General features: G+C 37.5%; 2 long non-coding RNA genes across 2 annotated transcripts; both read right to left on the bottom strand.

Moving 5' to 3' along the window:
• Nucleotides 1–44,483: 44,483 nt before the first annotated feature.
• On the bottom strand, nt 44,484–45,526 carry LOC140035942 (uncharacterized). Its single transcript, XR_011839836.1, has 2 exons — nt 44,894–45,526; nt 44,484–44,741 (listed from the first exon to the last, which is right to left on the bottom strand). It is a non-coding gene; the product is annotated as an uncharacterized lncRNA (long non-coding RNA).
• A 10,756-nt stretch (nt 45,527–56,282) lies between these two features.
• LOC140035337 (uncharacterized) lies at nt 56,283–57,424 on the bottom strand. The gene is made up of 2 exons (XR_011839464.1): nt 56,693–57,424; nt 56,283–56,540 (listed from the first exon to the last, which is right to left on the bottom strand). It is a non-coding gene; the product is annotated as an uncharacterized lncRNA (long non-coding RNA).
• Between the last annotated feature and the right edge of the window lie 14,665 nt (nt 57,425–72,089).

Genomic DNA, 72,089 nt, shown 5'->3' with positions numbered 1-72,089 from the left:
AAGGCTTGGAGAATGAAGATTCAACAATATATACCTTGCTCCAAGTTGAAGAGTCAAGTGAAGATTAGTCTTGCTTGTTGCCTTAGTCAAAGCCGAGGGCTTATTTGTCATTTTAGTTGCTGTTTAGTTATTTATTTTGGTTAATAAATTCGGCCAAAACAACCCTTCAATTTGGCTAAACATTAGATAGCAAATTTAGTCATAAATTTGGCTCAAAAGAATCCTAGTCTAACTGAGTTTTACTTAAGTATTTTTAGTTTAAGTGAATCCAATTCACTTTAGGTCTAGTTTAAGTGAATCCAATTCACTTTAGGTTGTCAAGTGTATGGATCAATAAAATTTGTGAGTTATTCACTTTTCTCTTTCCAAGAGAGCTCCTTTGAATATTTGAGAATCTTTCTCAAGTTATTCATACCAAACTTATCAATCAAGTATCTCCTTGGTTGTGGCGTTCTACTACCTACAATTTGGTTCGCTAATTCATTAAGTCGCGGGTTGAGATAGTATCAATATTGTTCACCACTTAGAGGGTTTGATTGGATCAAATTCTCCGCTGTCAAACCATTGGTGTCGTTGTCTAGATCGTGTCGAAGTGCGTTTCACATCAGTTGAGAATGTGCTTGAGGTAAAATCCAAGGAAATTATCAAAGGAAGAGTGAGTGAGCATTCAAAAGATTTGTGTGAGGAATATTCCATGAGTGGTTTAGCCATAGTGGAAAAACAAGAGAGAAAGCAAACATCTATAGCAAAATCCAAGGATGTGAAGAGAACTTCTTATTGTACCAACTATTTTAACTTTGCATTGTCTAGTGTTTCTTGTTTTGTGCAGGTTAAGCAAAGTGCAATCGCCTTGATTTTAAAATGTTCCATTCCTACATCCTTTAGAGAATTGAAGAGCTTCCATGGAGTTTGTCTTCTAGGAGTTCGATCAATTTGGTGCCCATTCATGGAATCGAATGATTTCAAAGCTGTTCACGTCTTTGGAGGATCAAACTATGTGTACCTTCAAGACGTTAGAACTGACCATGTGCCACGAGTTTACATAAGGAGCAAGGTCTTCAATGGTTACTACAATGCCTATGCTCATCTTGCACCTAGTCTACTTGAAGCTCCAACTTCACCAACTTGGTTTCTTCGTCTAGATTCGGGAGCTACATGGGATACGAGTTCATACCTCTGGGCGATAAAGTACACACTCGCCTCGAAAACTCGTTTTGGCAATCATTGAAAGCAGTTAACATGTTATCAATCATTCATACAAGCCATATAATCATGAAACATAACAAACAAGGAACACTCACCTATTTATATGCAAAACAACGTCCAAAATTCTACCGGATATTACCCCCGGTCACCGTGAAAACCTGAGATGCGACAAGAAAGCATATTACAATTCACCTAACAAAACAAGTAAGTGGAAATAAGGAACTCGACTAGTTACGAGTAAGACATATAAAGGTGTGGTATGAAGTAGTAAATAAACATTTGAAGGTTCAAATGGAAAAGGTAGCATGTTCTAAGATGGAAAACGGTCATAGTATTTGCCAAACGAAAAATATACAAGTTCAAATAGAAACTTAGTCATTGAGCGAAAATTTGGGCAGCACGCCCTTTTGTATTTACCTATTTTCCAGCCATTAATGGCTTTATTATTTTCCTCAAATCAGTCCCAACATCTCATATAGAATAATCTCATGTCCAAAACCCGTTCACTAGGCTTAAAGTCATATAAATACAAAAATAAATACAAAAATCAAGCTAGAAACATTTCCGGATAAAAACAGTTTTTGACATCATTTTGCGGTTTTGGCACCATTGGCATTATGATTATCAGATGAAGGTGAAAGACACACCGTTTTGAAGCTAACAGATAGGGCTACCATGTTTCAGAAGGTCACTCAGTCCAGTTTCGAGTGTAACCAGGTCAAATATGCAATGTACTACACCAGAACCGCAAAAACAGGTTCACAAACCGCATTCTGGTTCAAACATCATAAGTCAGGCTACCTAAGTCCAAATCGGGTGATTCCAAATCCATCTGAAAACTAAGATACAAGGCTACAATTCATCAGAAGACATCAACAACCAAATCAGAAGTATTCCCCAGCCAAAATAACCAATTACAGAAGCAATTCTCAAGTTCGAGTAAAACCAGGGTAACAAGGGTATTTTGGTCCTTTCACAAGCTACGATGCTCCGATTGATCTGAAATTTTGCAGGCATCTCTAAAATATCATTCCCTACAACTTTCATGTTTTAACCCAAGGCCAATTCTGTGACGACCCCACCTCCCCCTAAGGCATACCAAAGGGTTCGGCGGAGCGCCTGCCCAGCTCTCGCCAGGACTCACTCACTATCTCAATCGAGTCATGTACACACATCCATGAACCATAAATAATATCCGCAATTCAAGCTTATAATTTACATTGATAGAAATCGAGGTACAAAGCCTCAATACACCAAACTAGTTCAAAACCTATACAATCCAAGTACAACATGTTCCATTCGAGGAATAGCGCGAGTACAAGACCAAAAGTCAAAAGTCAAAACAAAAGGCTACGCTAGTCTTTTACAAGTCTCACGCGTCACTCGTACCCCCTGTAAGGAAAACAAATAGCGTGGTATGAGCTAAAAGCCCAGTGAGGTTCCAAATAGCAAATTGACCATTATTTATAAGTACAAGTTTTCGATATAGCAAAGTAACGAGCACGAAGAGTTCATAAATGTGAGCAATAACACGTCAAGTAGCAATCTTAAAATGAGCGAGTGTAGAAGTTTTTCAAAAGAAATAATAATCCAATAAACAATAATCACTCCAAAGTATAAGGATACGGATGGCTCTCAGGAGCCAAATTCCCATTGCATTACCAGAAGCTTGATCACGTAGTAGTTGACACTCCGTCAACTTTCAAGTAAGTAACCAATCCAGTAGAACACCACTTACACGACTCTCCGTCCACCGTTCAAACCCCCAGCTGGGCCCAAAATCCTCAAGAAAGATGGGTGGTAATACTCGAGTATACCGATTAGTCGAGGAGATATCACTCCACTCGACAATACAAGAGACCCAGGGTTCGTTACCCAATCGACCAAGCCCTTGCCGGCTCGACTAGAGTAACTCGCCACAGGGTTTCTGGAATTCCAGGGAGTGCGCGCATCATAACAAGTATGTCAAGTCAATTGCAACCATAAACAAGTGTATATCATGTAAGGGCAAGTGCGATAAAGTACACTCTTGCCCTAACAATTCACGTATATAACAGGTAATCATATTGGTCACATATCAAGTTCAAGTATCAAGTTCAATTCGATATTTGAAAGCACTCACCAAAAGATATAGTGCCTTCACTGGTCACTTTCAGGTTATACTCCGGGTTCGGAGTTCAAAATCTGCGATAAAACTTAGTTTGAGAACGTTGAAACATGACTAGAATTCGAAACTTATACGTTTCGTTCAATAAGAATCAAGAAATGGAAATTCACTTGGAGAATACTCGTGAAATACTCGCTCACTTTTTAAATGATAAAACTTTTTAACATTTATACTTGAAATGGTCATGCGAGTCGAAAGTACAAGGAAAACGTACTTTGAGCAATCATTATTTCATTTCTCAAGGGTACAAGTTCGGCCAAGTCCTTATTTATATATCTTGGGACAAGAAGACTTAAGTACCCTAGACGGTTCAAGCAATAATCACTCTTAACCCTTACTCAAGTTGCAAGTAGTTCTCTAGTCTTCGAGCGTAAATTTGGGCAGCATGCCCTTTGTGTTTACCTAATTTTCCAGCCTTTTAGGCTTCATTGTTTTCTCAACAACAACCCAACATCACACATAAAACAATTCAAGCCAAGAGCCGTTCCCTAGGCTCACAATATCATAACAACAAGAATTGCATCAAGTACAAGTGCAGAAATTCAATGTGGCACAAGACAGATTTGACGTATAAAAGCGGAAATAACTTGTCCGAGGCTACGCTTATCGGATTAAGGCGAAACCTATGCCGTTTAGAAGCTAAGACACAAAGCTACAACATTCATGAAGGTCACTTAGTCCATTTCCTAATGTAACTTAGTCAAAATCTCAGATTACTAAACCAGAAACCAATTCACCGGCTGTTTAAACGCAGAACACTGTAATGGACATAACTCAGTGCACACAAGTCCGAATCAGGTTTTCTTTGGGGCATTTTAAAGCTACTTCAGAACACTACAACTTTTATGTTTTGGCCCAGAGCTAAATCAGAATGGATCTTGGTCAAAAATCGTGATAAACTGGACTGAACTGAAGAAACGGACTGCTGGGAAATTCTTAAAACAGTAAGGGTATTTTGGACTTTTCACATCCTACGTTGCTCCGATTGAGCTGAAATTTTGTAGTCACCTATAAAATGTCATTATCTACAACTTTTCTTCTTTGACCTAAGGCCAATTCGGCCTCTAACACACAGATAAAAACTCAGACAGAATGTAAGCAAGAATTTCCAGAAATCTGAAATCTTTAGTTTTTAGTGGAACTTTCCTTAATTTCTTGGTCTAATCACTCCCACAACACCTTATGACACCTCAATTGCAACATATAAGCATCTTACAACAATTTGGGCAGAATTTCCATAAGCCCTAGTTCATCAAATAAATTGGGGAAAAACCTCTAAAACATGCTAATCATCCATGATTCCACCACTATAATCAAACTACTAAACTTAATTTAACAAAATTGAAAGCAAAACTTAGAGAGATAAGCTCTCTTACCTTGAATAGAGGTTACAAAGAGCAGCCCAAGCCTTCCCTTTCCAAACTTTCACCACCAAACACTAACTAACCACCAAGGACAAGATTAATCGGTTTAGTTCTTTGGATTTCTCACTTTGTAGCTTGAATCAAGAAGAAATGAAGAAGTTTTTCTCTTGGTCTTTCCCTCTCTCTCTTATTTCGGTTATGGAGCAAAAAAAATGAAGGAAATGGAGCTTAACTTGTCTTATAAGGAAGTAAGAAGATTAAGGCTAATTGTGTCCACAATTTTTGGCCAACACTTGGACTAATCTTGTCCACAAATTTTTCTCTTTCTTCCCTTACATTTCTAGCCTTATAATTTTGGTCAAACCAGCTGCAAATTAGGAAGATATTTTGTGCAAAAGTCAATAAGCTTGTTTGGTAAGAAAAATGGTGGTCAAGCGGTGCGTTCAAACGGTAGTGCGCGGGACCCGCCGGTTCGCGCCGTTTTTCTTAAAACTTACGTACTAGGGTTTTTACTTCCCATTCACTAACCTTATATCATTGCTACTACTCACATATTATTTCTCACTTAAAAGTCACTTTTAATCACCCAATTTGGTCCTTGCTCCGTACCGAAAATTCATCCGGCGGAAAATCGCGAAAACCCTAATTTTGCTCAAATCTTGAAACCGAAGTGTAAAACCCTATTTTCCAGGTTCATCTGCACTTATTGTCGAACAATTGGGTAGTAGGGCTTTAATAAATAATAATTTTCAAATAAAAGGAAATTTTTAAGAAAACGTGAGGAATTTTCCAATTCCAATGATTAAATTTAGGGTTTCATTCAAAATGTGAGAGATTTAAGAGAACCGGTTAGTCACAAGTAAACTAGGGTTTTTGACTAAAATATTAGGGTTTCTAGTCTTTTAAAACAAAATAAGGTTTTAAATCAAACCCGAAGAAATATACTTTAATATTTTCTTCACAAACAACCTCCTAATATTCGGGATGTTACAAATTCGGCCTATAACTATGAGGTACAGTGCCAGGCAGAATTGGGGAAAATGAAACCCTAACTTTTAAATTTTCTTTCCAAAACAGAAATTTTCTGCAATTAACCACCATTCACACTCTAAAGCTTCATTTTAGGTCATTTCCAATCATCATACATGGCCACAATATATGAATCATATGAAAACAGAAAAATTCCAAATAAATATAAAACTTCACCAATTTCAACCAAAATCACAAAATAACACCAAAAATTATCTCCTTAACTCACATAGGTCACTAATTAAGCATTATTGGAAAGACAAGAGTAGTCCCTTAGTCACTCACCTTATAAGACAAGAAAGGAAGCAATTCAACACCTTAGCCTTCCAAACAACTTCACCAATCACCTTACAAGCACTAAACTAAGAGGTTTTATGGAAGGAATTCAAGATTAAACGGTTAGTTTGTGAAATTGGGCAAGATTGGAGCAAGAAACTTGGAAGCTTTTCTTTCTTTTCTTGGAGGAAGAGGTTCGGGCAAGAAGCTTTGAAATTTGGAGAGTTTTTGGTCAATTTTTGGGTTTATTTAGTAAAATGGTAAAAAAATGAATAGTAAGTCAAATGTAGGAATAAATCTCCAAGTGACACATGTCACTTTCATTAATTGCTTGCCTAACTTTTTGTCTCTCTCACACCCATCCACTTGGCAACCTCTAGATATCTCATAAAACCCGGTAAATTAAACCCAGTATCCAAAACTTAACCTAACTAGCCGAATTTTTCCGAACTTTTCGCACTAGAGGGTCCCACGTCCGATATACGCTCTTATTTTCTCGAAAACTAACCGATACTAGAAAATCATCTAAAAAAGAATATTTACTCATAAAACTTATCTAGAAATTTTCCTAATAAAGAAATGCAGAAAAATATGCCATTAAATAGAATAAAACCCAGAAAATGAGAAAATTACGGGGTCTCACACCCTCTCCCCCTTAAAAAAAATTTCGCCCTCGAAATTTTACCTTCATTTGCCTCAAACGAGTCCGAAACTGTTTGGGTGCCTAACGCATAAGCTTTTGCTGGCCCACTAGTTCGGTTCCCTCTTTCATTTGCTTGTTTTGTTTTAGCTCCCTCCAGTTGCGGAATACTACCTCCGCGTGACTGTCTCCTCGAACAGTTGCTAACTTGGTGCTCACCACTCCCATAAATCAAGCACTTCCGCCCTTTCCGCCAACAATCGTTCTCGGTATGATTGGCCTTTCCGCAATAGCCACAAGTCAAGTAGGAAACCATCTTTTGGCTTTCTGGACAAGTCTCCCCATATCCGGTTTGGCTTCTTTTGGTAGACCTTTCATCTCTCGCCCCTACTGTCCATGGTGGGTAGGACAAAAAGTTCACTTTCTGCATTTTAGAAGGTGCTATTGATTCACTAGGAGGTTCTTCAATCACACTACCAACTGCACCTCTTTTCCGAGTTTGGGAGGCTTTTACTTGTGCCTTTGCATTCTCGATTCGTTGAGTCTTCTCAAGGGCCTCCGTAAAAGTATTCACTTGCACCGCGGCTAACGCCTCTTGGATGTCCAAATTCAATCCCTGTATAAACCGTCTTACTCTTCGCCGTTCAGTGGCTACCAGTTCAGAAGCAAACTTGGATAATCTTGTAAATTTTGTTTCATATTCGGCCACACTTAACGTTCCCTGGCGTAACCCAATAAACTCCTCCTCCCTCCTTTCTTGGACTAAAGGTGGGAGGTACTTCTCGTTAAATTCTCTTATGAAGTTCGCCCATGTCCAGATAGTCTGTTCTCTTTCCCACTTTGCTCTAATTACGTTCCACCATGATCGGGCCGGTCCCTCAAATTGAAATACTACAAAGTTACTTGCCTTTACTCAGTGTAGTTTAGGGCTGTGAAAATATTAACCATGGTTTCTATCCATTGTTCAGCCACGTCCGGATCGGGCCCTCCAAGGAATTTTGGCGGAGCAAACTTCTGGAACCTTTCAAGAGCCTTATCCTCGCCCATCTCAGGGTTCCGATTTTGGTTTACAGGTATTTGGCCTTGTTGATCCACTAATCTTGCCAAGATATCCGTCATTTGTTGCATTGCCGTCGCCATTTGGTCTCTGGTTGCAACTCTCGGTCCTTGTTCTTGCTCGGCTGACGTTTCCCTTTCCGCTCTTGGTTCTGGGGTCCGTTTAGTTCTACGACCTCGACCACGTCCTTGACTACGTCTTCCGTCCATATATATTGTTTTCTCTTCTCTCTTTTTTTTTCCCAAAAATAACTTCATGAATAAATGCAATAAGGTGACGCAAAAGTAACCAAAATTGAGGGCACCAAATACACAAGTAAACATATATACACATAACGCTCCACGTAGCAAGGAAATAGCTGATCAATTATGCAAGTACGGATCAAGTCAGGCACAAATGCATATACACACATATACAAATTGACGTCATATAGTAAGAGTGTACGAGCGAATCGAAACAAAAGGTTATGTGTCGGTCCAGTCTTAGCTAAGGTAACCCTGTCCGGTCCCTTGCATCACTTACTATTTAAACCAGATATCCATTAACCTCTTGTACTCATTCCAGTCGAACAAAGCCTGTCTCACATGCTTAACACCACTTCAACTCTGGAGTACTCGGGCACGTGAATCCGAAATAAGATAATTCACCTCTCGAGCTGGCCAGTCCCAAGAGTAAACCATCTATAAGCGAAATTCCTACCCGACGTACCTATCTATAATCCTCAGATACCTCAAGGAAGTTTTAAGGCCTATAACATTTCCAATTCAGAGCTTATGCTCGAACGAGCACTTATTCCTTCATATCTATTCACCACTCAGTCCAGGCTCAATCCGCGCAGATACCACGCGAAGCAGGCTCTGATACCACCTGTGACAGCCCCACCTCCCCCTAAGGCGAACCAAAGGGTTCGGCGGACCGCCTGCCCCGTTCTCATCGGGACTCAGTCGTTCACCCACACAAATCAGAAATAGAACCACAAGAAAAACAAAACGAGGATCCAAAACTTAAAACAAAACTTATATACATAGATATCTCAGAAGGAAGTACAACCGTCAAATATATAGAGGTTCTCAATTCACCATACAACCAGCCCGTGCCAAGCACTAGAGCGAGAACCATTACAAAAGAAAACCAAGAGCTAGACCTAGCTAGTCTATACAGGCTCTCATCCTTGCTCGCATTCCCCTGTTAAGGAAAACACAACTAAAGGAATGAGCTAAAAGCTCAGTGAGGTTCCGAACACGTAGGCAAACAAGAAGTGCATTGCATTCATTACATGTAGCCAATAATTCAAGATACAAATATAAGATAAAGCGATAAACACCTTCATTAAAAGGATACGGGCTCATAAGGAGCCATTCGTTCATTCGTTCGTTCATTCATTCTCCTTTCGTGCCCTTATACCTTCGATCATTTGAAAATGCATTTTGTATAAGTAAAACCCCTAGTTCATTCATGCGTTCATTCATTCATTCACCCCATCCCGGACATTGTCCAGGCTCCACCAACCTCCACCAACCTACAAGGTAATACTCGAGTATACCAAAACGTTCACCCAGGTCCCTAATCGCCCGACCGAGTCCGCTTCTGGTTCGAGACGACCGGTAACAAGGGGCAGTGGCCAGTTCAATCAAAAAGGCTTACATTCATGCACAACTAACATTTCAATCGTTCAATCATTAGAATTTCACAACCATTTAGGCTGAGTTCGATAAAGTACACACTCGCCTCGAAAACTCGTTTTGACAATCATTGAAAGCAGTTAACATGTTATCAATCATTCATACAAGCCATATAATCATGAAACATAACAAACAAGGAACACTCACCTATTTATATGCAAAACAACGTCCAAAATTCTACCGGATATTACCCCCGGTCACCGTGAAAACCTAAGATGCGACAAGAAAGCATATTACAATTCACCTAACAAAACAAGTAAGTGGAAATAAGGAACTCGACTAGTTACGAGTAAGACATATAAAGGTGTGGTATGAAGTAGTAAATAAACATTTGAAGGTTCAAATGGAAAAGGTAGCATGTTCTAAGATGGAAAACGGTCATAGTATTTGCCAAACGAAAAATATACAAGTTCAAATAGAAACTTAGTCATTGAGCGAAAATTTGGGCAGCACGCCCTTTTGTATTTACCTATTTTCCAGCCATTAATGGCTTTATTATTTTCCTCAAATCAGTCCCAACATCTCATATAGAATAATCTCATGTCCAAAACCCGTTCACTAGGCTTAAAGTCATATAAATACAAAAATAAATACAAAAATCAAGCTAGAAACATTTCCGGATAAAAACAGTTTTTGACATCATTTTGCGGTTTTGGCACCATTGGCGTTATGATTATCGGATGAAGGTGAAAGACACACCGTTTTGAAGCTAACAGATAGGGCTACCATGTTTCAGAAGGTCACTCAGTCCAGTTTCGAGTGTAACCAGGTCAAATATGCAATGTACTACACCAGAACCGCAAAAACAGGTTCACAAACCGCATTCTGGTTCAAACATCATAAGTCAGGCTACCTAAGTCCAAATCGGGTGATTCCAAATCCATCTGAAAACTAAGATACAAGGCTACAATTCATCAGAAGACATCAACAACCAAATCAGAAGTATTCCCCAGAAGACATCAATATGCAATGTACTACACCAGAACCGCAAAAACAGGTTCACAAACCGCATTCTGGTTCAAACATCATAAGTCAGGCTACCTAAGTCCAAATCGGGTGATTCCAAATCCATCTGAAAACTAAGATACAAGGCTACAATTCATCAGAAGACATCAACAACCAAATCAGAAGTATTCCCCAGCCAAAATAACCAATTACAGAAGCAATTCTCAAGTTCGAGTAAAACCAGGGTAACAAGGGTATTTTGGTCCTTTCACAAGCTACGATGCTCCGATTGACCTGAAATTTTGCAGGCATCTCTAAAATATCATTCCCTACAACTTTCATGTTTTAACCCAAGGCCAATTCGGCCTATAACTATGAGGTACAGTGCCAGGCAGAATTGGGGAAAATGAAACCCTAACTTTTAAATTTTCTTTCCAAAACAGAAATTTTCTGCAATTAACCACCATTCACACTCTAAAGCTTCATTTTAGGTCATTTCCAATCATCATACATGGCCACAATATATGAATCATATGAAAACAGAAAAATTCCAAATAAATATAAAACTTCACCAATTTCAACCAAAATCACAAAATAACACCAAAAATTATCTCCTTAACTCACATAGGTCACTAATTAAGCATTATTGGAAAGACAAGAGTAGTCCCTTAGTCACTCACCTTATAAGACAAGAAAGGAAGCAATTCAACACCTTAGCCTTCCAAACAACTTCACCAATCACCTTACAAGCACTAAACTAAGAGGTTTTATGGAAGGAATTCAAGATTAAACGGTTAGTTTGTGAAATTGGGCAAGATTGGAGCAAGAAACTTGGAAGCTTTTCTTTCTTTTCTTGGAGGAAGAGGTTCGGGCAAGAAGCTTTGAAATTTGGAGAGTTTTTGGTCAATTTTTGGGTTTATTTAGTAAAATGGTAAAAAAAATGAATAGTAAGTCAAATGTAGGAATAAATCTCCAAGTGACACATGTCACTTTCATTAATTGCGTGCCTTACTTTTTGTCTCTCTCACACCCATCCACTTGGCAACCTCTAGATATCTCATAACACCCAGTAAATTAAATCCAGTATCCAAAACTTAACCTAACTGGCCGAATTTTTCCGAACTTTTCGCACTAGCGGGTCCCACGTCCGATATACGCTCTTATTTTCTCGAAAACTAACCGATACTAGAAAATCATCTAAAAAAGAATATGTACTCATAAAACTTATCTAGAAATTTTCCTAATAAAGAAATGCAGAAAAATATGCCATTAAATAGAATAAAACCCAGAAAATGAGAAAATTACGGGGTCTCACAATTCTTATCTATGAGAAAAGTGTTCGATCCTAGAGTATGGATTCAAACCTCAAATTATTTAAGATCCAAGTGTTCTTACCTCCGGAATTTAATGGACCCATAATTTTAAGACAAACATTTGAGGTTAAGTAGAATTTTGAGTACTTTGCTCTGCAGAAACCGTTTCCATCTAGTCACGTTTGCTATTTTAGTTAAGTCGTTTGTAATAAAGGCTTAATGGTCCATAACCTTTTTTTATTTACTTGTTGGATGATCTCATAAGGTTCGGTCAATACTATTTTATGGAAACTAGTTGTAGTAATCATGATTAAGGTTCTTGAGTTTTTTTTTTGAAACCCAATTTCAAGCGTTTCCATTAAGTGTGGGCTATTTCTGACCTCATAAATATGAGTTTATACCTTCGATTTGGTTGAACTTTTTATAATTGTTATTGTTCATTATTTGGTTATTTGAACCTATTATTTGAGTAAGTTATTTAGCACTTTACCTCTTTAAATCATGATTAATTTGGTACCATTGATTGTGATTATCTAAGGTGTTATATCTTCAATGAAAATTGAGATTTAACACTGATTCAAAAAGTGCTAACCATAGGGAGTACACTCACGAGAGTAGAGGTGCACCTATGTGGTTTTAGTGATTCATTTCATGTAATTTCATTGAAGAAATGAAGTTGTAGCTAATCTCATAACCATGAGAATATGTATGGATTAGTTATGAGCATAATTGATTCACTACGAAAGTAGGATTCATACGCATAAGGAAATTGCACCATAGTTAGCCAAAATAGTAGTACTCAATGATCCAACGGTAGCAGTTGCATGAGTAGTTAGTAACACCATAACCTAAGGAGTTTTCTTGTTGGATGACCTCATAAGGTTCGGTCAACACGAGTTTATGGAAACTAGTTGTAGTAATCATGATTAAGGTTCTTGAGTCTTAAACTTAAATGGCAGATTTTTTTTTTAACTCAATTTCAAGCGTTTCCATTAAGTGTGTATATTTCTGACCTCATAAATACGAGTTTATGCCTTGGGTTTGGTTGAAGTTTCTATAATTGTTAGTGTTCATTATTTGGTTATTTGAAGCTATTATTTCAATAAGTTATTTAGCACTTTACCTCTTTAAATCATGATTAATTTGGTACCATTGATTGTGATTATCTAAGGTGTTATATCTTCAATGAAAATTGACATTTAACAAGTGCTAACCATAGGAAGTACACTCACGAAAGTAGAGGTGCACCTATGTGGTTTTAGTGATTCATTTCCTGTAATTTCATTGAAGAAGTGAACTTGTAGCTAATTTCATAATTATGAGAATAGGTATGGATTAGTTATGAGTATAATTGATTCACTACGAAAGTAGGATTCATATGCATAAGGAAATTACACTATAGCTAGCCACGATAGTAGTACTTAATAATTCAAAGGTAGCACTTGCATGAGTAGTTAGGAATACCATAACCTAAGAAGCTTTCATTTGTTATTATCTTGCATAAGTTTGGCATAGTTTTATTTCTTTTAATTCACTGATCGTCTAAATAATAGCAAAACTTTAGTAGTGCCGGTAATTGTCAAATCTTTCTCATGGAATCGACCCGATATATACCCTAAATGATACGAACCTAACTGCGATTGGAAGAACTCGTATTCCAACAAGCAGGATCTAGACAAGCGACTCCAAGGTTTGATTGAAAAGAACCCTAAACTCCCTTAGAATCCCTTGGATGAGAACTAAGATTGATTCTTAACCCTCAAGAAAAGATTAAAGGAACTTATGGATATTGGTAGAACGGCGCCACGAGCAAGTGTGATTCTTGTTTGATAAACCAAGAAGAACACTTAGAACAAAATTAAGATATTCAAAGTTAACCAAAACTAAGAGAATGCTCTTAAAATTGAAAGTTGTTATTGATTAATGAATGAATGACAAGCTCGGCCAAGCCTTGTATTTATAGGCTTCATGAACCGAAATCCTACTAGTAATGGAAAACGATATTAACTCCAAATACTAAACCTAACTTACTAAGGAAATAAACGAATTTGGAAAGTGCTAATTCGCCCTAAATGGATAAGGCTGGTCGGCCAAGCCCACATGGCTGCCCAACCTTATTCTCAAGCCTACGCTACACTTAGTTCGATAGTAAAGCTCATAATGCAGCCCACCCTCTCCCTAGTCATCCGCAGCCTTCTCTTGGGTTTGGAGTAGGCTCACCATTATGTGATTAGGTTCTTGGATCCTCCCTATGCATGTATGAACTATTTGTAGGAATGTTTGGAGGGTCTCTCGTATCTTCTTTGCCCTTGCTCTAGTCATCGGCCCAAGGTTCATTAACGGTGCACATAGAGCATCCTCATTTGCGCCTCTTGAAGTGATGACTTGAGCCCTTGGTGGTTCTTCATCTGTCCCCTCCTCTTGAAAAGGATTTGTCCTCAAATCGAAGTCGTCACCTACATCAAAAGGAAGCAAGTCAGCGACATTGAAAGTAGAGCTAACACCATACTTACTTGGAAGGTCAAGTTGGTAGGTGCTGGCATTGACTCTGGCAAGGATTTGAAATGGTCCATCTCCTCGAGGCATCAGCTTGCTTCGCCTCTTCTCAGGGAAATATTCCTTGCGCATGTAGAGCCAAACCCAGTCTCTAGGTTCGAATAGTAGTTACCTACACCCTTTGTTTGCATGTCTGGCAAATTGCTCCGTGCGCTTCTCAATGTTTGCTCGTGCCTTTTCATGAAGTTGTCCCACTACTTTGACGTTTTTCTTACCATCAAGGCTTGCATGTTCACTCAAAGGTAAAGGCATGAGATCTAGTGGTGTTAACGGATTAAAACCGTATGCCACCTCAAAAGGAGAAAATTGAGTAGTAGAGTGGGTAGAACGGTTATAAGCAAATTCAATGTGAGGCAAGCATTCTTGCCACGTTCTCCAATTGCGCTTAATTAAAGCACGTAACATGGTAGACACGGTCCTATTAACTACTCCGGTCTAGCCATCGGTTTGAGCGTGACTAGTAGTTGAAAACAACACCTTAGTACCTAATTTAGTCCACAGTATTTTCCAAAAGTAGCTTAGAAATTTAACATCATGGTCAGAGACAATAGTATGGGGAATACCATGCAAACAGACTACTTCCTTAAAGAATAACTCAACAACATATGGTGCATTATCAGTTTTGTGACAAACAATAAAGTGGGTCATTTTTGAGAACCTATCTACTACCACAAAGATGGAATCGTCTCACTTTTTTGTTTTAGGCAAATCAAGAATAAAATCCATAGAAATATCCACCCATGGTTCACTAGGTATAGACAAAGACATGTAGAAACCATGTGGATTTATCTTGGATTTGGCGCGAAGACATTGTATGCATTGTGCAACCTCTCTCTCGACATCCCTTCTTATGTTTGGCTAGTATAAGTGCTCCAGCAAAATTGAGAGAGTTTTAGCTATTCCAAAATGCCCTATTAGTCATTCACTATGAGATTCTTTAACTAGTAATTAACGAATTGAGCATTTAGGAATGCACAGTCGGTCCAAGTAGTAGAGGAACCCATCGGCTATGAAGAACTTCTCTTGGGCCGTGTGTTTGTATGCTTCGAACACCAACTTGAAATCATTGTCAGTTGCGTATAAATCTTTGATAAGCTCAAAACCAAGTAGTTTAGCATCTAAAGTAGCAAGAAGTGTGTACCTTCGTGAGAGTGCATCGGCGATTATGTTCGACTTACCGGTTTTGTACTTTATAACATACGGGAAAGTCTCTATGAAGGAGATCCATCGCACATGCCTCTTACTCAGCTTGCTTTGAGATTTGAAAAACTTGAGTGACTCGTGGTCGGTGTGGATGACAAACTGTTTATTTCAATCCGTGACTTTTGATGATTACAAAATAAATGGACGTTACTAATGTTCTCTAAATAGACCTTTTCAGAAATGGAGCAAAACAGGGTTAAAGATTAAGCACAAAGGATGCTGAAACTACTGTCGGACGCACAAGAAAACTGGATCGGACGTCTGACAACCTTTGCGCAACTTCGGACGCATGAAGAACTTCACGCTCGGACGTCCCAAGATATTGAGTCATTCCTTCTAAACTCACTGACTTCGATCGGACGCACATTATCAGAGGATCGGACGTTTGACAAACGTTGCAACACTTTGGATGCAAAGCTTTGGAAGCACCGGACGTCCGAAAAGAATTAAAGAAGAATTCTCGATTTCACCCCTACCCTCGAACGCATGCATTGAAGGTACCGGACGTCCGATATAATTCAAAAAAAATTTCTTGAATTCACGGCCTACGTTCGGATGCAAGAAATTGGTCTACCGGACGTCCGATACTACTAACGGCTAGTTGACTCTTCAGTTACCTTCTATCCGTTGAAAACATTAATTGAGGAACTTTTTGGTCCCATATAAATAGAACAAAATCAACCACTTCCTTAGAACTTTGCACATTGAGATTACATCAGATCTAGAATGATTCAAGTGTGAAAATACTCTTCAAAAAAGATTTGTACTCTTAGTTGTGTAATTTTCGATTAGTTTTTTAAGTGTGTTTCAATTATTTCAATAGTGTAGCTCTGTGAGGGTTATTCGAGTGATAGTAAAACTTTCTTGTTTGACCAAGTGTGGCTTGGGATAAGGAGGAAGTGATCCTTCCTTTGTACACAAAAGATTGGTTATAAGTTGATCAACTTGAAGAACCTTGCTTTCTAAAGTGATATTCAAACTCAACAGGAGTTTGGTACTTGGTTTGATACTCTATCTCTTTTACTTACTGTCTTGATATACAAATTGCTCATCTCTTCTACTCACAAGTACTTGTGCTTTCTCATAAATTGCTCCATTGTATGGTCTTTTAGAAAAAAAGGGCAAGTACTCAAAAAGTGACTCGTAACTTGGCCAGTTTTTAAAACTACCTAATTCACCCCCTCTTAGATTATTTTCGATCCTTACAATTGGTATCAGAGTTCTCCTAGAGATTAAGCTCAATCGGTTTTGAAGAAAAAATGACAACCAATAATGCTATATTCTTTGAAGGACAATCCGTCACTAAACCCCTAATGTTCAATGGATTAAATTATGTGAGTTGGAAGGAAAGAATGATTATTTTCTTACAATCTATTGATATCGAGGTGTAGTTTATTGTCAATGAAGATCCATATGATGCCTCGATAGTTGATGAAGTCACTCATAGATCAAGACTAAAAACAAGAAGTGAAATGACTGGTGATGATAAAACCCACCTCACTTTGAATGCCAAGGCTATGAATGTGTTATACAGTGCTCTATATTCAAATGAATCTATTAGAGTCAAAGGTTGTATATCTGCAAAAGAGATTTGGGATAAATTTAGAGAAATTCATGAAGGGAGTGAGAATGTGAGAGAACAAAAAAAATCGATTCTGGTCACTAAGTATGAATCTTTTAAGATAGAATCTCATGAAAATATTAATAAGATGTATTGTAGATTCAATAATCTCATTAAAGATTTAGAAGTGCTGGAAAAGGAATATTCTCTAGGTGAAAAAAAAACAGAAACATTCTGAATGCCTTATCCAAGGATTGAGAGAGTAAGGTGACTGCCATTGAAGAAATTAGAGATCTAAATTTCATGCCTATTGAATCTCTCATTAACTCTCTAATCTCTTATGAGCTGAAACTCAAGTCTAAGATGTAGGAGGAAGAAGATGCAAAGGTGAGAAAGAGCATTGCTCTAAAGGTCTCGCAAGATGAAGATGACTTAGCTTCCTTGGATGGAGACGATATGGAAGGTGATGACAGTCAAATTGCACTCATCACAAGAAGTTTTAAAAGAATTCTTAATAAAAGAAGATTCAGAAAAGGAGGACCTAATAATTCATTCCCAAATCAGTTCAACAAGTCAAGGAACAAAAGGAAGCAAGAGTTCAATAAGAAACAAACTGACAAATGCTTCGAGTGTGGCCAACCTGGACACTATGCGAACGAGTGTCCAACGAAGAAAAAGAAAAAAGAAAAAATTGAACGAAAACCAAAGTTCAACAACTTTCAGATCACCTGGAATGACTGCAACTCAGAAGGTGAAGTCGAAGAAGAAGAGGAATCTGCCCAAATAAATTTCGTGGCCATTGGTGATGAAGAGGTAACTACTTGTAACTCTCAAATTGATAGTGATAATGAATTTGATAATGATATTAATTCTTTTATGGAAAGAATGCATAATAACTTGAAAGAATCCTATGTTAGAAACAAGAAATTAAAACAAAAGATCAATTTCCTGATTTGAGACAATGCAAATCTTTTTCGACAAAACAAGAATCTGAAAAATGAAAATGAAAACCTAAAAAGGATTGAAAATGATCTACATGCTGAACTCGATAGAAAAATAAATTTCTGTGACATGCTCAAAAAGGAACAAGACAGTTTAAAAAAAAGAATGGATAATCTTAATTAGTTGCTTCAACATAAGAAACAAAACTGCTTTCAAAGGAATGATACAAAATCTCATTTTGGCATTCATGAGAAAAGGTTGAATTCTAGTGCAAACGAATTTACCATTTATAAGAAAAGGCAAATCAGATTTGTTAAACCTGTCCATGCGAGTAACTCACTGACTATGTGCAGCTCTTGTTGTCAAATTTGTTACATGAAGAGTAATTGTTATGTGAGTAAGAATATGAGAAATGGTATGAAATGCATGTGGATAGTTAGGCATAATGCTAACTCTCAAGGACCCAAATTGTAAAGGGTACCAAATATTATCCTGTGAACTTTTGTTTAGGTGAACTTGGTGAATATTATCAAGGAATCAAAATGGTTCATAAATAGTGGATGCTCAAGACATATGACTAGTGATCCATCACAATTCATCAAGCTCAAACCAAAAGAAAGCGGAAAGGTAACCTTTGGAGATGATAACAAAGCCAAAACTGTTGGAATTGGTGATATTGGTAAGAATGGTCAAATATTTGTTCACAATGTTCTTTTAGTTGACAATTTGAGTTATAACTTGTTAAGTGTTAGTCAATTGTATGATAGAAATCTGCTTGTATTATTCAAAAAGCATGAATGTCTTATTCTTGACTCAAAGTTAAACACTATTTTCAAAGGAAAAAGAGTTAATGACATCTATGTAGTTATTTTGGAAAATGTGGATTCGTCTAGTCTTAAATGTCTTAAAGTTGCTAATAAAGACCCTTGACTGTGGCATAGAAGACTTTGTCATTTCAACATGAATTTGTTAAAAGAGATTTCCAAAAAAGAACTTGTTAGAGGTTTGCCAAAAATTAAATTTGAAAAAGACAGAATTTGTGATACTTGTCAATTTGAAAAACAAGTCAAAGTTTCTTTTAAACCCAAGAAATGTGTTTCTACTACAAAATCTCTGGAACTTTTACATCTTGATTTATTTGGTCCTACACAAATGACTAGTTTAGGTGGCAAAAGATATTGCTTTGTTGTTGTTGATGATTATTCTAGATACACTTGGGTGATATTTCTTGCACATAGAGATGATGCTTTTAAAAACTTTGTTTCATTATTTGCAAAGGTTCAAAATCTGATTAGTTTGAAAATCATCAAGATCAGAAGTGACAATGGCACATAATTTCATTTTTTAGCTTTCCAGAATTTTGTGATAACAATAGAATTATACATGAATTTTCAATTGCAAGAGTTTTCCAATAGAATGGGGTTGTTGAAAGAAAGAATAGAACACTTAAGAGGATGCTAGAACCATGTCAAGTGATTGCAATTTGTCAAAATATTTTTGGGTTGAAACCATAAATACCGCTTGCTACACTATGAATAGAGTTCTTTTAAGACCAATCTTTGAACAAAACCTCCTATGAGTTGATGTTTGATAAAAAATCTATTATTGGATACTTCAAAGTCTTTGGCTGCAAATGCTTCATTTTAAACATCAAGAAACATCTTGGTAAGTTTGATAAAAAATTTGATGAAGAAATTTTCTTGGGGTATTGCGAGAATAAGAGAGATTTTAGAGTTTATAATCGAAGGACTCTAGTTATAGAGGAAGCTATACATATTACATTTGATGAATTGAATAGTAATATTTCCAAAAGTTGTGGTGAGAATGATGATGCAGGTGTTCAAGAAGAACTAAAGAATCTCAGAATCAATGACCAAGACACTGCTTCACCAGAAAATGACTCAAAAGAATATGATACTCAGGACAGTCCAACACTGAAAGACAATGACAGAGATGTTAGTACACCTAACGATCTTCCAAGAGCCTGAAAATTTATTCAAAACCATTCTAAGGAGCTCATCATTGGTGATCCATTAGAGAAGGTCAGAACTCGTTCCTCCTCTAAACAATTGATGGATAATTTTGCATTAGTCTCACATTTTGAACCCAAAAATGTTGTTGATGCCTTGAATGATGAGAACTGAATTTTAACTATTGAAGAGGAGTTAAATCAATTTGAAAGGAGCAAGGTATGGACATTAGTTGAAAGACCTCAAGATTATCCTATCATTGACACAAAATGAATTTTTAGAAACAAAGTGAACGACAAAGGTGAGATAGTAAGGAATAAGGCCAGACTTGTTGCTAAGAGATATGCTCAAGAAGAAGGAATAGATTTTGATGAAACATTTGCACCCGTGGCTAGGCTTGAATCTATTAGAATATTTTTGACCTTTGCATGTTTCAAGAATTTTAAACTATTTCAAATGGATATTAAAAGTGTTTTCTTAAATGGCTTTATTGATCAAGAAGTATATATTGATCAACCTCCTGGTTTTGAAAATGAGATTTATCCAAATCATGTCTTTAAACTCTCAAAAGATTTGTATGGATTAAAACAAGCTCTAAGGGCATGGTATGAACGTTTAAGTGATTTTTTTTATTGAAAATGATTTTAAAAGAGGCATTGTAGATACTACTCTTTTTACTAAACAAAGTTCACGTGATCTTTTAATTGTGCAAATATATGTCGATGATATTATATTTGGTGCTACTAATGAAAGCTTGTGCAAGGATTTTTTCACAATTATGCAAAAAGAGTTTGAAATGAGTATGATGGGAGAGTTAAATTTCTTCCTTGGGCTCCAAGTGGTTCAAACCCGAGAAGGAACATTTATTAATCAAGCCAAATACACCAAGGAGCTGCTCAAAAGATTTGGGATGGAAAACTCAAACCAAGTTGGAACACTTATGTGCACATTTACCAAGTTTGACAAGGATGAAAAAAGTACAAAGGTTGATGAAAAGACGTATAGAGGTATGATTGGTAGCTTGCTTTACTTAACTACTAGTAGACCTGATATCATGTTTGCTGTGTGCTTGTGTGCTCATTTTCAGTCCTGTCCAAAGGAATCTCACTTGAATGCGGTAAAAAGAATTCTTAGATACCTCAAAGGAACTTTGAATTTTGGCCTATGGTATCCTAAGTGTCATGAATTTCCTTTATGTGGATTCTCGGTTGCTGATTTTGATGGTTGTAGGATAGATAGAAAAAGTATAACGGGTATATGTAGCTTTTTTGGAAACTTCTTAGTATCTTGGTTTAGTAAGAAGCAAAATGCTATTTCCTTGTCTATAACCGAAGTAGAATATATTGCCATCGGTGCTTGTTGTGCTCAATTATTGTGGATGAAAAATACATTGAATGATTTTGGATTGATATATGATTAGGTGCTTATGTATTGTGATAATATCAGTGCCATAAATTTGACAAAAAATCTCATCCAATATTCTATGACAAAGCATATGGACATAAAACGTCATTTCATTCGCGATCTTATCCATAAGGGTAAAATTTGTGTTCAATATGTCTGTTCAAAAGATCAAATTGCTGATATTCTCACAAAAGCCTTACCACTGGATCAATTTATGTTTTTGAGAATAAAATTGGGCGTTTCAGAAAAAATACTCTAAAAAAATTCTCTGGTCACTCTTTATCGGACGTCCGATGTGTTAGAACGGACGTCCGACAGTGTTTTTGATTATTTTTTCCAGAAAGTTCTGGTTTAGATAGATGTGTCGGACGCTTTACTTCGTTCGGTCGTCCGACACTCAAAAATTGCGTCTTATAAGGAAGTCCTCTGCGTCATTTAGTTCATTCTTACCCTTTGTCTCGGACGCAACTCTTCATATTCTCTCACTTTCAAAATTCAAATTCATCTCTCTTCGGATCAAGTTCTAAGAAATTACTTTGACCGACACCATTATATTCTTATTGCATGTTTATTGATCATCATAACTTCTCCCAACTGCCAACTGCACTATAAATCCCAATTCTTATCCAAAACTCTAGCCACTCAAATTCAATCTCTGTGGACAGTTCAAGCATCCATTGTAGTTCATATTGCACATTCCATCTTCTGATACTTATTTGCATTACACTCCACAACAAAAAACACACTGCATTGCAATCATGGTGAGGATTAGAGGAGGGTTTGTGAGTGCCGGACGCACTTTCAGGCTTAGAGATGAAGAGGATGAAGATGTTTAGGTTATCGAACCTTCCACCAAATCACCCAAAAGGGATCTGAAACTCGTGGTGAAAAAACTAAGCAGTCTGCAAAGAAGAAGTAGACTGCTCGAACTAGAGAGCCATCTGTTGATCAGATGGAGGAGCATCAAACTGAAGAGCATCCAGTCAGTGGCAGTGAAGAGGAACTGGAGCAGTCCACCAATGCAGATGCATCCGTCATGAAATCACCCAAGAAGGGAAAAAGAATCGCCAAAAGGAAGATGATGGCTCAACCTAAGGAAAGGCAAACTGCTGATCCTTCTAAGGATATGCAGGCTGCAGAGAAAAATGCTGGGGAATAGCAAACTGCTGAACCATCTACCAGGAAGTCACCAAGGACAAGGTCTAGTGTCCAAAACACTGGGCCAACTGCTCAACGTAGTGAAAAGAAAAAACGTCTTGCCAATGAGCAACTTGAGACTCAAACCGTAGAGGAACCAACCCCCCTACCCAAGTTCATTGATGATGATGCCAGGGAGAGATTCGAATGGATCTCAAAGAAAGATTTCATCACTCAGGGGACTATCATCCTTTATGAATTTCGTAAACTTGACCTTGAACCTGTTCTTAACCTTTTTGAATTCAAAAAATGGACCCATCTTCTGACCATTCCAAACACATACTATCCTCACATGCTTCATCAATTCTTTGCCAACCTTAAGAAGGGTAGATCACACACTGATCTTGTTTCACGCATCAATTCTGTTAAAATAGAATTGAACCCTGACATTGTTAATATTGTTCTGGAAACCAAAATTGAAAATGATTTTAAAGAAAAAATTGCAAACTTCTTTTTATATGAAGAATTTTCTTCTGCATATCATCATTTTCATGTTGCTAAATTGATGACTTATTTTCAAACTCATTTTAATACTCTTGCTGAGGCGAGATTGGAGGATCCCAATCCTCAAAATTTGATCATCTGTTTCATAATTTCGAATTTGTTGGTTCCTACTGATGGTCATAGGATTGATGCCAACAAAATGGAGCTTTACCTGTTCTATTGCTTTCTTGAAAAAATCAGAATTAATTTTGCTTTTGTTATGTGCAAATTCTTGTTCAAAATCAGCACTGATAGCCGTAGGAAACTTTTCTATGAAAAATTTCTGACTCTTATCTTTGCTCATCTTGAAATTCCCTTTACTGAAAAATCACCAAAAGAAAGTGCATCAGCTGTTTTCTCCAAAACTTATTTTGAAAGAAAAAATCTGAAATTTTTTTAGGGTCACTGGTGCTACAAGGAAACTGTTTCAGAGCCTAGGAGAAAGAATTTTCATGAAACTCCTGTTACCCCTAGGACTCCTCGAGATCAGTCCATATTTGTCTTACCCTTTATTATCCATCCTAGAAAGTTAGCTGCTAAGTCCTCTTCATCCAGCTCTGAGGTCGTTTCTTTGCTTGAAAACCTCAGACAACACATCCTACTCCTTGAAAATGGTCTGATGATGACCATGTCATCCGAACAACAAGCCACCTTCATTGATAAAAGGAATCTACTTGTGCCTCTCATTTCTCAAGAAAATGAAAATGCACACCGAAAGGAGTTGAGAACTGAGCTAACTATTGAAACTACTCCAGAATACCGTCTCAGCCACAGAACAACGGAAAGGCTCCAGCAACTAAAGAAGAAACTGATGATGATGATGATAATGATGATGATGAGGACACTGAAGAGGAAGAAGATCCTACTCAGTTTCGCCTAGCAAAAAGAAGGTTTGGATCCTCCAAAATCACCATTTAGGCACTTCCAGCCAAATGCACCTCATGATTAGGATGGTAGTTCATAATAGGCGTTTGGCATCTTCTGCATTTTAAACATTATGTGTGTTCTGTATTAAGAATTATATTTTCCTTCCTTTGCTGGTCTGTAAAACTATTTGGTTATCTTTTGTGGTTTGAATTAATGTTATTTTTATGGATTATCCCTTTGTTCTGGATAAATGTGCCTAACTTAGCTTGGTTTCTAATTTCTGATTTTGACTGCTGATTGAAAATTGCTGGTTGCTGCCAATATTGCTAATGCTGTGTTTTGGTTTCTAGTTTTGCTAATAATGGCTGATAATTGTTGATAGTATTGTTGATTGATTACTGGCCTCTGGTTGATCTAATGATGAAAAAAAGATGGAGAAATGGATACTGGTTTCTAATGAGGTCAAGTGTAATAAGGGAAGTCACTCTTAGGGGGAGTATTCACATGTAAGAGGATATCATTCTGAGGTGGAGTATTCACTCCTTGATGCATTAAGTAAGGGGGAGCTGTGCCTAAATTATTTTTCCTCCATCCATTGTTTTGTCATCATAAAAAATGGAGAGATTGTTTATCTTAGTCAGTGACTTTTGATGATTACAAAATAAATGGATGTTACTAATGTTTTCTAAATAGACCTTTTCAGAAATGGAGTAAAATAGGGTTAAAGATTAAACACAAAGGATGCTGAAACTACTGTCGGATGCACAAGAAAATTGGATCGGACGTCCGGCAACCTTTGCGCAATTTCGGACGCATAAAGAACTTCACTCTCGGATGTCCGAAGATATTGATTAATTCCTTCTAAGCTCACTGACCTCGACCGGACGCACATTATCAGAGGACCGGACGTCCGACAAACGTTGCGACACTTCGGACGCAAAGCTTTGGAAGCACCGGACGTCCGAAAAGAATTGAAGAAGAATTCTCTATTTCACCCCCTACCCTCGGACGCATATATTGAAGGTACCGGACGTCCGATATAATTTAAGAAAAATTTTTTGAGCTCACTGCCTACGTTCGAATGCAAGAAATTGGTCTACCGGACGTCCGACATTACCAACGGTTAGTTGACTCTTCAGCTACCTTCTATCCGTTGGAAGCATTAGTTGAAGAACTTTTTGGTCCCATATAAATAGAACAAAGTCAACCACTTCTTCAGAACTTTGCATATTGAGACTACATCAGATCTAGAGTGATTCAAGTGTGAGAATACTCTTAAAAGAAGATTTGTACTCTTAGTCTCTTAGTTGTATAATTTTCTATTAGTTTTTCAAGTGTGTTTCAATTACTTCAATAGTATACCTCTGTGAGGGTTATCCGAGTAATAGTAAAACTTCCTTACTTGACCAAGTGTGGCTTGGGGCAAGGAGGAAGTGATCCTTCCTTTGTACACAAAAGATTGATTGTAAGTTGATCAACTTGAAGAAACTTGCTCTCTAAAGTGATATTCAAACTCAAAAGGAGTTTGGTACTTGGTTTGATACTCTATCTCTTTTACTTACTGTCTTGATATATAAATTGCTCATCTCTTCTACTCACAAGCACTTGTGCTTTCTCATAAATTACTCCATTGTGTGGTCTTTTAGAAAAGAGGGCAAGTACTCAAAAAATGACTCATAACTTGGCCAGTTTTTAAAACTACCTAATTTACCCCTTTTTAAGTTGTCCTCGATCCTTACCCAAACTCCTTGGATCGAAGGTAGTGTTGCCACACTTGGAGTGCTCAAATCAAGGAGTAGAGTTCCTTGTCATAGGTGCTGTAGTTCAACATTGCTCCATTCAGTTTCTTACTAAAGTAGGCAACTGGTCTGCCACCTTGGATCAACATTGCTCCTATGCCAATCCCGGATGCATCACATTCAATTTCAAAAGTCTTAGAGAAGTCAGGAAGAGACAATATGGGTGTGTGTGTGAGTGCATGTTTAAGAGAGTTTTCTTGTTCTTTACCCAAATGGAACGATACAACCTTTTTAATGATAGATGTCAAGGGTGCTGCTATGGAGTTGAAATCGCTCACAAAGCGGCGATAGAAGCTCGCAAGTCTGTGAAAGCTCTTTACTTTTCCAATGGTGGTTGGCCTTGTCCATTCTTGGATGGCCTTCATTTTACTTTCATCCATCTTGATGCCCTGTTGTGACAGCCCTACCTTCCCCTAAGGCGTACCAAAGGGGTTAGCGGACTGTCTGTCAAACTCTCGCTAGAACTAACGAGGCAGTTAAACACAATCTAAAACGTTCTGGAAGATAAAAGCGCTCTTAAACGATTCAAAAGTCGTGAAACGGAAAAACAAAAATCGGAATCGCACATGAATAGTGCCTGCCACGTCACAATCCGGTCGGATTCTTAGCCGGATTGGAGGCAGAGACCAATTGCCCGGATTCAAAATTTCCCCTGTCAATCCGGCCGGCAATCCGGCCAAGAACTGGCTAGATTTGCGGCCGGATTCTCCTGCAGAAATTCCCGTAAAAAATTTTCCTTTTTGTCATTCAAAAACCGAACCTGTCCGAAATCCAAACATTCACCAACAAATCATATAAACCTTGAAATTAGACCTTTACAACCCAAAGTAACACATGAACATGCCCAATCACGTTTATACACGTAAAGATGCAAATTTACAACTCAAAAGAGATGATGGATCAAAATACACTTAGGATTTTACAACCATTGAGGAGCTATACAAAAGAATGTTAAAACTAGCTCAACTTAGCAACAAAACATCGTGGTCTCCCAAAAGGTTATTCATATTCCTGTAAGGAAAAAAAAGGCAATAGAGTGAGTTTTCGCACAATGAGGTACCCTCACTCAAGTAACGAAGTTCATGTAAGCACAAAGCCACCCAATCCAAATTCATTCAATAAATGAGTTAACTAACACCACATTTAAATAAAGATTTGTAAAAGGATACGGATGGCTCTCAAGAGCCCTTTGCCTTGCTTGCCATATTTGATCTTATCTCATTGACTCTCCGTCAATGTACAAAGAGTAACCAATACCGTAGATTTCACTTTTCTCCAATTTCCGTCCACCTCACATACCCCTACCGGGCCCGAACTCCAATCAGTTCAGAAATGGTAATACTCGAGTATACCGGAATCAAGAGTCTCATACCCAATGATTCCACATAAACAGTCCCCATGGCTTGTCAATCTCCTCGATGTAGACACCAAATTTTTGGTGTAATTTCTTTTACTTTTTATTCTCATTTGTCGTGGTTGCTTTTTAGTTTTTTTTTAGTTTCTAGTTTTTATTTTATTTTTAAGTTTTAGCGTAGAAAAATCATGAAAAAAGAGAAAAAAAAGAGAGGAAAATTGTTCACAAAAATACGTTCAAATTCAATCTTTTGGCATTTTGGTTTATTTTTGTTAATTTATTTTGAAAAAAAGGAAAAAAGGAAGGGAAAAAGAAAAATGATGAAAAATGGAAAAATGAAAGAAAAAGATTGAAAATGGTAACTTTGTTATTTTTTAGTTTGTTTATTTTGATTAAAATTGTTGTTTTATTATTATTTAGTTTTACTATTATTATTAAGTTGAAAAAAAAAGAGAAAAAAAGAAAAAAAGAAAAAAAAAAAACAACAACAGTCGCGGCATGCAAGCTGCATTTTTTGCAGCTTTGCAAGGAAGGACTCGGGGAGCCCTTAGCTGCAATATGAAGAGGATGGCTGAGTTGTTTTAGGGCTAGAGGGCTAGTATAAATAGAAAAGAAAAAGGTAGCCGGCAAGGGGGAAGTTTTGGGAGAGAGAGGCGGCTGCGAAAAACAGAGGGCAAAGCAAAGAAGCAGAAAAAAGGCAAGCTTGCGGCTGAGAAAGGCAGAGCAAAAGGAAACAAAGAAAGAACAAAGGAAAAATCTGGGCAAAAGGGGGGGAGAGAGAAATAGAGTTAGGTAACGGCTGAAGAGAAAGCCACGGGAGAGAGGTTGAAGGCCGGAAAAATTTCTGGAAAAAGCTAGAAAGGGAGAAAGCGACGACTGCAAATCTGGAGAGACCGAGAGGGTTGGAGAGAGAGCTTTGAAAAAGGAGGAGCTTTGCGTGGAAAGAGGGCTCCGTCTGGGGAGGAGCTTGACCGAGCAAAGAAGGAAAGCTGGAGAGTTTAGGGCAGCGGAAGGAAGGAAGCTACGGCAGTGAAAGAAACAGGAGGAGGAAGGAGAGAAAAGATACGACGAAAAAGGAACCGAAGGGATTTGCAGAATCTGAGGGTACCTAGGAAGGACTGTCATCAAGCCCAGGCGGAAGCTTCAACTCCAAAACAGTGAATAGGTAGCTTTCCATCTTTTTTTTTGTCTATTGCCATTTCATATGAAATCTGGGCTCTTGCTCAGTTATGGGTCTTGCATCTAGTCCATGTTGTTTGTGTTCTTTTTAGCTAGAACTGAACGTCATTTTAGTTATTCATGGCTGGTCTCTTTTTGTTTCCATTCCTTTCTCTCGTTTATTTTATTTTTTCCGTGAGCCAAGCTGATACTTGGCAATCTTGTTGGAGGGGCTATGTCTTTGATTTTTGTTTGCATAGCTTGGAAACCTTTGGAGTCTGTTTGAAGTTTCTGCTGCAACAAGTTGGAACCTTTCAACTGGTTGCAGCAGCTCGGGCATTGCAGTTTTCTCCCCTTTGTTTGCTGAAGCTCTAGTTCGATTGACATGTTTTCCTGTTTCATACTTGATCGGACTACCATGAACAACATCTGATATAAAGTTCTTTTTGGAAGAGTCATCTGACTTTGAGTTTAACGAGTGAATCTGGGGCTCAATGAACTCTTTCTATGTTTTTTCTCTCTCTCTTAGTCGTGTGTTCAATGTTACCCTTGGGTGATGGGTTCAGGAAGTTTGATAAATATTTGGGATCGTTTTTCTGTTTAAGCTTACGACATGCTGTTTGTTCACCTGCCAAATTGTAAAGACAAATCAGCGAAGAAGATAGCTTGCTTGTTAGGACATTAGAAATTAAAGTCAGCAGCGTCTTTCTTCCTGTTTGATGTGTTTTTGCTGGAGTTTTTTGAGTCAAAACTGTAGTAGACGTTCATGTTGAAAATCTGCCGCAGCTATGTTCGAAACTTTTGGTTTGTTGCAGCTATGTTCGAAACTTTTGGCTTGTTCGAATCTACTGCTGCAGTTTTGTTGCAGCTATGTTCAATGCTCCATCTAACCCTTTCAGCTTCATGTTTTTTTTCTGCATTTGAAAAGCGAATTCTATTTCTGTTGAGCTGAGATGTTGCAGCAATATATACCAAATCTTTTCTTTCCCTGATTTTCTGTTTGAGTCTTAGTAGATGTTCAAGTTACATTGGCTGCATTTGTGACCGGAAGTCTTTGAAGTTCCAAAGATTCATGAGCTAATCACTCTTGTTGTGACCTGTTTCTCATTTGCTGTTTGCATTGTGTCGGCCGTGTGGCAGTTAAGGATGTAACAAAAGATGATTTGCTGCAATACCATGAATTCATTGTAACTATCTGCATTAAAAAGGAAAAGGACTCCCGTGGCTCTAAGTGAAGTTTTGGCTGGATTTCCTTTGCTGCATTTTGCTGCTTTGTCTTTGTTTTGTTTGGCTCGGTTTCTACCCGAGAGATTCAGCAAAGCTGAACAATCATGTTTGAGTTGAAAATTTGTGTAGTTACATGAATTTGGGTTGATAAACAATGGGTGTTGAGCAGTGTTTTGATGGATTTCGTTCGAAGTCTTTTTGCCGAGAGCTTCATGAGATTGTGAAACTTCATTGCAGAATATTTCTCACGTCCTTGCATGAAGATTGCATGAATAATTTCTGAGAATTTCACTTTGACCCCTTGGCTTCTATCTAATGCCACTATGACCCAGAAAATTGAGAAAACTAATCAATTGGGTCCCTCTGACTTTTGCAGCAATACATTATGGCCCAATTACATTACAAATTCTTGCAATCAGGTCCTGAAGTAGTTGCATTTTAACCTTTACTTGACTTTTTCTTTGCCCTTGGATCCTTGAAGTTCTTAAAAATGTTTAATTAGGTTTGAGTGCTTGGCTAATGTTCGCAATTGAGTCCTTGGTAGCTTCAATTTTTCAACTTGATTGTTTGTTTGCTTTCATTAATTACCATGTTTTGTTAGAATTGGTGAACTTTGAGTCTAAATGAGCTTGTGTTTTTCCTATTTTCTTTAATTCCCCTAAATAAATTGGCTTTGGCCTTTTTCTTGCTCTTTGACTTTCAAAGTTTCTAAAATGTTCAATTGGCTTTGAATGGTTGATTAATGCTTGCAATTGGGTCTTTGGTGGATCCTTTTCTTGAAACTTATGCATTATTTGATTTCATTTAAATTGCAATTAGGAGAGATTTGGTGACTTTGTTATACTTTACTATTTGAGGTGCCGTGACATTTTTATTGTTTTGAAGCCATTTTTCTTTCATTTGGATATCATTCAAAGGGGGCGGTATAATTTCTTTTATCCCTTTTTGTGTCTCTCCTATGTGATCCAACGTGCTAAGTGAAATACATGTCTACTTTGCTTTCCTAGCTTTCTTTAATTTCTTTTATTTATGTCGTTTACTTTTGCTTTTTATTTAAGTTATTCTTTATGTGGTATGTGTACACCTCTTGGCTTGTAATAGATAGGGCTTGGAGGAGCATTCAATGAAGACCTATCGAAGACGTGTGCCTAGCTAGCAAATGTAATAGTTAGGGCTTTAATTGCCTTATGTGTCTTGCATGCTTAGTTGCTACGTGTTAATTTGCTTTGTTAGGGCCTTGCATCTAGTCGAGCATGCTAAATGTTATGTGCTATGTGTTTACGAGTGTTTGGCATGTCTACTCGCTTTCCATAGCCATGAATGAATGCGATGGATGAATGTACGTTTCTACTAGTCCAACGCTAGTCGGAATTCATAGAATGGGCTAGTCCAACGCTAGACCCTTAGGAATTTCCCTTCGTTAGTACATGTTTGCATGTTCATTACATGTCATGCATTCTTTTTTAGTTTTATCATTTTGCATGCCCCTCGAACCCCTTTTCCCTCCATTTTAGGATTTTTGCATTTCATGCTAGTTATAGGGTTCATTTGCTTGAGAGTCCCCTTTTGATAAGGGAAACGAGCGAGTGTGGCTACTCGATAGCCTTAGCACGCTAGTTTTGCTTTCTAATCAAAGGGAAAATCGAAGTCGAAAAAGTTAGGGGTCATTCCCATACCCGACCTGATGCATTCCTTTAGGTTCATTCATTCTCATTTTATCACTTATTCATTTTTCAATTCACATTTCCTCATCACTTTTCCTTTCCTTATTGTTCATTTTGATTTCTACTTCACAAAAGTGCACTTAATTACACCTATATGCACTTATCACTATATTTCATACACTTGCACACAAACACTTGGATTTTTCATACAATTTCACACATGCACCTTTTCATACACTGGCACACAAACACTTGGATTTTTTACAATTTCACACGTGCACCTTTTTATACACTTGCACACTTGCACTTTAGCCATCATTTGCATTAATCGACCTCTATAAGGTTTTCCTTTATTGGCCGCCACAATTCATGTGGTTGGGACCAAAAACCTTACAAGAGACATTTTAGAATTTAGGTTTGCATTTTTCCTTTCTTTTGCATTCATGTAGTGCATCCAAATGTAATAAATTCTTTGGTTAAAACAAGAAAAGCTTTGATTAAATCACGCAACTAGCCTTGGCTAGGTCGAAGGGGTGCCTTGGATTTTTATCCTTGCCTTCCCCTTCGTCAAATGTGACTCCCGAACCTTTTTTCGTTGATTTACGTGGACTAGGAGTCGTTTAAAAGGGGTTTCTTACTACTTTTTCCTATTTTTCCATTAAAAAAAACTCATTTTTTTGGTGACTTGGTACACCTTAACTCATTACCAAGTGGCGACTCCGATTTTGATTTCAAAAAACCCTTTTTAAACTACATTTTGGGTCAAATCGTCGCATTCTCAAAACCCCATTTAGACCCATTTTTCTTTTAAATCACAATTCATTTTCCAATCACAACAAATACATTTTTTAAAACCATTTTATTTATTTATCAAAAAATGGGGCGCGACACTCGACCAAACCCTTGCTGGCTCGATTCAATTGACCACCAATGAGGTTGAGCTCAGTGTTAACAGTAAAGGTCGTTGGATACACGTTCAAAAGACACCAGTTCAAGTATATTCAAGAACAATTCAATTGATACAGTAAACAGTCACATAAGCCATAGAGTGCGAGAGTGATAAAGTACACCATCGTCTCAATCAATTTCAACAGTATACATAAGCATTCAAGTCATAGATTTCAAGTATAACAAAGCCATGAAGTAACAATCATGTGAGTAGTACACTCACCAATCAAACAAAAGAGTTATCACAAATTTCCGTCCAATGAACGCCTTGCATCACCGGCACGCCCTAAAACACTCAATAAAACACAATGAGATTCAATTACGAGTCATAAATCCAAACCACACATCACTAATGTAAAGCCGTAAGAACTTGAAAGTAATATAAGGTACACTTGGTGCTAAAGGTTTAGACAACCCTAAGGTCACTAATTAACCCTTAAGGCAACCCAATTCCAAGAAAGCATATGGACCTAAAATTTGGACAGCATTTCCCCTTAAAATTTCAGATTTCCATCCTACATTCAATCACTTATATTACCCCAACACAACCACAATTACAATTACAAGTCATAGGCCATTCAATACACTTTATTAGGGTTACAATACCCTTTAAACAAAGCCCATTCAAGAGTCCCACCATAACCCTAGAAAAGCCCCAATTCAAAACCCTAAATCTGAAATTTTTCGTACAAAGCAGAAATTTTCCGCAAATAGCTACAATTAACACACCAAAGCTTTATTCTATACCATACTAAGCCATCATCCATGGATAACCAATACTAATCATATAAAATCAGAAAAATCATGAATAAAAACAGAAATTCATCAATCTCTACCAAAAGTCATGAACTCTTCCACAAAATCACTTCTTTAACTATCACAAGTCACCAATTTAACACTATCAAGAACAAAAGAAGAGTTTCTTTGCCACTCACCTTGTAAACTCAAGAAAAGAAACCACTTAGCGCCTCTTCTTTCCAAACCACTCCACCAACTACCTTAATCCTACCTAGCTAAGGGTTTTTCTGGAGAAATTTGAAATTTGAACGGTTAAATCACTAGATTGAAGCAAGAAATGAAGAAACAAGTTGAAGACTTTCCTTTCTTTTTCTCCTTGTGAAGCTCGGCCAAGAGGATGAAAAATGAAGATGATTTTGGGTCCAATTGAATATTTAGTAAAGTTAATAAATAGTGATCAAAGTCCAAGATGAAATAAGAAAGCGACACTTGTCACCTTTTAGGTTTAAAGTTATCCTTTTGTCTCTCCAAAATTAATCCATTTGGTAACATCTAATTATCACCTAACACCTAGTGATTTACTCCCTGTATACAAAAATTAACGTAATTGGCCGAATTTTAGCGCACTTACTGCACTAGCGGGTCCCACGTCCAACATACACTCCTAAAATCTCATGAACTAATTTATACTAGAAAAATGATTTAAAAACTATATTTTTTCATAAAAATTATTTAGAAAATTTTTCTAATAAAGAAAATATAAAAAAGGCATGCAATTAAATAAAATAAAGCCTAGAAAATAAGAAAATTTTCGGGTTCTCACACCTATGAACTTATAACAAAGCCTAGAAATGCTAATTGATCAGTGCAAAAAGTACATTTCTGATACGAATCCGATTCTCCAAGAACTTCTCGAGAAGAAATCGAATTGATCAGGTAGCGGAAGGATCTATCTTGATCAGGTTATGGGTACAAAAGACGGATTCTAAACTAATCAAGGACAACTCGAGATTGTTTAGAACAGTAAAATGGGGCCACAATTCAACGTGGTCTTGAATTGATAAGCTAAAACTTGAACAAAGGAGATTCGACTCACTTTGTATCAAGGGACGCTCTCCAAGAAATAAGAGAAAACTCTCAATTTTTATTCATAATTGTCTTTCCCTTGAAAATATCATAAGCTTGGTTATTTATAGCCTTACAAGACTCAAAACCCTAATCTAAATTAGAAAAATACAAGTTTCCTTATTTAACTTAATTTCCAAACTTGACACAACTTCCTAAACAAATTTGGAAGTAATTAACTACTTTCCTAAAACTCTAATTCAACTAGAATAGGAAACTAACTAACTCAAATTGGCTTAACTATGGTCAACATGACCTTAGCCTTTATTCCCTAATTCAAACAACTTACTTAACTCTCAAATTAACTGTAATTAACAACTAACATTGCTGAAAACTCAATTAAATAAATGATAACAAAAAATAAGCATGACACGGGGTTGGATCTTCAATGATTCTCGAGCCCGAGTGCACTATCAACCATCATTGGAATGTGAAGACTTGTAAAATGAATTTTCTTGGACTTGAAAGGAATCCAAATCTTCATGTTCTTATCATTCCCCTCCTCTTGAAAGACGATTTGTCCTCAAATCGAGTGCTTGCTTACAAAGGAGTAATTCGGAGAATGTCTTGATATATGCAATCCAAGAAGCATGTCGCCAACTGAACTTAATTATGAACACGAACCATTACACATGCTCCATTTGTCAATCCAATTGTACTTGGTTGGAATTTGGAAGGTTAGTTTGCTTGATTCTTGGATTCACTTTTGAAAAGCAAATTGCTATTTTATGAAAGTTTCCTAAGTGTATTTTTGGATTTTGACAGCTGATAATATGAACCATGTCTAACAAGAATTAGAAATCAAGAATGTGGAAATAAGATTCTAAATCCCTCTCAATTTCCAAATCCAGTGCAAGGCTGTTTTTTCTTGTCTTTGTGTGTTCGAATTGTTCTCCTAAAAAGGGGTGACAAGTGGCGGCTAACTCCCTAAAATATAGCAAGAGATGGCCGAAAGTGAGGATAAGATGAATGGGCTAAGAAAAGTCCTAAAAAGTAGGAGAGATAGTGGCTAAAATATGGGAATGGGTCTTTGATTGGAAATCAATCAAGATTTGGAAACCAATCAATATTTGGAAACTAATCAAGGTTTGGAAACTAAACAAGGTAGCCACACTTCAAGATTCAAGAAGATGACTTTTAGGATTTTCAAAGTATCAAGATTTTTTTCAATAACCCACTATGCAATCTATGAACTTCAAGAAATTACCAAGCCAACTACAAGAAGCAAGAACAACGAGAAACAAACACAAGGTAAAGAAAAAAAAAATTTTCCGGATGAACAGTATGCTACAGTAGTGGCGGATGAACAGTACTGCTACAGTAGTGAACAATGCCGATGAACAGTACCTCCCGTGAACAGTATCCCCATTTTTTTTGGTTGCTTTTGGCGACTTGACACAAGGTTACGACTTCACTTGGAAGAAATTTAATGGGAGTTAAACCCTTGAAAAACCTGTTTTCAAAAACGCAATCACACGATGAAATTCCAACCTCGATCAATCAAGGGGGTAGATTAGACTCAAGTGATAAAAAAAAAAAAACAAGAATCAATTTTTTTTTCTTTTTAAATCAAAAGGCAGCTAGGGTTTTGATAGACAAATAAATAGAAAAAAAGAAAAGAAAAGGATATTAACCTGAATCAAGAGCCAAAACTCTAATACCAGATGATACGAATCCGATTCTCCAAGGATGGCTCGAGAAGAAATTGAATTGATCAGGCAGCGGAAGGATCTATTTTGATCAAGTTATGGGTACAAAAGATGGATTCTAAACCAATCAAGAACAACTCGAGATTGTTTAAAATGGTAGAATGGCGCCACAATTCAACATGGTCTTGAATTAATAAGCCAAAACTTGAACAAAGGAGATTCAACTCACTTTGCATCAAGGGACGCTCCCCAAGGAACAAGAGAAAACTCTCAATTTTTATTCATAATTGTCTTTCCCTTGAAAATATCATAAGTTTGGCTATTTATAGCCTTACAAGACTCAAAACCCTAATCTAAATTGGAAATAATACAAGTTTCCTTATTTGACTTGACTTCCAAACTTGACACAACTTCCTAAACAAATTTGGAAGCAATTAACTACTTTTCTGAAACTCTAATTCAACTAGAATAGGAAACTAACTAACTCAAATTGGCTTAACTATGATCAACATGACCTTAGCCTTTATTCCCTAATTCAAACAACTTACTTAACTCTCAAATTAATTGTAATTAACAACTAACATTACTGAAAACTCAATTAAATAAATGATAACAAAAAATAAGCATGACACGGGGTTGGATCTTCAATGATTCTTGAGCCCAATTACACCATTAACCATCATTGGAATGTAAAGACTTGTAAAATGAATTTTCTTGGACTTGAAAGGAATCCAAATCTTCATGTTCTCATCATTAATCGATCAGGCAACGGAAGGATCTATCTTGATTAGTTTATGAATAAAATGGATGGATTCTAGACAATCAAGGACCGCTCAAATTAGCTTAACTATGGTCAACATGATCTTAGCCTTTATTCTCTAATTCAAACAACTTACTTAACTCTCAAATTAACTCTAATTAACAACTAACATTGTTGAAACCTCAATTAAATAAATGATAACAAGAAATAAGCATGATACGGGGTTGGATCTTCAATGATTCTCGAGCCCAATTACACCATCAACCATCATTGGAATGTTAAGACTTGTAAAATGAATTTTCTTGGACTTGAAAGGAATCCAAATTTTCATGTTCTCATCAATTTCTTTAGGTTAGCATATAGGCGTTCCTTTCGAAGTACTTCTAACACAAACTTAACATGTTGCAAATGCTCTTCTAGACTTGTGCTATAAATTGAAATATCATCAAAATATACTACTACAAATGTGCCTAAGTACTTACACAAAACATGATTCATTAAACGCATAAAGGTACTTGGTGCATTAGTAAGGTTGAAAGGCATGACTAACCACTCGTATAACCCATACTTAGTCTTAAATGCAGTTTTCCACTCGTCCCCCTCCTTAATTCTAATTTGATGATACCCAAATTTTAGATCAATTTTCATGAATATATGTGAGGACTCGCAAATTTATCTATTTTAAACTCCTATTACTAGCTTAATTAAATATTTAATTGTCCGTTTGCTCTGAATATTTTATTTCAATCTTTTTAGACCCAATTTCATGGAACTATGACTCACTTATATTTTTAAAATGACTCGTTTCGAAATTTAATTTTTGAAAGCCGTTAAGTGAGAATAGTGAATACGCGATTGGAGTTAATAATCGATTCGAGAATACAATAAACTTGGAAAAATTAGAGACTTGTTCATTAGTCTTGGAAATAGGTATTTTTATGTTTAAGTGTTCAATTATTAGATAGTGATACTATCGTTATAAGAATTTCTTGAAAATTCTATTTTAACGCGCAAAAAATCGGGAGTATGTGTTTTTACACGTGCGATTTAATTGAGGGACTTTAGACCTTTGTTTTTAGACCATTAAGAGTGAATAATAATAATATGAATGAAAGTGCATTAGAGGTATAGTCCACAAGTGAAACAAACTCGAGAGGAATCGAGCACGAAACGCGCACGTACGCGCGCAGGAGAGGGTTGACTTTTGAACAAATCGTGGCTCGCAGGAGAGGGTTGACTTTTGAACGAATTGTAGCCACACATTAAAGCTTCTCTTGGAAGCTTCATTTTGATCAAAACCCTCCTCTCTCTTACCTTGAATCAGCTGACCAGCCACAAGAAAGAAAAGAAGAGAAGAAAGCTCTTCATCCATCTTGCTCATTCTTGCTCCAAATCATCTTCCACTTTGCAACTAACCACAAAATCACTTGGAGATTCACTTGAGCTTGGAAGGAAGCTTCATTTTCACTATTTTTCTTGGGCTTAAGGTGACCAAAAATTTCTGATCTTAATCATCTAAGGAGGTAATGACGATCAACCCCTTGAATCTTGATTTATGAACGTAATATAGCACTTATAAGTTCATATCTTCTTAAGGGTAGCTTTATTTATGTTAGAAATTGGTGTGTGGGCTCTATGAACTCCCACTATGGCTTGATGGACTGATTTTTTGTGTTTTGAGTTATTAATGTTGGATTAGTGTTTAATCTAGTGGAAATAGGTTGTATTGTTGAAGGAAAGCTCAAAGGAAGTGAAGGGGAGAATTTTTCCATTTCTGCCCCTGTACATGCCGTGGCCCTTAGAGCAATTTTTTGTGGTTCTAATGACTTGTTTCTAATGTATATGTGTAATATAGGTTGTGTACAAATTTTCATAAAAAAATTTAGTGATTTGGTTGGCCAAATGTGGAGATTTCGGAAGTCTAGCAAAACTGAAAATTTTCCCGTAACTGCTCTGGGAGTGTTTTTCAAACGACTATAACTTTTTGTTCCGATGTCGAAATCGAGTGCCATTTGTGGAACTGGAAACTAGACATTCCCAGATTTCCAATGGTATAAAATGTACATTCTGATTCCACCTGAGTAGTCCATACGAATCGTTTGAACATGACTGTCCTGTTTCGCATCTACACTGGGAGCTCTGTTTTGAGCAGTGAATTGATGCTCAAATATGAGCTAGCTGTGGACAGATTTTGAAAATTTCTTCTAAGAAATTATAGATTTATGAATCTAGTTTTCAACGCCATAGACCACGCTCGATTCCAAGTTGAATTGAGTGAGTTGTGGCCAAAATCCGAAACTGACTCAATGATTTGAAACCTTCTTTTGGCTAGTTGGATGCCTAAATTTTGATTGGGACTTGTTGTTTCGAAATTCTTGGTGTTAACCACCTACAAAATGTATTTTAGATGTTTCTTAGACATTATCTACACAAATGGATTTGTTTGAGACATTTTGTTGGCCAAACGTTTTGAAAACGGAAAACGGAACACCAAGGCAGTTTTGTCTTGGGAGTTCTTGAGTTTTAATGATTTTTTAACCGACTTTCCGTACATATTTCTCTATGAAATTTGACAGAAGAATAGGCCTTATATGGTAGTATAATCATGCCAAATTTGGTGCTATTTTGAGTCCATTTCGAAGCTCAAACAAAGTCCCGAAGTACGTGATTTAAACCTGGGATTTGCTTAACAATTTCACTTTTGCAGCAACTTTGAGCTACCATATCTTGGTGCTCAAAATCTCAATTCATTTTCCACTTGTTGAGTTGAAAACTTTGATTGTAATTCTATTTGAGTTCCAAATTTCAGAGGCTAGTTCGCATTGTATGAATTTTGCCAAATTTTCAAATTTTGCCGAAAATCAACCCAAATCTGTCTTGGCATTTCAAAACAGCCACTTTGAGTCAAATTTTGAATGCCTTCCAATTGGAATTATGGAAAAGTGTTTTCTTGGAACTTCTAGTACTTTGAAAGTAGTTTCCAACGGTATCAAATTTTTCAATTTTGGATTTGTAGAAAGTGAGTTATGGCCTGATTTTAAAATGTGATAAAGTCAGAAATCTGGAAAAATCCCTTCCTTCATGCTGGCCAACAGGTTTAGCTTGATGTAGGAGGTTTTGTTTTGAAATTCTTGATGTTCATTGTTTTTCAAGTACTTATCAAATGTTTCTAGAACACTGGTTTTACAAATGAACCAAATTGGACTGATTTCATGATACAAAGTGTTTGAAAAGGAAAGAGAAGCTTGAGTTGGCAGATTTCTTTGAAAATTTCACAAACTTCAGTCGTGTTGTTAACTGCCTTTCCGAAGGAGATTTTGCATGAAACTTGATAGAAATGTTGTTCACACGTGGCAGACTCAGTGTATCAAGTTTGGTGTATTTCCAATGCCAAATCGATGGTCAAATGATACTTCAAAAATAGCCTTTCAAACCCGGAAAATGACAGAACAGTTTATAAATTGCGACCAACTTTGAGTTGCTATATTTTGACACTCAAAACTCTGATTTTAGTTTGGTTGTTGTGTTTTAAACCTTGATTGGAATTCTAATTGAGGTACAAATTTCGGTGGCCAGTTCACTTCTTGTGAATTTTGCCGAATTTCCAAAGGTTGCCGAAAAACATGACTAAAACTGTCTTGCCTGTTCAGATCAGCATCCTTGAGCTGAAAAATGATTGATGTCCGAATTGAATCTTAGAAAAGTGTTTTCTAGGAATTTTTAGTACTTTGAAACAAGATTCCAAAGTATAATATTTTCCATTTTTCGACCTACTGAGTGCAAGATATGATTTTTCTAAGTTTGACGCACAAAGCCGAAATTTGCCGATTTCTTAGAAAATGAAATTTTGGAAACTTGACTTCTTATCTTGATATTAATCTATCATTTTGGACCCAATTTCGTAGAGGATATGAGTTTCCTCAGTAACTTTAAAATCCACACTTTCGAATCTTAATTTTCAATAAAATAAAACCCTTATGAAGACATTAACTTGAATTCTAAAGCAAGTATACATTCTTTCTTGTTTGATAAGGAATTTGTGAAATTGTGAGGGTGATTATTGATCACTTTTCTTCAGGCGATCAAGAAGGTCTCGAAGAAAATCCCGAAGTGGATCATTGACGACTTTCTTTATTCACTTATTTTGATTGGTGAGTGTTCCATATAGGAGTAGGTAATTTGAATAGTTTATGACATGATTATGCCATGGTCATTACGTGTTAAGTGTTTACTGCACTCGGTCTCATTTAAGTAAGGTATACTTGAATTGCCCGAAATGAAATATTTGAAATGCATTTTTACGTGAAGTGTACTTGAATTATTTGAAGTGAATTGCTTTAAGGGATTTGTTAAGTGAAATGTTTCAATGATTGATTATGCTATGGCTGCATAAGTCGATTGGAGTGAAGCTCCTCAACTCTTAAGTGGTAAAAGTGAAAAATCGCCAATGGCGGCCTATTAAAAGGGCAAATAGCTGCCAATTAACCATAATTACTTACCGTAAACCGTTAACCATAATTACTTACCGTTTACCAACCTACTTGATTACCTACTTACGTGATTACTTGCTTACTTGATTACCTGACTACTTGATTACCGTAAATTATATGTTCATATAAAATTATCTACCATGTTAAGGAGAGCATGTACTTTATCTCACTCGACCTACTAAAATGATAAATTTTTACCGTTCACCGATTTATTTGATTACTTGTGCATGTTGTAAGCTCTAAGTTGAACTGGGCCCTGCTCTTGGTTACCAATCTGCTCGAGCCAGGACTGAACTCGGTCGGGTAGGTTGAAACCCTGGGCCACCGTTTCGGTATACTCGAGTACTACCACTAGAGGGATAAGGTGATGGCCAGACAAACCGAGGGGTTCTGAAGTTATAAGGTACAGTTGACCGAAATGGTTCCACTGGAACATCGTATCCTTCAATGTGTATTTATTTTACATAATGATAACTGTTTCATACTAATGTGCCAACGTGCGATCCTAAGTCATACTTGTGATATGCTCAAATTATTCGTACATGATAACTGTCTCATGTTAATGTGCTAATATGTAACCTTGAACCATATATATGGTATGGTCAAATTACTTGGCTTGCTAGAACTGCTAGAGTGTCTTGAAACCTCACTGGGTTGTGTAGCTCATCCCACGTTTTTGTTTTTCTTAACAGGGTTCGAGACCAAGAGTGCTCGTGAATAGTACTAGATTGTTTTTTTTAAGACTTTAAGTTGTATTATAGCGGATGACTATAGTACATATTCCGTTGGGTTGTATTTAAGCTTGAAAGCTAACTAATTGTAAGTGTGAGATATTTTGGAGTACTTTAATTATGTATTAAAGTTATTTGAAGTATTTCAAACTTTTGAATTATGGATTATAGTGAGTCCTGGCGAGAGTTGGGCAGGCGTTTCGCGGATACCCTTTGGTTTGCCTTAGGGAAAAGTGGGGGCATCACAATATAACTATCCCATGTAATTCATCTAACATGTCATCTAGTCGAGGAATGGGATGGCGATACATTACCGTTATGGTATTGATAACTCGGCAGTCTGTGAACATCCTTCAATACCCATCCTTCTTTGGTACTAGGATAACTAGAACAGCACAAGGGGTTAAACTCTCTCTGTCGCGCCCCATTTTTTGATAAATAAAAATGAATGGTTTGAAAATGGATTTTGTGATTGGAAAATGAATCGTGATTTAAAAGAAAAATGGGTCTAAATGGGACTTTTGAAAATGCGACGATTTGACCCAAGAAAAATAGTTCAGAAAGGGTTTTTTATATGAAAAATGGAGTCGCCACTTGGTATAGAGTTAGGGTGTACCAAGTCACCCAAAAAGTGAATTTTTTTTAAGGAAAAAAGTAAGAAACCCTTTTGAACGACTCCTAGTCCACGCAAACAAAGAAAAAGATTCGGGAGTCGCATTTGACGAAGGGGAAGGCAAGGATAAAAATCCAAGGCACCCCTTCGACCTAGCCAAGGCCAGTTGCATTGATTTAATCAAAGATTTTCTTGTTTTAACCAAAGAATTTATTACATTTGGATGTGCTACATGAATGCAAAACCTAAACCTAGGGGTATTGGGGGAAATTTCCCTTCAAAGGTTGAGTGGTGCCAATCACATTAATTGTGAAGCCCAATAACGATCCTTTGAAGAAGTCACAAATAATGCAAGTGGGATGCAAATGAAGGGAATGCATGTATGCAATGTGAAGACATGAGTTTGAAAAAAAGTAATAAAAGGCAATAATATGTAAGTGAAAATGTGCACGTGAGTGGGCAAGGTGCGGTGTGTGAAATGATAATATGAAGTACATGTGTGCAAGTGATGATAAAAGTGTTTGTGTGTAAGTGAAGGGATAAAAAGGTGTACGTGTGCAAATGAGAGAAAAAGTGTTCGTGTGCAAGTGAAGGGATAAAGGTGTACGTGTGCAAATGAGGGGAGAAAATGAAAGTGTAATGATAGAGTGGATGCATGAACCTAGGGAATTCATGCATAATGGGTACGGGGAGACCTAAATCGTGACTCAATTTGCCCTTTGATAGAGAGGATACAAGCGTGCTAAGGCTTAGAAAAAGCCACACTCGTCTATATCCCATATTTAAGGGGACTCTCAAGCAAATGAACCCTATAACTAGCATGAAATGCAAAAATCCTAAAAATGGAGGGAAAAGGGGTTCGAGGGGCATGCAAAATGATAAAACTAAAAAGAATGAATGACATGTAATGAACATGCAAATATGTGCTAACGAGGGGAAATCCCTAAGGGTCTAGCGTTGGACTAGCCCATTCTATAAATTCCGACTAGCGTTGGACTAGTGGAAACGTACATTCATCCATCACATTCATTCAGACTATGGAAAGCGAGTAGACATGCCAAACACTCATAAACACATAGCACATAACACTTAGCATGCTCGACTAGATGCAAGGCCCTAATAAAGCAAATTAACACGTAGCACGTAAGCATGCAAGACAAATGATTAAAACCCTAACTATTACATTTGCTAGCTAGGCACACGTCTTTGATAGGTCTTCATTGAATGCTCCTCCAAGCCCTATCTATTATATTAGGGAGATCCTACTACGATCTAAAAGGGGGAAAGGGAATAAAATAATTGAATCCCTAACTATTACAAGCCAATAGGTGTACACATACCCCATAAAAGAATAACTTGACAAAAAGCAAGAGTAAATGAAATAAAGGAACTAAAGAAAGGCAAGGAAAGCGAATTTAGACATGCAATATTCACATAACACGTTGGATCACATAAGAGAGACAAATAAAAGGTAAAAGAAAGTTATACCTCATCGCAATGGTAAGCAAATGAAGGAAAAATGTCTTCAAAACAATAAAGAGGTCAAGGTACCACTTTAATTAAGAAAAATGCAAAAACAAAGCTCACTTGATCGTAAAGCTCCCAAAGTCATGACTTAAGTGCAATTGACAAAGCATGGTAGCTGATTGAAGCAAAACAATCAATTGGAGTTGAAAAATTGAAGCAATCAAGGACCAAATTGAAGACATTATTCGATTGGTTGGGTCATAGTGAGACAAGGGGAGACTTGAGGGGTCAAAGTGCAATTTCTGAAAATCATTTACATGCAAGTTCATGCAAAGTAACGTGAAATAGCATTCTGCATCTAAAACAAGCTAGAACTGCCGCATCTTGTTCCATTTTCGATCACCAGACTTAGAGCTAACATTCAATCATCCAAATTTCAAGCTAAACAACACACCATACAATCTTGACATCCCAACAAGCAAAACACAGAATGAGATCATGCGACTTTCTAAAAAACTTCATGAAGCTTTCTACAACCAGAAAAACTATTGCAACCTTGCTTCCTCACGCATACTTCAGATCTAACACCAGAGTTTAATCAAAACTTCTAAACCAAACCACCAAAACTCGAACTAAACACTAAGACACATGACCCAGACATTTAAATGAGCAAGGAGCTTAGCAAAATCTAGCATAGCAAATCTGGAAAAATCATTCAACATGGTTCGGCAAAACTGAAGTGCTTTTTCCAGCAAGTGTTTGGGCATAATTCAAATGTTTTAAACCCAATCATGAAACCCATTTTCATTCATTCAACCCCTCTGTCCACATAAGATCAACCCGCAAATGGAATGGCCAAAACTTGGTGGTCAATTGCAGGAAAAAAAAACAAAGAGAATGCTGCAACTTGAATTTTCAGCAATATCATATCACAAGTTTCCAACAAACTTTCAGACTCAAAGTGCACCAGTAATGACCTACATTCATGCTAACCTTTGACCCAACCCAATCCGAAACAGGCATGCAAATCTGGAAGCAGAACTTTATGCAAAAGGATTCAGCAACAAGTTTGCGGCACAACAAAACTACCAGAGCTGTAATCTTTTCGAATCAAATCAACACCTCATATAACCCCCCCTTCCAACGCCAAATCGGTCTGATGCTACAATTATAATGCAAGATTATACCAGCGAAAACGGAAATAAAACAACAAGGAAAGAACCCACAACTTCTGAGAGCAAAAAGAAAGAGCAAAACAATCTGTTTTAAAGACCGAACTTGTATGGCGGAGAAGAATCCAGAGATTACCTCTGGTAAGATGAGCCGGTTCAGATACAAATCAAACCGCTGGTGGAAAACTGCGGGATGCTCTTCTGAGATTGACGGGCCGCCACCTGAAGCTTGAGTCTGGTTTCTGCTCCTTCAGCTGCGTTTTTCCTTCTAATCTGTCTCGGTCGTTCTTCTTATCTTTCTCACTTTGTCCGACAGATATTCTCTCCCCTCTCTCTAATCTCTCAACCGTCAAAAACCTCTCCTTTTCCTTGATCAAAACCCAGCTCTCTAGTTTCTTTTTCCAGTTTTTTCCTCAGCCGACATACTCGCTCTTTTTTCGTCACCTCCGTCTTCTGATTTTTTCCTTTGCCGTTTTTTCCTCCTCTCTTGCGGCTGCTCTCTTCCCTTTTTTGCCGTCCATCCTCTCCCCTGCGGCTGCTCTGTTTCTTAGCCTTTTATATGGTGCCCTTCAACCCTAAAAAACCCAGCAACCTCCGTCCAAATTTGCAGCCAAGGGCCTGCCCCAGCTCCCTCTTTCAGTTTTTCTCTCGCTGTCCCCACTCTCAATCTCTCCGCTCTCAGTTTTTCTTTTTGCCGTTCTTACTCTCCCCCTCTATCTTCCAACCGTCCCCCCTGATCTCTTTCTCTCTAGCCCACCGACTCTCTCTCCGTTAGCTCAAAAACCTAGCCCCCCTCCTTCTAGATTCATCCCCCCTCCAGGTGTCCTAGACACCTGGCCTCTTCAGCCAAAAATTTCCCCCAGGACCTCCTGCAACTTTCATTTGCAAGCTGCGGCAAAAATGCAGCTTTTGGCTTCTCTCTTTTTTTTTCTTTTTTTTTTTTTTAAAAAAAAATTTAATGATTTAACAAAAATAATAGTAAACTAAATAAAACTAAATAATAACAAAACAACAATTTTAATCAAAATAAACAAACTAAAAATAACAAAATTACCATTTTCGACCTTTTCTTTTATTTTTCCATTTTTCATCATTTTCCATTTTTTCAAAAATAAATTAACAAAAATAAACCGAAATGCCAAAAGATTGAATTTGAACGTATTTTTGTGAACAATTTTCCTTTTTTCCTCTTTTTCATGATTTTCTTTTTCCCCTTTTTTCATTTTTCACTTTTCCTTTTTTTTTCTTTTTCTCTAAAAATTCTACGCTAAACTTACAAAATAAAAACTACAAAAACAACTAAAAACTAAAAAGGGAATAAAACTAAAATAAAATAAAACCTAAAAGGGCTAGACAAACACATAATGAACTAAAACGCAAATCATCTAAACACAAAGCATTAATTCAAAATTTGGTGTCTACAGTTTGCCCCTCTTTGTCTGAGTTTTGAAAAAACTTGAGACAAAGAAGTAGACACCAAATACCTACCTGCTTTATCTGGTGGCGAACGTCATGAACGGTGGACGTTTTTAGAAATGGGGACTGACCCCTCTTGACAAAACTTAAAGTGTAATTGATTTAGATCAGGAAATTAAATGCGGGACCGGCCTGAACAAAAATAAAAAATGGGACTGGCCCGAACAGGAATTAAACGGGACTGACCCGAACAGAATTTAAACGGGACTGACCCGAACAGAATTTAAACGGGACTGACCCGAACAGACATTTAAACGGGACTGACCCGAACCAGAATTAAAACGGGACTGACCCGAACAGAATTTAAACGGGACTGACCCGAACAGGAATTTAAACGGGACTGACCCGAACAGAAATTAAACGGGACTGACCCGAACAGAATTTAAACGGGACTTTAAACGGGACTGACCCGAACAGAATTTAAACGGGACTGACCCGAACAGGAATTAAAACGGGACTGACCCGAACAGAATTTAAACGGGACTGACCCGAACAGGAATTTAAACGGGACTGACCCGAACAAGAATTTAAAACGGGACTGACCCGAATAAGAATTTAAAACGGGACTGACCCGAACAGGAATTTAAACGGTACTGACCCGAACAAGAATTTAAAACGGGACTGACCCGAACAAGAATTTAAAACGGGACTGACCCGAACAAGAATTTAAAACGGGACTGACCCGAACAAGAATTTGAAACGGGACTGACCCGAACAAGAATTTAAAACGGGACTGACCCGAACAGAATTTAAACGGGACTGACCCGAATGATCTTTGAATCATGGGACTGACCCGAATGAACTTTCAATCGTGGGACTGACCCGAATGAGCTTTGAATCGTGGGACTGACCCGAAAATACTTTTGATCGAGGGACTGACCCGAATATGCTTTTGATCGTGGGACTGACCCGAAAATGCTCTGACAATCGGACAGTGGGATTAAACCCAATCCTGCCGTGATGAAACTTGATTTGATTTTTGATTTTTGATTTTTGATTTTTGATTTTTTTCTGATTTTTTTCTATTTTTTTCTGATTTTTTTTTTGTTTTTTTGATTTTTTGATTTTTTGATTTTTGATTTTTTTTCTGATTTTTTCTATTTTTTTCTGATTTTTTTTTTGTTTTTTTGATTTTTTGATTGAGTTTTTGATTTTTTGATTTTTGATTTTTGATTTTTTTTTTTTTTTTTTTTGAAAAACTTCCCAAAATAATTTGCCCCAGTATGATGAATTGATCAGTGGGATTACACCCAAGCCTGCCTTGGTTGCACTGGCGGCACAAATTTCAGACTCAATAGAATGTCGGCGGCACAAAGTCCAGGCCCGACGTGATTTTTGGAAGGTTGGCGGCTCGAAGTCCAGGCCCAACTTGATTTTTGGAAGGTTGGCGGCACGAAATCCAGGCCCAATGTGATATTTGTGAATGGCCAGTGGGATAAGACCCAGTCCTGCCACCCAATTGGTCAAGAAATTGAATTTGGTTTGGCAAGAAACAAGAAATTTGATTTTCCAAGAAACAAGAATTTGAACTTGATTTTTGATTTTTGAATTTTGAATTTTCGAGAGAATCTTTTTCAAAATAATTTGCCCTCAGTGTAGGGCCCTTTTTCCCTTCTTTCTTTTCTTTCTTCGGCGTTGGCCTTTCACATCACCAGGTGCTTGTTCGTCGATTTCAACTATGAATACCTGCACAGGGGCTTACCAAAATATGACATGCACTTGAATTTCATGAAAAGAAACAGCGTGTTTGATTTGAAAAATGCATTATTTGATTCTTGGACGAAATCCTCAAATGAACTATAAAAATTTTGCCCCAGTGTGGGCTTATTCTGTGAAATCCCATGAATAAAAATTTGCCCCAATGTGGGCCCATTTAATGGAAAAAGCTTGTTCGGATGACTTTCCATTTATTTGAACACTGTAAGAACTATGTTTCCTACAAGGAAATCTCATGATGAATTTCTTGAAATAATACCAAATTACAAGTGATTCTTTCCTTATTTTAGCACCGATGCTTTGGGTAATGAGTCACCATTTCCTGTTGGCTCAATCTTTCAGGACCAACCGAGTGGGTGTTATTTCTGATTTTGGGGTGGCTAAGGAAAATGAGAAGTCAAGATTTGTCTTGTTATTGTGCTCCCAATTGTATGTAATCCATTCAATGTCACATCTTAGTGAAAGCAAAGAGTTTGTCACTCTTATTTCTTAAGAAAACTTAGTCAACGTATAAGCTTTATAGGCTTGCAACAAAAATGGATAGAAGCGATAGCTAAACCCGTGAAAAAGGGTTATACCCTTATGATCACAAATGATTTGATGAATTTCTTATGAGCATGATCCTTACTTTGGATTGTCATGAAGGAATAAGTCAACGATGGACTTTGTTAGCTTGTAATGTGGCTTGAAACGATAGCTGAAGGATAAGTCTTTCAAGGACATTGCACTGAAGATCGCATTTTTCCAAAACTGCCCCTATTCTGAACTCAAAGATCTCAGAATTTGTTTGTATTCTTCTCATCATTTACCAGGGATTTCAACATCGAATTTTCTGCTTTTCTTGCATTTACTTTTCTTACTTTGCTTTTTGCCTCTTTTCCCTTTCCCTCAACTTGGTGGGTTTTCACATGGTGAGTAGTGTCAACCCCATACCCAAACAATTCAAAAATACAGCTAAAATTTTCCGGCATCAGAAATTTTCTTGACAAGGCCATTGCAAAGAACAGAAGTCAGGACTTTTCAGCTTTTGTAATGGGGTCTGGTGGGGTGCTTAGAAAAGTTAAGGCTTGAAAGCGGATTTCAAAAGTGGTTTGAATAATCTGAGATCGCATTGCTGCGCCAACCCTATTTTAGGGCTAAATCAGAATTTGCCCCAGGGTTTATGCTCAATTGAGGCTTTTCTCTTTCATTTTCTTTTGATTGATTTTCCTTTGGCTTTTTTGCCATTTTTGAACTTTCACAAAATTTGCCCCAGTTTATTTTTGAACTGAGGTTCTCTTTTCTTTTTTCTTCTTTTGCTTTTGTTGCTTTAGCACTTTTCGCCCTTTGGGACTTTTATTCCTTTTTCAATCTCAAAGTTACCCCAGTGTGGGGTTTGCGATTCTCAGGGGTCGCCAAACGAAGTATTTTATTCTGAAGGCTCAAAAGGGACAACTAGGGATAGAATGTTCGATTGGAAAAGAAGAGGGCCTGACTTTTATTCCGTTCCTTACATTAACTCTGAAAGGAAACTTTCGTCAATGCGAAAATTTTTTACATGTATCTGAATTAATTGACTGAGGGAGACCCTTGTTCATCCATATTTGTGAAACATAGGCGGTCCGTGCGGACAAAACTCTTCCTTTTCTTTTCTTCTTTTTTTTCTCAAAAATTGAAACCCAAGTGGAAATTTCTCCAATTCGTGATTCCCTCTTTATTTTTGCTTTTCTCCCTTTTTTTTCTTTTTTTCTTTTTCAAAATTCCCCAATCTCCTTCCCCAATGTGGGGTGCGATCATATGTGCACTCGAAAAGAACCACCAATTTTTTTGGCTCAAATGAGGATGCAAGGGATAAATGGTGTTTAGGTCGTAAAAATGATGGCCAAAGTATCATTCTTACACCTCATGACAATCAGAGTAACGCAATGCTCATTGAAAATCCACTCCCTTTTGATATGTGAAAATTTTCCAATGTAGGGTAGTGAGCTTTAAGACTCTTATTTGAAACGAAATTATTCTCTTAAAGGCTCAAACGGGAGAGCAAATGATAAAATGTGTATAGGTAGAGAAACGAATACTTAAAGTATCATTCCAAATTCTCAAAACAAACAAGAATAATGCACATTTTTGCCTTCATTGAGAGGTGAATTGAATCTAATTAGACGCTATGGACATTTTTCCAAGCAAAGATTGCCCCAATTTGCAATTTATCAATCAATGTGACTGATTTTATTTTGGGGTCAATAGGAGTGGGCAAAATATGAATTGTATAGTAAAAGGAAAAAAGGTATCTCATTGGTCTTTTGAGTGACTTCTTTTAACTTTGAGCACTCTTATTGGATAGCTCGGATCACCAATCTAGTGTACGCAAGAATTTTAGAAAGCATACACTTGTGAATTTTCAGACTGGAGGTTGAGGAAATCTCAATTTAGTCTTATTTTCTTAAAATTCATCATGAAATTTCCAATGAGCAAAAAGAACAATAATTGTCCAAAAATTTTATTGCTGAAAGAGTTTGAAACAAAATGCTCATTCAATTATAATACAGATGAGAAGAGAAAAACTTCTAAGAACTCCCCATACACACATTTCTGCCTCTTTTGGGAACAAGAATGTATTAACAAATCCAATATACAGAGTCTTCTTTGAAAAACAATTATGAAATCTCTTAGAAGCTCTTAGTCTAGAACTTTCAGATGGATCTTTCACGTTTCCATTGTAGGATCTGCCCAAGAATCAAATAATACTTGTAATCTTCAAACTTTATGGGATTAAAATTAGCATCAGATATAGAAGAATATTTTCGTCTTATTGAAACATTTTTATGAATGCAGGGGAGGGGGAAAACAAAAGAAAAATACCCAAAGTTAGTAGGCAAAACTGCAAAATCGGTATGCATGTCCTATGGGGGAACCCTTTTTGTGCCAAAGGTAGGCCTAGCATGAAAATGCGATCCTCTAGGGTAGGCACTATACCATACCTGATGGATCCGATCAACTCATTGAGTGAGGAGTAATTTTTGAAGAATTTGGTCAATTGGAGAGACGAAAGACACTTTGTCAAAAAGAGGATCTCGTCCGAAGGGATTGATCACTTTTGATCGATATTTGCAAAAACGCATGGGTTTGACCTTGACGAACTTCCTATCGAAGAGATTGGAATTCCTTGATAAAATTTTCTCAGTGAAGCGCGGGTCAAAATTCCAACTGATCAAATGTCTGGATGCAATGAATGGTTTTCTCAAAACCGACTAGGTTTCCAAATTGAAATTCGTCATTGAAACCCTACTCGGTCAAATGGGTTGAACGAAATTGACAATTTTATTTAAAATCGACCGCATTACCCTAAAAAGGGAATCGGGTCAAATGAATTGAGTGAAATTTAAAAACTTACTCAAAATTGACCGAATCATTCTAAAAAAGGGATTTGGTCAAATGAAATCGAGAATTTATTCAAAATTGACCGGATCGCCCTAAAAGGGTAAACTGGTCAAATGAATCGGACGAAATTAATGATTTACTCGAAATCGATAAGATCGCCCTAAGAATGGAAAAATTGGTGATTTATTCAGAAAATCGACTAGATTGCCCTAAAAATGGGTGAATTGGCCAAATGAAACGAAATGAAGATTTATTCAAAAATCGACCAGATGACCCTAAAAAGGGTAAATTGGTCAAATGACCCTAAAAAGGGTAAATTGGTCAAATGAATTGACGATTTATTCAAAATCGACCAGGTGACCCTAAAGAGGGTAAATTGGTCAAATGACCCTAAAAAGGGTAAATTGGTCAAATGAATGGATGATTTTTCAAAATTGACCAGGTGACCCTAAAGAGGGTAAATTGGTCAAATGAATGGATGATTTTTCAAAAATCGACCGAATCGCCTTCAAAAGGGTAAAATGGTCAAATGCATTTATTCAAAATTGAATGGATAACCCTAAGAATGAATTAAACTAATCAAATGAAGTCAATTGATCAAACAGATCGAGTGAAATGATGATTTGACCAACTCGCCCTAAAACTAGGCAAATCGGTCCAATGGATCGAATGATTGATTCAAAATTGACTAAATCACCCTAAAAAGGGTAAACTAGTCAAATGAAATCGGATGACTTATTCAAAATTGATTGAATTGACCTAAGAAATGAGTAAATTGGTCCAATGAATAAAATGGAGATTGATGATTTATGCAAAAATCGACCAAATCACCCTAAAAGGGTAAATTGGTCAAATGAATTGAATGAAATTGATTTATTCAAAAAATTGACCGAATGACCCTAAAAAGGGTAAATTGGTCAAATGAATTGATTTATTCAAAATTGATTAGGAATTGACAAAATGGATCGATTGAATCGTTCGGCCATTAGTGGTTTCAAAAAAATTAGTCTATGAGCCTTCTAAAATCACGATTTGGCCTCAGTTTATTTATCGTCTCAAAAAGGAGGAATCATTTGTGAATTTCTTCAAATTAATGTCCTTTACGCCAGGGATTTTTACCAAGTTTGATAAAATGGCCAAAAAGTGATTATTAGACGCTCATATTCCAAAGACCGCTCTATGAAAATGATCGGATCCTACATTACCTTGTGCACTCCCCCTTTGGATGGTACAAAATGTAAACGTGCAAGTCTCGTTGGATTAAGTATCCGAGACACAAGGTGGTTTATTCCTAACACGGGATCCCCTAAATGGCATTCCCTTTCTAGGGTTTAATGCATGATGCCAGTTATTAAAGCGATGTAAATATGCAATTCGAAATGAAACGTGACCTAAGGAACCCTTTATTTGCCAGGGTAGGCCTAAAATGGTATGGCATTATTAATTTATGAACAAAATGTACCACAATTTTCAAACGTGCAATAGCCTATCTACAAGGGTAGGTCCTAAAAGGAGGTCATGCCAGACCTCTTATTTCCTAACGTTTGTGAATGCAAAAGATAAGAAACAAGGAAACGTTAGTTCAACACATAATCACATAACACGTTGGACAATTAGATGATACAAAAACAACAAAGAAATAAGGAAAGAGGGTGGGATCCTTCCCCTCGTGCATGGTGTCCCTAATAGGGTAAGGTCGACTCTACCCTAGGCAATTCTAAAATGGATGCATGAGGTTGGGGTTCACTAATGCATCTAGACTCAACAAGCTCAGGTCCCCAAGCCTTCAGACTTGGAAACCAAGGGTCATCACTCCCAAGGTTCCTTGTCGGTGGCTCGAGCGATTCCCCAGACGTTGCTACGCACACGTCGTGTTACGGCTACCCGTCTGGGCGAATCTAAAAAAAATCCTCAACCTTCGACTAAAAACTAATAGGTCATCAACCTAAAGTTTAAAGCGGAAGATCGAGTGACCCCTCGGATCATGCTACGCACACGTCGTGATACGATCACATGTCCAAGTGGGTCGCCTAAAATCCTAATAGGGTGGAGTGGCGTGACAAGCCACTAAAAGAAAAATAAATGAGGGGTAAAAATAATTAAAGCGTATGCGCGTATGCTAGTGCTCGTTTGGAGGGGAGGGATCAAGAACCAACGCGAGGCTCAAAGGTAGAATCCCCTCCCAAATGCAATGCAAAGCGCGGAATCACATACAAACATCCATTCATCAAAACAATCGTAGGCGAACGTGTGAGGAAGTGAGTTGATACGCGAAATGCAAAAATCTTAGAAAAGGGAAAAATGCAACCCTAAACATCCAATGTAATAAATAAAAAGGTTTAAAAGAAGAAAAAGATTGATTAAATCAAATTTGCTCGGACTCTCGAATGTCCCCAGTGGAGTCGCCAACTGTCGCGCCCCATTTTTTGATAAATAAAAATGAATGGTTTGAAAATGGATTTTGTGATTGGAAAATGAATCGTGATTTAAAAGAAAAATGGGTCTAAATGGGACTTTTGAAAATGCGACGATTTGACCCAAGAAAAATAGTTCAGAAAGGGTTTTTTATATGAAAAATGGAGTCGCCACTTGGTATAGAGTTAGGGTGTACCAAGTCACCCAAAAAGTGAATTTTTTTTAAGGAAAAAAGTAAGAAACCCTTTTGAACGACTCCTAGTCCACGCAAACAAAGAAAAAGATTCGGGAGTCGCATTTGACGAAGGGGAAGGCAAGGATAAAAATCCAAGGCACCCCTTCGACCTAGCCAAGGCCAGTTGCATTGATTTAATCAAAGATTTTCTTGTTTTAACCAAAGAATTTATTACATTTGGATGTGCTACATGAATGCAAAACCTAAACCTAGGGGTATTGGGGGAAATTTCCCTTCAAAGGTTGAGTGGTGCCAATCACATTAATTGTGAAGCCCAATAACGATCCTTTGAAGAAGTCACAAATAATGCAAGTGGGATGCAAATGAAGGGAATGCATGTATGCAATGTGAAGACATGAGTTTGAAAAAAAGTAATAAAAGACAATAATATGTAAGTGAAAATGTGCACGTGAGTGGGCAAGGTGCGGTGTGTGAAATGATAATATGAAGTACATGTGTGCAAGTGATGATAAAAGTGTTTGTGTGTAAGTGAAGGGATAAAAAGGTGTACGTGTGCAAATGAGAGAAAAAGTGTTCGTGTGCAAGTGAAGGGATAAAGGTGTACGTGTGCAAATGAGGGGAGAAAATGAAAGTGTAATGATAGAGTGGATGCATGAACCTAGGGAATTCATGCATAATGGGTACGGGGAGACCTAAATCGTGACTCAATTTGCCCTTTGATAGAGAGGATACAAGCGTGCTAAGGCTTAGAAAAAGCCACACTCGTCTATATCCCATATTTAAGGGGACTCTCAAGCAAATGAACCCTATAACTAGCATGAAATGCAAAAATCCTAAAAATGGAGGGAAAAGGGGTTCGAGGGGCATGCAAAATGATAAAACTAAAAAGAATGCATGACATGTAATGAACATGCAAATATGTGCTAACGAGGGGAAATCCCTAAGGGTCTAGCGTTGGATTAGCCCATTCTATAAATTCCGACTAGCGTTGGACTAGTGGAAACGTACATTCATCCATCACATTCATTCAGACTATGGAAAGCGAGTAGACATGCCAAACACTCATAAACACATAGCACATAACACTTAGCATGCTCGACTAGATGCAAGGCCCTAATAAAGCAAATTAACACGTAGCACGTAAGCATGCAAGACAAATGATTAAAACCCTAACTATTACATTTGCTAGCTAGGCACACGTCTTTGATAGGTCTTCATTGAATGCTCCTCCAAGCCCTATCTATTATATTAGGGAGATCCTACTACGATCTAAAAGGGGGAAAGGGAATAAAATAATTGAATCCCTAACTATTACAAGCCAAGAGGTGTACACATACCCCATAAAAGAATAACTTGACAAAAAGCAAGAGTAAATGAAATAAAGGAACTAAAGAAAGGCAAGGAAAGCGAATTTAGACATGCAATATTCACATAACACGTTGGATCACATAAGAGAGACAAATAAAAGGTAAAAGAAAGTTATACCTCATCGCAATGGTAAGCAAATGAAGGAAAAATGGCTTCAAAACAATAAAGAGGTCAAGGTACCACTTTAATTAAGAAAAATGCAAAAACAAAGCTCACTTGATCGTAAAGCTCCCAAAGTCATGACTTAAGTGCAATTGACAAAGCATGGTAGCTGATTGAAGCAAAACAATCAATTGGAGTTGAAAAATTGAGGCAATCAAGGACCAAATTGAAGATATTATTCGATTGGTTGGGTCATAGTGAGATAAGGGGAGACTTGAGGGGTCAAAGTGCAATTTCTGAAAATCATTTACATGCAAGTTCATGCAAAGTAACGTGAAATAGCATTCTGCATCTAAAACAAGCTAGAACTGCCGCATCTTGTTCCATTTTCGATCACCAGACTTAGAGCTAACATTCAATCATCCAAATTTCAAGCTAAACAACACACCATACAATCTTGACATCCCAACAAGCAAAACACAGAATGAGATCATGCGACTTTCTAAAAAACTTCATGAAGCTTTCTACAACCAGAAAAACTATTGCAACCTTGCTTCCTCACGCATACTTCAGATCTAACACCAGAGTTTAATCAAAACTTCTAAACCAAACCACCAAAACTCGAACTAAACACTAAGACACATGACCCAGACATTTAAATGAGCAAGGAGCTTAGCAAAATCTAGCATAGCAAATCTGGAAAAATCATTCAACATGGTTCGGCAAAACTGAAGTGCTTTTTCCAGCAAGTGTTTGGGCATAATTCAAATGTTTTAAACCCAATCATGAAACCCATTTTCATTCATTCAACCCCTCTGTCCACATAAGATCAACCCGCAAATGGAATGGCCAAAACTTGGTGGTCAATTGCAGGAAAAAAAAACAAAGAGAATGCTGCAACTTGAATTTTCAGCAATATCATATCACAAGTTTCCAACAAACTTTCAGACTCAAAGTGCACCAGTAATGACCTACATTCATGCTAACCTTTGACCCAACCCAATCCGAAACAGGCATGCAAATCTGGAAGCAGAACTTTATGCAAAAGGATTCAGCAACAAGTTTGCGGCACAACAAAACTACCAGAGCTGTAATCTTTTCGAATCAAATCAACACCTCATATAACCCCCCCTTCCAACGCCAAATCGGTCTGATGCTACAATTATAATGCAAGATTATACCAGCGAAAACGGAAATAAAACAACAAGGAAAGAACCCACAACTTCTGAGAGCAAAAAGAAAGAGCAAAACAATCTGTTTTAAAGACCGAACTTGTATGGCGGAGAAGAATCCAGAGATTACCTCTGGTAAGATGAGCCGGTTCAGATACAAATCAAACCGCTGGTGGAAAACTGCGGGATGCTCTTCTGAGATTGACGGGCCGCCACCTGAAGCTTGAGTCTGGTTTCTGCTCCTTCAGCTGCGTTTTTCCTTCTAATCTGTCTCGGTCGTTCTTCTTATCTTTCTCACTTTGTCCGACAGATATTCTCTCCCCTCTCTCTAATCTCTCAACCGTCAAAAACCTCTCCTTTTCCTTGATCAAAACCCAGCTCTCTAGTTTCTTTTTCCAGTTTTTTCCTCAGCCGACATACTCGCTCTTTTTTCGTCACCTCCGTCTTCTGATTTTTTCCTTTGCCGTTTTTTCCTCCTCTCTTGCGGCTGCTCTCTTCCCTTTTTTGCCGTCCATCCTCTCCCCTGCGGCTGCTCTGTTTCTTAGCCTTTTATATGGTGCCCTTCAACCCTAAAAAACCCAGCAACCTCCGTCCAAATTTGCAGCCAAGGGCCTGCCCCAGCTCCCTCTTTCAGTTTTTCTCTCGCTGTCCCCACTCTCAATCTCTCCGCTCTCAGTTTTTCTTTTTGCCGTTCTTACTCTCCCCCTCTATCTTCCAACCGTCCCCCCTGATCTCTTTCTCTCTAGCCCACCGACTCTCTCTCCGTTAGCTCAAAAACCTAGCCCCCCTCCTTCTAGATTCATCCCCCCTCCAGGTGTCCTAGACACCTGGCCTCTTCAGCCAAAAATTTCCCCCAGGACCTCCCGCAACTTTCATTTGCAAGCTGCGGCAAAAATGCAGCTTTTGGCTTCTCTCTTTTTTTTTCTTTTTTTTTTTTTTTTAAAAAAAAAATTAATGATTTAACAAAAATAATAGTAAACTAAATAAAACTAAATAATAACAAAACAACAATTTTAATCAAAATAAACAAACTAAAAATAACAAAATTACCATTTTCGACCTTTTCTTTTATTTTTCCATTTTTCATCATTTTCCATTTTTTCAAAAATAAATTAACAAAAATAAACCGAAATGCCAAAAGATTGAATTTGAACGTATTTTTGTGAACAATTTTCCTTTTCTCCTCTTTTTCATGATTTTCTTTTTCCCCTTTTTTCATTTTTCACTTTTCCTTTTTTTTTTCTTTTTCTCTAAAAATTCTACGCTAAACTTACAAAATAAAAACTACAAAAACAACTAAAAACTAAAAAGGGAATAAAACTAAAATAAAATAAAACCTAAAAGGGCTAGACAAACACATAATGAACTAAAACGCAAATCATCTAAACACAAAGCATTAATTCAAAATTTTGTGTCTACACTCTCGTGCCCATCATTTGCCTAAAAGCTCCTCTACTTGCCTTTGAATCTCCTTGGTCTCCTCGGGGTTGCTTCTATAGATAGGTTGGTTAGGCAGGGGTGCTCCAGGTATGACGTCTATTTGGTGTTCAATACCCCTTATGGGTGGCAATCCACTCGGCACGTCATCTAGAAAAACATCCTCAGTCCCGCAGAAGCTTAGTAAAAGAACTAGGCAATGAAGAGTCAAAGATGTTAGTGTCATTCGAAACTTTCTTGGTGAAAAATAAGAGCATGGTTCGGCCTCCAAGTAGCCCTCTCCTCACATCTTTGGCTTTTGCACTCAACAATATTTTTCCCTCTTGTTTTACCTCATGATCCGTCCCGTTTTTTGCCTTTTCCCTCTCATTTTGCATGGATCTTTTCCTTTCTTTTCTTTCATGTTTTTCGATTTTTTTCCACTCCTCAACTTTCTCACATTCATGTTGTATTTTCATTTGGTCCTCATACACTTGTGATGTGATTCTTGATCCATAGGAATCAAGAAGACGACACGCGGAAGCTACCCTTAGACCTTAGAGGACACGTTGCAAGATTGATGGAGTTGAACCCAAACATGGACCACTCAAGGACGGATTCAAAGGTAGAGGATGCCACAATCAAGTGTGTGAGCTTGATTGATAAGTCAAGACACAACCTAGGGTCAACTCTAGGATGTTCAACTTAGCTTTCACAAGCTAAAGGAATTTGCTTCAATGGAAGACAAAATTCTGGAATTTCTTTTATTAAATCTCAAAACTAAATATAACATCAACTTGGCTATTTATAGACTTGTCTAAACCTAATAAAGTTTGGAAACTTAGCAAAGGAATTTCGGCCAACACTTGGGCTTTCTTTTGGCCGAACTAACCCATTAACTACTAACTAATTAACGAACTAAAGCATTAATAAACTAAGGCCTACATGACCAGCCCCTAGGCTCAACATGAGCTCATTAATCTAAGCCCAATCGTCAACCAAAGCTTGATCACTTGCACCTTCAACTTTAAGCAGCATTTTGGTAGTTTTGCAAGGATTCTCTATATCAATTCCTTCAATGCTTGGTTTCTCTTAAGCTTGAAGTGACTTTTTGAACCTCTTCGCTCATGCACGTGCCATTAGATCTTGTGGCACCTTCACAGGATCTATTTGAACACCATAGGCAGTTTGGTCATTCGCATCATTCCCCTCCTCTTGAGAAGAATTTGCTCTCAAATCGTGCTCGTCCCCTGCAAGAAATGGATTTAGATCAGCAACATTGAATGTAGCACTTACATTACACTCACCAGGTAGATCTAAGCAGCATACATTGTCGTTGATGCGCTCAATGACTTGAAAAGGCCTATCTCCTCTTGGTGACAGCTTGCTTTGTTGTTATTTTGAAAATCTTTCCTTGCGCAAGTGTAACCAAACCCAATCTCCAGATTCGAAGACAAGCTTGCGCCTATGTTTGTTAACTTGTTGGACATATTGGGCGGTCTTCCTTTCGATGTTGGTGCGGACTTTCTCGTGCAACGCTCTCACGAATTCAGCTTTCCTCTTGCCATCTAAGTTCACATGCTCAGAAGAAGGTAATGGCAACAAGTCTAGGGGGGTTATGGGTTAAAACCATATACAACTTTAAAAGGTGAAAATTGTGTAGCACTATGCACAGTCCTATTGTATGCAAACTCAACATGAGGTAGACACTCCTCCCATGTCTTAAGATTTTTCTTGATAATTGCACGTAAGAGTGTCGATAAGGTCCTATTGACTACCTCAATTTGTCCATCCGTTTGTGGATGACTTGAAGTAGAAAACAGCAGTTTGGTTCCTAACCTACCCCATAAGGATTTCTCGAAATAGCTCAAAAATTTAACATCTCTTTCAGACACTATAGTCCTAGATATGGCCATGCAAACGAACGATTTTTTTAAAGAATAAATCAGCAATATGCAAGGCATCATCAGTTTAATGACATGCATCGAAATGAGCCATTTTGGAAAACCTATCTACTACAACGAATATAGAATCATGTCCACGTTTAGAACGTGGTAAACCAAGCACAAAATCCATTGAGATGTCAACCTAAGATTGGTTAGGTATGGGTAAGGGAGTATACAAACCGTTTGGGTTGACTCGTGACTTAGCCTTGTGGCATACCCCACATCGTCCAACAATCCTCTCCACGTCCCTGCGCATGTATGGCCAGTAGAAGTGTTCCTGTAGCACGGCTAATGTCTTGGTGACACCAAAGTGTCCCATTAAGCCACCACTATGTGACTCATGAGCAAATAAGTCACGTATAGAGCCTCAGGGAATGCATAACTTAGTTAGATAAAATAAGAACCCATCACGCATATAGAACTTTTCAAAGTTAGCCTTCCCACAATTCTCATAGGCATTCGAAAAATCCAAGTCATTTTTGTACAACTCTTTCATGAGCTCAAAACCTAAGAGTTTGGCTGTGACAGCCCCACCTCCCCCTAAGGCGAACCAAAGGGTTCGATGGGCCGCCTGCCCAATTCTCGCCGGGACTCAGTCACTCACTACAGTTCTCAAATAAATTACAAGATATTTTTCAAATATTACATGCAATTATCCAAGAATTACATATCATAAGCGAGGCAGAAACTAGTTCCCAAAACGAAGCAAAACAAATTTCCAGGAGTGGAACATATACATACATCCGTTCAAGTCTAAACATTCAAACAATCCTAACTATTACACAAGAGGAGTCCGAATTCAAACTATACATGAGGTAACCCATCCAATCACATGAATAAGTACTACAAGCCCTTCCTTCGCCTCGAGCCTTGTGGAGAGGAAATAAAATATTTTTGGGATGAGCTAGAAGCTCAACGGGTGTCCAGTAAAATCCAGAAATCAAATAAACTTCACAATAGTGCATGTAAATGATGATATGAATCAGTGTTCAAATGTATGTATGTTGCTCTAGTGAGCCAGTGAAACCCTTGTACTCAGAAGTCCAATGCTCAAACAGATCAATTAACAATCCAACAGTAATAGAGAGCCATTGTGGTCTAGGTGAACAGGGTGGAGATGTTGGTTCCAAGTACAAGATTTCCCAAGAACTCAACCGAGCCAAATCATGTCATGACACACACACAAACACAAATGATATGCAATCGAGTAACCAAGGCAAGAATTAGTTTAAAGAGTAACTTTGCAAATAGTTTGGGGATCACTCACCAACCACGACTCATGAACCATCCATCATATATCATTGCCTTACTCAAGTCCAAGCCCTAGATCACAATAATCATGTCAAGCAAAAGAAAGTCTAAAATCAGCAAGTTCCTATCACCTTTTGGCATTTTAATCACAATTGAAACTACACTTATCAGGTTGAAACGAATCTTATGGCGTTACGAAACTAAGACATATCCCAACATTTCTTATGAAGACCTCCAGGGCCAAATCATACATTTTCAGGGTCAAAAACCGAAATCTTAAAGAAAAATGGAACTGTCCATGAAACAGGGGTTATGGGCAGTCAAGGGTATTTTAGTTATTTCACAGGCTACAGTACTCCAATCAATTTGAATTTTGCAGGTAACTAGTTAACTCATGTATCTACAAGTTTCATGTTTTGAGCAAGGGCCGATTCAGTCTCTCTCAAGGTCAAACATACAGTGCAAAAATAGGACAGATTACTACCACAATTGGAAACCCTCATCTGGAATTCATGTACTCTAGCTGAAATTCCTTTAGGTAATCAAACTAGCATACCAAAGCTTCATTTATCATAATATCAAGCTATCATGCTATGAACAACCACTACTTATCACATGAGGGCATAAATAATACCATAAAAACTGAAATTACATTTCTAAACTAATCTTTGCATATAACCATTGTGACGCTCCGAAAGAATGAGTGTGAGAACTCAAAAATTTTTATATATTTTTGAGACATTATTTTGTTTCCTTGTCTATAATTTTATGTCTTTCTTCAATATATTAATATCATATACATTTTTATAAGGGATTTTAGTTTTCAAATCATTTCCTTGATACAAGTTAGTTCACGTTAAGTTTGAAGTGTATTATGAACGTGGGCCCCGCTAGTGCGGTAAATGCGATATTTTTTTTCAACTAGTTGGTGAACCATGAAGTTAATTGCAAAGATTAGAAGTGTTTGGGGCCATAGTGTAAGGATTAGCAAAGTAAGTATACTAGTAATCTAAGAGCTTCTAGGTTCTTCTTATGCTCAAGTTTGATTGGTGGACAAAAAAGCATACTTTGACCATTGGTTTAAATATCTTCTAAGCTAGTAAATCAAAAGAAATACAAAGCAAAAACTCATAGAAACAAAGAGAGAGAGAGCCGGCCACCTTGAGGGAAAGAAACCAAGAGAGAAACTTCATTTGTTCTTCAATTTCTTGCCCAATCTTGAATTCTAACTAGAATTTTTGCAAAACCCTCCATCAAAGTTGTTTACTAAGGTAGATTAAAGGATTGAGTGGAGTGATTTTGAAGGGACAAGCTCCAAGCTACTACTTTTCTTGTGGTTTTAAGGTATTTTGCCTAGAACATCCTCTTTACTTCAATTAATTGCTTATTAGTGGTTTTTAGTGGTTTTAGATGTTGTTTTGTGGAAGATTCGCACTTGAATGCATGAATTTCAGGTTAGGGTTTTGAATGACCCTGTTTTGTCTGGTTTTTTTTGAGCATGCCAGAGGCCGAATTAGCCTTAGATTATAACATGAAAATTGTAGAGAATGATGTTTTATAGTTTCCTGTAAACTTTCATCCCAATCTAAGCTCGGTAGCTTGTGAAAGGTCGGAAATACCCAGACTGGCCTTGGTAGGAGTTCAACGAGCAGGGTTGTCATTCCACCCAATCTGACCGTGACTTTTCACCCTGATCCTTACCGAATTAGATTTTGACCAAAACATGAAAGTTGTAGCCAATGGTATAAACTAGTGTCTTGTAAAAGTTTACCTCAATCCGAGCACTGTAGCATGTGAAATGACCGAAATACCTTAACTGTCCATGAACCCTGTTCCGCGCCCAGATTTCTGTTTTCGTGAAAATTTGCATTTTTATCATGGAAATGCATGATTTGGCCTTGGAGGTCTTCATAAAGAATGTAGGTATATGTCTTGGATTCGAAACGCCATAAGATTTGTTTCAATCCGATAAGGATAGCTTTAGTTTTGGATATTGTGCCGAAAGGTGTTAAACGGAACTTTTATACATTAACTGCGATTGTTGAGGGAATGAATTCCGGTTTCTAGGGTTTAATTGGAGGTTTTTCTAATGGTGGCTCTTAAGCTTCTAATTAGCTTTGATTGAGGGATATTGTGGCCTAATTGGATATATTTTATTGCTTATTAACCGTATGTGTGATTAGTAATATATTGTAGGTTGGAAATGAAGCATTTATGGGGAAATGCTGTCCGAACTTTGAGAATGTATGATTGCTTTGAGTTTGTGATTTAGGGCTTGGACTCGGGCAAGGTAATGATATATGATGGATGGTTTCTGAACCGTGGAGGTGAGTGACCCTAAACTATTTCCAAAGTTACTTTTGAACGTTTTCTTGCATTATTTACTCGACTGTATATCATGAGTGTTTGCATGTGGTCCATGACATGTTTTGGCTCAAACGAGTACTTGGAATTCGTGTGTTGACACCAACGTCTCCACCCCGTGTAAAGTTTATCTGGAGCACCAACGTTGCTCCCTCTTACTGTTCAACGTTAACGTTAAAAGATCTATTTGAGCGTTGGGTGTTTAAGTACAATGATCTCACTAGCTCACGAGAGCAATAAACGTACATTTGATCTTTGACTCATGACATCATCGAAGTGCATTATCTTGAAATATATTTGAGTACTGATTTTGCTGGTTACTCACTGAGCTTTTAGCTCACCCCAAAAATATTTTATTCCCCTCCACAGGGCTCGTGGCGAAGGAAGGCTTGTAGTACTTATTCATGTGATCGGATGGATTATCTCATGTATAGTTTGAATTTGGAATTCCTCTTGTATAATAATTGGTATCAAGGATTGTATGAATATTTGGAATCGATCGGATGTATGTATACATTCCACGCTTGGGAACTAGTTTCCGCTTCGCTTATGATATGTAAATTTGTGGAACATCTTGATACGAAATATGGGCCGCTTATGGGCCATGTTTTGGGCTGCAAGAGATTGAATCTTTTAATAATAGTTAGTAGTTTATTTTCTAGATTTCTATTTTATTTGCTAGGAATAAATTCGGTCCGAGACCTCATGTTGAGTTGGATCCGATTTATAGAGTCTAGGCTCACTATAACTTAAGTTGGTTAATTAGCTTTTATTGGGTTATGTTGGGCCAGCTTAAAGCCTTCATTGGATCAATTATAAGCTGACCATTAGATAGTGGATTTGAGTAGTGGAATTGGGCCAAGGGCCTAGCCTAGCCGAGTTAGGGTTTTGTCTTGTAAGGCTATATATAGCCTAGGTTTTCATTCATTAGGGGACAGATTCAGATTTTATAACATATTCGTGAGTTTATTCACTCTCTCTTGCTTCAAGAGAATTTCCTTTGAATACTTGAGAATCAATCTCAAGTTGTTCAACGAACTTATCAATCAAGTAGTCTCCTTGATTGTGGCGTTCTTCTATCTATACTTTTGGTTCACTAAAGTGGCTAGTCGTGGGTTAAGGAATCTCCTTAGTTCGTGGCTCGTGATTCTAGAAGGGTTAAAGTTCCGCAAATCATCCCAACTTGGTGTTCGTCTAGATCCGTCTCACATCAGTTGGTATTCAGAGCTAGTCGACGACATCAAGTATATCCCGTTGAGTTTGTTCGTAAGCTTCCTAGTCAATTTTATTTTGCAAATCTGGTCGTGTCTCTCTTTGTGTTAAGTCCGATTGTTATTACAAAAAAAAAAAAAAAATCTGTCCGCCTTTGTTGTTCTTGTTACGTTGTTCTTAGGGTTTTCTTTTGCTTCACGTACACTTCGTGCATTCCCTGTTGTGTGTTGCTGTCTTGAGGCCCGTTTTCAAGTGTAACCAAGCTGTGTGCCTGCGTTTGCTGTTTGAAAAAAAAAAAAATTGCGACGGCTAGGGTTTCACTTGCAACTAGGGTTTCCTTGGGCGCAAGTTTCGTACCAAAATCTGTTCCAGCTTTAGTTTATTTTCCCAAGTTGTTTTCATTAATCTCCTAAACTGATTTTTGTGGTTAAACTTGTTTGGGGGTTGGAATCTTGAAGAGGGACTGCAATAATCTAGGGTTCTTGAGTTTCTTGAACTCATCTTGAAGTCTCGAATTTTTAATAGTTATTGGGGGATTGAAGGAGAACTTTGGGTTGACATTATATTCTGGAATTTTACCCACAAGTAGCCGAGTAATTGTGTGTTCTTAGAGTCAAAAAAAAAAAAAAAGAGAGAAAAGGCATTCGGGTAGCAAACAACAAAGAAGGAAGCCGCACATTTATTTGCCAATTTCTGTCTTGTTGCAATTGTTCCCACAAACCAGAAAATTACATCAAGAAAAGAATACTTAAAAATTCTGACCAACCTCCTCTTGAAGGTCTCCAACACTTGGCCTCTTGATTGTTTGAATCACCCTTTCAGATTTTTGACCCTCTTGATTCGTGAAGACCTGTACCTCTCTTCGCACAAAAAGCTTTTTGTACGCTCTTGCATCCATACAGGGTTTCCTTGGTTTAGGAGTAAATCTCTTGGGAATTTCTTGAGCAAGCCGCTTGGGGGACTCTTGAGTGACAATACTCTCGTTGTCTTGAGAAGCCATTTCCTTGAAACAATAAACAAAACTGCCGTGGCCTTGTCTAAGGAAGAGAGAACAGAATTGTGCGTTGCGTCTTGAAGGAGAAAGGCCGAATTGTTGGCAAGCTAAGGGCGGCTGGAGAGAGGAAATTTTAGTGAGGGATAGTCGACTTTTTTTTGAAGGCTTAAAGAAGACAAGAAATCTGGAATTTTTTTCGTGGAAGCAATTCTGATTTGATAAGGTAACAAATCTGGAAATTTTCAGCGGTTAGGAAGCTACCAAATTCTGTTTTGCAGCCGACTTTGGAAGGTTTAAAAGGAGCAGAAATCTGGAAATTTTTTTAGCTACCAAATTCTGTTTTGCAGCCGACTTTGGAAGGTTTAAAAGGAGCAGAAATCTGGAAATTTTTTTAGCTACCAAATTCTGTTTTTGCAGCCGACTTTGGGAGGTTTCAAAAGAGAAGGAAATCTGGAAAATTTTTAGGAAGTTCTAGCCGACTTTGAGGGGAATTTAAGAAGAGGGAATTCTGGGAAATTTTTGGGGTTAGGAAGCTACCAAATCTGGAAAATTTTTTAGGAAGTTCTAGCCGACTTTGAGAGGGATTTAAGAAAAGGGAATTCTGGAAAATTTTTGGGGTTAGGAAGCTACCAAATCTGGAAAATTTTAAGGAAGTCCTAGCCGACTTTAGGGAGATTTCCAAAGAGGTTCTACACCTAACTTGATTCCTAAAATCAATTAGGAAATTAAGTAAACACTTGGGAAACTCCATCATTGTACTTGGACATTTTTTACATCAATTCTTCCTCGTTCCATTACTTGTCGAATTCATTACTTGAGCTTTCCGTTTCTACTTTTGTTCCTTGTTCCTTTGCTACAATTGGGAGCTACTTGATTAAAGTTTGATTGAATTTCCTTGAGAAATTTCTGATTTCTTCAAAGGAAACAATCAATTGGCTTGAGGAGTGAATTGGTAAGAGCATTAGAGTGACATAGGCATTTGAGTGAAAACACGAGAGGAGTGAAACACTTAAGGGAGCGAGTGAGGACTGTTCTACTAATTTTTGTTGAGTTTTGCAGGTAATAAAAGTATGAGACAAACGAATGCTCAACTGGAGCTTCACCATCTTGTGCCTAAAGGAGTAAATACTGTGGCATTGCGTGAGATAACTGAGCAATTGGAAATCATAAAAAAAAATGATTGGTTTTATACACGTTGCCATATCAAGGATAAAGTTTGCAGCTTAGCCATTGATAAGGGTTGTGAAGTTAATCTCGCAAGTACTGTCTTGGTTGAGAAATTGAATCTTCCAACCATTGATCATCTTCGACCTTACAAGTTGCAAAGTGATAGTGGTGATATTTGGATTACTAAGCACACACTTGTTCCTTTTCGTATTGGTCAATACGTGGATGAGGTGTTGTGTGATGTGGTTCCCATTCAAGTAACGCATGTGCTGTTGGGCCAATGGTGGATGTTTAATCGAGAAGTCAAATATGATGGATATACTAATAAGTATTCCTTCACATTTAATGGTCGTCGTACCAGGCTTGTGTCGCTTAACTTTAAGCAACTTTGTATTGATCTAGCATACATGAAGAGTGAGCATGAGCGTTATAGTATGAAGAAAGAGCTGGAGGAGAGAATTGTGACTGAAAAGGTAAAATTCGAGGGAGTTGAAAAGGAGAAAGAGGTTGAGAATAATGAGGGGAAAAAGTCAGCTACTGAGCATGAGAAAGAGATAAAAAATTCTAAGAGTAAGCTGATTGCGAGAAAGGATGTGAGATCATATGTTTTTCCTAACGATCTTAACTCTACTTTGTTTAGTGTTTCTACTTTTATGCAGGTTAAGCAAGGAAAAATTGAATTGATCTTGGCATGTTCTATGCCTAAATCCATTGGTGAATATCAAACTTTTCATGGATTTTGCATCTTAGGTGTTGTATCCCTTTGTCATCCATTGATGTTCAACTTCAACCATGAGCCTGACTTGCTTGTTGGGAGGAATAATGAAGTTTCAAAGGGAGTTTCTACACTTGAAACTTGTTATAAATTTCCTTCTTATTTTGTTGGTGACAATCCTTTCCTCATTGGTCCAAAGTCTGATTCCTTACAACCTGATTTTATTCTTCAATTTGAAGGTTCAGAAGCTGCCTATCTCGATCTTACTCCATTTGTGCAAGATAGGCCATACCAACAACAACTTGCAATGAATTTTGTAACTTTGCAAAATCATGTCCGGGACTTTTCTAACCTGATTGAGCATCACTATGAAGATCCTTATCTTGTGAATGTGAATGGTAAGCTATCAAGTGATTTTATACCTACAAATGCTAATCGTGTGATTTATTGTGTAGGTCCAAATTCGACCATTCATGACACAGGACTGATTAGAGAGCTTTGGAGTGGTTGGAGTCAAGCCTTGAGTTTCCCATGGCAGATTGTGAGCATTTTCAAGCTGACCAAGAGACATGTGCACCGAATTACAATAATCATGACGTATGCAAGTATCATTCATTCTAAGCGAGCCAATATGTGGAGATTTGAAGTTTCATACTGCCAATTCTTGTAGTACTATTCATTTCCAAACACGATTTGAGGACAAATCTTTTTCAAGAGGAGGGGAATGATACGAAATATGGGCCGCTTATGGGCCATGTTTTGGGCTGCAAGAGATTGAATCTTTTAGTAATAGTTAGTAGTTTATTTTCTAGATTTCTATTTTATTTGCTAGGAATAAATTCGGTCCGAGACCTCATGTTGAGTTGGATCCGATTTATAGAGTCTAGGCTCACTATAACTTAAGTTGGTTAATTAGCTTTTATTGGGTTATGTTGGGCCAGCTTAAAGCCTTCATTGGATCAATTATAAGCTGACCATTAGATAGTGGATTTGAGTAGTGGAATTGGGCCAAGGGCCTAGCCTAGCCGAGTTAGGGTTTTGTCTTGTAAGGCTATATATAGCCTAGGTTTTCATTCATTAGGGGACAGATTCAGATTTTATAACATATTCGTGAGTTTATTCACTCTCTCTTGCTTCAAGAGAATTTCCTTTGAATACTTGAGAATCAATCTCAAGTTGTTCAACGAACTTATCAATCAAGTAGTCTCCTTGATTGTGGCGTTCTTCTATCTATACTTTTGGTTCACTAAAGTGGCTAGTCGTGGGTTAAGGAATCTCCTTAGTTCGTGGCTCGTGATTCTAGAAGGGTCAAAGTTCCGCAAATCATCCCAACTTGGTGTTCGTCTAGATCCGTCTCACATCACATCTGATGTATATTTGAGACTTATATTGTAATTTATTTGAAAACTGTAGTGAACGACTGAGTCCCGACGAGAGTTGGGCAGGCGGTCCGCCGAACCCTTTGGTTCGCCTTAGGGGGAGGTGAAGCCGTCACAACCATCACTAATTATAATTAAGGCTAGTAATTCCACCTTAACACTAGAATAGCTTGTACTAATTATATACATGGCAAATCAAAGATGAAATCATTTAGATAAAGTCTGGAAATATCACTAACATGGAACTTCATCATCCCAACTTCCAAATCACATGAATCTTTATAAAATTAATCGAGATCACTTATCCAATACTTAATCACAAGATTAAAAAACAAAAGAAGCTTCTAATGATTATACCTTCCAACACCTTGAAAACAAGCAAAGCAAGATCCTTCATTTTTACCAAAAGTTAACTCTACTCAAAGCAATCAAATGCTCTCAATGATTGGACGGCACTTCCCCTTAATTTCTTCATTTTTCATCCTACAATAAAAAACATCAAATTGCATCTTACCAACCACAATTGCACATACGGTTTATAAGCAATAAAACACATCCAATTAGGGCCACAATACCCTTCCACTTGAGCCAATTAATAGCTCCAATACTAATCACAAGAAAGCCCCAATTCAAAGCGCTAGAACTGAAATTTACCCTTCAAACGGAAATTTTCCGCAAACCATCACAACTAATATACACAAGCCTCATTTTATACCATATCAATCCATTATTCCAAGGCCAATCCATGATTATCATATAAAATCAGAAAAATCTCCAATAAATTAGAAATTGGTCCAACTTTATATTAAAATCATGAAATCATCCACAAAATAGTATCTTTAACCTTTACAAGCCACTATTTTCCGATTATAAGGAACAAAGAGAGGACTTCTTGGCCACTTACCTTACAACCACAAGAAACAAGGTAGCTTAGTGCTTGACCCTCCAAACAACTCCACCAATAGCTAGCAATCACCTTAGATATGAAGTTAATCGGAGCAATTTACAAAACTAACGGTTAAATCTCATGATTTGAGCAAAGATTGAAGCTAGCAAAAATGAAGAAATCTCTCTTGTTTTTCCTCTCTCAATAGCCGGCCAAACCAAGGAAAGAGAATGAGGAAAATATCAGCCAAAACAGGATAAGAATGAAGGAAAACAGCTGGTCAAAGTTGGCTGCCGCAACTGCCACGTCACAATCCGGCCGGAATCTAGTCAAATTTCCGGCCGGATTTCAGGTCGGATTCAGGGCAGAACGAAATCCCATTTTTTTTCAAAATGCACAAACAATCCGGTAGGCAATCCGGCCAAGAACTAGCCGGATTTGCAGCCAGATTTGGTCCTCTTATTTTTCACCAAATTTTTTTTTCTTTTCCTTTCGGGCGTCACATTAGCATCTAATGCAGTTAGCAAGGTATGTCTGCAAGATAAAGTATCAGCCACAACATTAGACTTACCGGTCTTGTATTTGACGATATATGAAAAGGACTCGATGAAGGCTACCTATCTGACATGCCTTTTGCTCAGTTTTTGTTGTCCCTTTAGGTGCTTAAGAGACTCATGGTCGGTTTTGATAATGAATTCCCTTACGCATAGGTAGTATTAAGTCTCCAAACCACGTACAAAGGCATACATCTCCTTGTCATAGGTCGAGTAGTTGAGAGCTGCGCCATTTAGTTTCTCACTGAAGTAGGCGTTTGGCTTCCCACCTTGCATTAGTACGGCTCCAACTCCTACACTTGATGCATCACATTCCACTTCAAAAGTGAGGTCAAAGTTAGGTAGTGCAAGAAGTGATGCATGTGTGAGTTTGTGTTTGAGTAATTGGAAGGCATTATCTTGGGCTTTCTCCCAAAAGAATTTCTCATTCTTCTTCATGATCGTGGTGAGAGATGCGGCAATGGTACTGAAATCCTTCACAAAATGGCGGTAGAAGCTTGCTAAGCCATGGAAGCTATGCACATCACTGATAGAGGTAGGTGTCGGCCATTCTTGGATTGTTTTAACCTTCTCTTCATCTACATGAATACCCTACGCACTAATAACATAGCCTAGAAATGCCACACGGTCAGTGCAAAATGTGTATTTTTTAAGGTTGGCATATAGTCTTTCTCTTTGAAGTACTTCAAAAATAGATTTGAGATATTCAAGGTGCTCCTCTAAGCTTCTACTATAGATCAAAATATCATCAAAATAAATCACAACAAATTTTATAAGGAAAGGTCTCAAAACATGGTTCATTAAGCGCATGAAGGTGCTAGGTGCATTAGTTAAACCGAAAGGCATTACTAACCACTCATACAAACCATGTTTAGTTTTGAAAACGGTTTCCCACACATCTCCTTCTTTCATTCTTATTTGGTGGTAACCACTTTTCAAGTCAATTTTGATAAAAATAATGGCACCATGCAGTTCATCTAATATATCATCTAACCTAGGGATAGGATGACGATATTTTACAGTGATAGCATTGACTGCTCTACAGTCGGTGCATATTCTCAAAACTCCATCTTTCTTGGGCACGAGAATCACGGGTACAGTACATGGATTTAGACTTTCTCAAGCCCAACCTTTCCTTAGTAATTCCTCCACTTATCTTTGCAACTCCTTTGTTTCCTCAAAACCCATTCGATAGGCTGGTTTGTTAGGCAGTGGGGCACCCGGAATGAGGTCAATTTGATGCTCGATTCCCCTTAGTGGTGGTGGTCCATCAGGCACATCCTCAGGGAATATGTCCTCAAATTCATGCAAGAAAGATAAAACATTGGGAGGTAAAGAGTTAGTAGAGATAGATGAGATGACTAACTCTTCTTTGTACACATGTACAAGTAAGAGTTGGTTGGAAGACAAAGCTCGCTTCACATCTTTGGCTTTTGCTAGCAAGTTTAGCTTCTCTTTGTTCTCTTCTCTCATGGCCGACCCATTTGTTGACTTTTTCTTCCCTAGAGGTTTGGCTCTCCTCTCTCCTTTTTCTTCCTCACTTTTTTCTCGTTTTTTTCTCTCAAGTTCTAGCTCATACTCTTTTTGGAGTCTCATTTGATCTTCATACACTTGTTTTGGAGTAAGGGGTACAAGAGTCACTT

This window comes from Coffea arabica, chromosome 2c, assembly GCF_036785885.1.
Source record: "Coffea arabica cultivar ET-39 chromosome 2c, Coffea Arabica ET-39 HiFi, whole genome shotgun sequence".
Lineage (NCBI taxonomy): Eukaryota > Viridiplantae > Streptophyta > Magnoliopsida > Gentianales > Rubiaceae > Coffea > Coffea arabica.
Note: the sequence above shows the minus strand (reverse complement) of the source record. Positions and strands in the feature narration are given on the sequence as shown.